Consider the following 72,089-nt stretch of genomic DNA (forward strand, 5'->3'; position numbering starts at 1 on the left):
TTCAATCTTTCTCAGCATCAGAGTCTTTTCCAATGAGTCAGTTCTTTGCATCAGGTGGCCAAACTATTAGAGTTCCAGCTTCAGCATCAGGTTCTTCTAATGAATATTCAGGACTGATTTCCATCAGGATGAACTGGTTGTATCTCCTTGCTGTCCAAGGGACTCTCAAGAGTCTTCTCCAACCCCACAGTCCAAAAGCATAAATTCTTCAGTGCTCAACTTTCCTTATAGTCCAACTTTACATCCTTACATGACTACTGGGAAAACTATAGCTTTGACTAGACTAATCTTTGTTGGCAAAGTAATGTCTTTGCTTTTGAATATGCTGTCTAGGTTGGTCATAACTTTTCTTCTAAGGAGTAAGCGTCTTCTAATTTCATGGCTGTAGTCGCCATCTGCAGTGATTTTGGAGCCCAAAAAAATAAAGTCTGATACTGTTTCCACTGCTTCCCCACCTGTTTGCCATGAAGTGATGGGACCAGATGCCATGATCTTAGTTTTCTGAATGTTGAGTTTTAAGCCGACATTTTCACTCTCCTCTTTCACTTTCATCAAGAGGCTCTTTAGTTCTTCTTTGCTTTCTGCCTTAAGGGTGTTGTCATCTGCATATGTGAGGTTATTGATATTTCTCCCGGCAGTCTTGATTCCAGCATGTGTTTCCTCCAGCCCAGCGTTTCTCATGAGTATTCTGCATAGAAGTTAAATAAGCAGAGTGACAATATACAGCCTTGATGTACTCTTTTTCCTATTTGGAATGAGTCTGTTGTTCCATGTCCAGTTCTAACTGTTGCTTCCTGACCTGTATTCATATTTGTCAAGAGGCAGGTCAGGTGGTCTGGTATTCCCATCTATTGAAGAATTTTCCAGAGTTTGTTGTGATCCACACAGTTGAAGACTTTGGCATAGTCAATAAAGAAGAAATAGATGTTTTTCTGGAACTCTCTCACTTTTTTGATGATCCAACAGATGTTGGCAATTTGACGTCTGGTTCCTCTGCCTTTTCTAAATCCAGCTTGACATCTGGAATTTCATGGTTCACCTAATGTTGAAGCCTGTCTTGGAGAATTTTGAACATCACTTTGCTAGCGTGTGAGATGAGTGCAATTGTGCTGTAGTTTGAGGATTCTTTGGCATTGCCTCTCTTTGGGATTGGAATGAAAACTGACGTTTTCCAGTCCTGTGGCCACTGCTGAGGTTTCCAAATTTGCTGGCATATTGAGTGCAGCACTTTCACAGCATCATCATTTAAGATTTGAAGTAGCTCAACTAGAATTCTGTCACCTCCACTAGTTTTGTTTGTACTGATGCTTCCTAAGGCCCACTTGACGTTGCACTCCAGGATGTCTGGCTCTAGGTGAGTGATCATACCATTGTGATTATCTGGGTCATGAAGATCTTTTTGTATAGTTATATGTATTCTTGCCACCTCTTCTTAATATCTTCTGCTTCTGATAGGTCCATACCATTTCTGTCCTTTATTGTGCCCATCTTTGCATGAAATGTTCCCCTGGTATCTCTAATTTTCTTGAAGAGATCTCTAGTCTTTCCCATTCTATTGTTTTCCTCTATTTCTTTGCACTGATCACAGAGGAAGGCTTTCCTCTTTCTCCTTGCTATTCTTTGGAACTTTCCATTCAAATGGGTATATCTTTCCTTTTCTCCCTTGCTTTTGTCTTTTCTTCTTGAATGGTCTAGTGGTTTTCCTTACTTTCTTCAATTTAAGTCGGAATTTGGCAATAAGGAATTCATGATCTGAAACACAACATATACTATGTTCTTTATTGTCATCTGTTAATGGACATGATTGTTTTCATGTCCTGGTTATTGTAAACAGTGCTTCTGTGAACACTGGGGTGCATTTATCTTTTTGAATTAGAATTTTTTCTGGACCTGTGCCCAGGTGTAGGAATGCTAACCCTAGTTTTTTTAGGGAGCCTCCATGGTATTCTCCATAGTGGTTGCACAAGTTTACATTCCCACCAACAGTGTAGAAGAGTTCCCTTTTCTCCACATCCTCTCCAGAATTTATTATTTGTAGACATTTTGATGATGGCCATTCTGACTGATGGGAGGAAGTACTTCATTGCATTTCTCTAGTAATTAAGAATGTTGAGCATCTTTTCATGTGCTTCTTAGCCATCTGTATGTCTTTTTTGGAAAAACATCTTTTTAGGTCTTCTGCCCATTTTTTGATTGTGTGTGTTTTTTTAATGTTTTTTCTAGGACTTTTATAGTATCTGGACTTACACTTAGGTCTTCAATCCATTGAATTTATTTTTGTATATGATGTGAGATAATATTTTAAGTTTAGTCATTACTATCCCATTTCCCCCAGTACCACTAATTGAAGAGATTGTCTTTTCTCCATTGTATATTCTTACCTCATTTAATGACCATAAGTTTGTGGGTTTATTTCTGGTCTCTTTATCCTGTTCCATTGATTGTTATGTCTTTTGTGGTGCAAGTACCACATGTTGCTTTCATTACTATATAGTTTGTAGTATAGTCTTAAGTCACAGACCATAGTTTTTCCAGCTTCATTCTTCTTTCTCAAGATTGTTTTGGGTATTATGGTCATGTGAACATTACTGATTCTTCCAACCCAATAACACAATATTTCCATCTGTGTCATCTTCAATTTCATTCATCAGCATCTTCTGGTTTTAGAGTACAGGTCTTTTGTTTCCTCAGGTCTGTTTATTCCTAGGTATTTTATCTTTTAGATGGGATTGTTTTAATGGGATTGTTTCCTTAATTTTTCTTTCTGATAGATCTTTATTAGTGTATAAAGATTTTTGTATATTAATTCTGTATCCAGAAACCTACAGTGATAGCAAACAGTTTCCAAAAAAGTACTAGAGCTCATTAATTCAGTACAGTTGCAGGATACAAAATTAATACACATAAATCTGTTGCATTTCTATACACTAACAATGAACAATCAGAGAAATTAAGAAAACAATCTCATACACAATCACAACAAAAAGAATAACGTAACTAGAAATAAACCTACCTAAGAAAGTAAAAGACTTGTCCTTTCAAAACTGTTGATACTAATGAAAGAACTTGAAGAAGACAAAAATGGAAAAATATCTTGTGTTCATGGATTGGAAGAATTAATATTGTTAACTACCCAAGGCAATATAGGGACCAATGCAATACTTATGAAAATACTTAGGAAACTTTTCACATAACTAGAAAAAATCATCTGAAAATACAGATGGAACCACTATATAGGCAAAAGATCCCTAATTATCAAAGCAATCTTGAGGAAAAACAACAAAGCTGGAGGAGTCATGCTTCCTAACTTCAGACAATACTACACATCTATGTTAATGAAAGGGCTTCCCTGGTGACTCAGACAGTAAAGAATCCAGCTGCTATGCTGGAGACCTGGGTTGGGAGGATCCCCTGGCAGAGGGCATGGGAACCCTCTCCAGTATTCTTGCCTGGAAAATCCTATGGACAGAGGAGCCTGGTGGGCTACAGTCCATGGAGTCACATAGAATCAGAAATGACTGAGCAACTAAGCTCACAGCATAGTAATGAAAACAAGATGGTTCTGGCACACAAAAAAGTAATGAAAACAGTATAGACACAAAGATCAGTCGAATAGGATAAAGGCCCCCAAAATAAACCCATACACTTATGGTCAATTAATCAAGAATATACAATGGAGAAAAGAGAGTTTCTCAGGTAAGTGGTGTTGGGAAAACTGGACAGCAACATGTAAAATACTGACCTTAGAATATTTTCTCATAACATACACAAAAATAAAGTGGATTAAAGATCTACATGTAAGACTAAAATACATAAAGCTGTTAAAAGATAATATAGGCAGAACACTCTTTTTTTTTTTTTTTGCATCAGTTAGCTAAGGCAAAAGAAACAAAAGCAAAATGAAATGAGACCTAGTTAAACTTAAAAGCTTTTGCCCAGCAAAGGAAACCACTGACAAAATGAAAAGACAACTTTCTGAAAGGGAGAAAATATTTGCAAATGATATGACCAAAGGGTGTTAAAATTCAAACTATATAAACAGCATATAAAATACAGTATTGAAATACAACCTGATTATTCAGGTCTTCTGCCCATTTTTAGACATTTTTTCCAAAGAAGAAATGCAGATGACCAACAGGGGTATGAATATAAGTCAACATTTCAGTTTAGTCACTCAGTCATGTCCAGCTCTTTGCAATCCCATGGACTGCAACATGCCAGGCCTCCCTGTCTGTCACCAACTCCCAGAGTTTACTCAAACTCATGTCCACTGAGTCAGTGATGCCACCCAACCATCTCATCCACTATTGTCCCCGTCCCCTCCCACCTTCAATCTTTCCCAGCATCAGTATCTTTTCCAGTGAGTCAGTTTTTCGCATCAGGAGGCTAAAGTATTGGAGTTTCAGCGTCAGCATCAGTCCTTCCAATGAATATTCAGGACTGATCTCCTTTAGGATGGACTGGTTGGATCTCCTTGCAGTCCAAAGGACTCTCAAGAGCCTTTTCCAACACCACAGTTCAAAAGCATCAGTTCTTTGTTACTCAGCTTTCTTTATAGTCCAGTTCTCACATCTATACATGACTATTGGAAAAACTATGGCTTTGACTAGACGGACCTTTGTTGGCAAAGTAATGTCTCTGCTTTTTAATATGCTGTCTAGGTTGGTCATAACTTTCCTTCCAAGGAGCAAGTGTCTTTTAATTTCATGGCTACAGTCACCATCTGCAGTGATTTTAGAGTCCTCCAAAATAAGTATATAAAGTACAAATATATGTTCTCAGTTACATGAGGAATCTAAAAATAAAAATCATTCTGAGATACAGTAGAATAGCAATTGTCCGTTTCTGGGAGTAGGGAAAATGGAGGGAATTTGGCCAAAGTGTACAAACTTCTTGCCATAAAATCAATAAATTCTGGGGATCTAATGTATATTATGATAACTATAATGAACAAAACTGTATCATATACTTTAAAGTTGTTAAGAGAGTAAATGTTCTCACTACCTCCTCCCCCACCATCAATGTTAAGTATATGAGGGAATGGAAATGTCAGTGATTATGACCCCATGGACTATACAGTCCCTGGGATTCTCCAGGCCAGAATACTGGAGTGGGTAGCCTTTCCCTTCTCCAGGGGATCTTCCTAACCAAGGGATTGAATCCAGGTGTCCCACGTAGCAGGCGGATTCTTTACCAGATGAGCTACAAGGGAAGTCCAAGAATAATGGAGTGAGTAGCCTAGCCCTTCTCCAGCAGATCTTCCTGACCCAGGAGTCAAACTGGGGTTTCTTGCATTGCAAGTGGATTCTTTACCAACTGAGCTATGTCATTTAGTCAGGTCTTAATTCTTAGGAATTGTGAGAATGAATGCATCAAATTTCCAAAGAAAGTCCCAATCATTTGATTTGAAAATATAGCTGATTTGAACAAAATGAATTAAAAAGCGAAAAGCAAAGGAGAGGAGGAAAGATACAAGCATCTGAATGCAAAGTTCCAAAGAATAGCAAGAAGAGATAAGAAAGCCTTCCTCAGTGATCAATGCAAAGAAATAGAGGAAAACAACAGAATGGGAAAGACTAGTGATCACTTCAAGAAAATTAGAGACACCAAGGGAATATTTCATGCAAAGATGGGCTCAATAAAGGACAGAAATGGTATGGACCTAACAGAAGCAGAAGATATTAAGAAGAGGTGGCAAGAATACACAGAAGAACTGTACAAAAAAGATCTTCACACCAAGATAATCACGGTGGAGTGATTACTCACCTAGAGCCAGATATCCTGGAATGTGAAGTCAAGTGGGCCTTAGAAAGCATCACTTCGAACAAAGCTGGTGGAGGTGATGGAGTTCCTGTTGAGTTATTTGAAATTCTGAAAGATGATGCTGTGCAAGTGCTGCACTCAATATGTCAGCAAATGTGGAAAACTCAGCAGTGGCCACAGGACTGGAAAAGGTCAGTTTTCATTCCAATCCCAAAGAATCCTCAACTGCCGCACAATTACACTCATCTCACATGCTAGTAAAGTAATGCTCAAAATTCTCCAAGCCAGGCTTCAGCAATACGTGAACCGTGAACTTCCAGATGTTCAAGCTGGTTTTAGAAAAGGCAGAGGAACCAGAGATCAAATTGCCAACATCCGCTGGATCATAGAAAAAGCAAGAGAGTTCCAGAAAAATATCTACTTCTGCTTTATTGACTATGCCAAAGCCTTTGACTGTGTGGAACACAAGAAACTGTGGAAAATTCTGAAAGAGATGGGAATACCAGACCACCTGACCTACTTCTTGAGAAACCTATATGCAGGTCAGGAAGCAACAGTGAGAACTGGACATGGAACAACAGACTGGTTCCAAATAGGAAAAGGAGTCCGTCAAGGTTGTATATTGTCACCCTGCTTATTTAACTTCTATGCAGAGGACATCATGAGAAACCCTGGACTGGAAGAAATACAAGCTGGAATCAAGATTGCCAGGAGAAATATCAATAACCTCAGATATGCAGATGACACCACCCTTATGGCAGAAAGTGAAGAGGAACTAAAAAGCCTCTTGATGAAAGTGAAAGAGGAGAGTGAAAAAGTTGGCTTCAAGCTTAATATTCAGAAAACAAAGATCATGGCATCTGGTCCCATCACTTCATGGGAAATACATGGGGAAACAGTGGAAACAGTGTCAGACTTTATTTATTTTGCGGGCCTCCAAAATCACTGCAGGTGGTGACTGCAGCCATGAAATTAAAAGATGCTTACTCCTTGGATGGAAAGTTATGTCCGACCTAGACAGCATATTCAAAAGCAGAGACATTATCTTGCCAACAAAGGTCCGTCTAGTCAAGGTTATGGTTTTTCCAGTGGTCATGTATGGATGTGAGAGTTAGACTGTGAAGAAAGCTGAGTGCTGAAGAATTGATGCTTTTGAACTGTGGTGTTGGAGAAGACTCTTGAGAGTCCCTTGGCCTGCAAGGAGATCCAACCAGTCCATTCTGAAGGAGATCAGCCCTGGGATTTCTTTGGAAGGAATGATGCTAAAGCTGAAACTCCAGTACTTTGGCCACCTCATGCGAAGAGTTGACTCATTGGAAAAGACTCTGATGCTGGGAGGGATTGGGGGCAGGAGGAGAAGGGGACGACAGAGGATGAGATGGCTGGATGGCATCACTGACTCGATGGATGTGAGTCTGAGTGAACTCCGGGAGCTGGTGATGGACAGGGAGGCCTGGGGTGCTGCGATTCATGGGATCACCAAGAGTCGGACACGACTGATTGACTGAACTGAACTGAAGGCGATTAATGACATCCTGAAACCATTACTCTCTTTAATTCTTAAAGTATTCTGGAGAGTTAATTTCCATCAAAAGAAACTTTGGAATTATTAAAGAATTCATTTTAGATTGCTCAATGAAATATTGTTTGCATTTTTTCATTTATGTCAAAAGAACCATAAAGACAACCCAGTAACTGTCAGGTGTTTAAACAGATATTATTTCTTATATATGTACGTTTTAATTGAGTTTAAGAATATTCTCTTCAGTGTTAAATAATTTTATAAAAAAACTTCAGCTAGCAAAGTTATGTCATTGCTAATGTACCTTATTCTAATTCTCTTTGATATTACTTATTTGAGCCCAGTAACACTGTAATTATATTTCTAAGCTGAAGTAGAGTGTACTTATTATTTTTTTCTGAAGATTACACTGGGACTAATCTTTTAGTGAGGCCATAATTGCTTGGTCAATGTAATGTTAGATTGCTGCATAATTTGAATACATTTGTGGTTGGTATCATTTAGGGAAACTACTGATTATACAAGTCATTCAAAAATACTACTGGTGTATTTTAGGCAAAAACTGTTTTGAAAAATTTTGGTATTTATCAGAATTCTATTATAATATGGTGAAAAATACACACAAAATACTTAAGTGGCTAGATCTCTGGAAGAAAATAAAACAAAATTGTGATCCTAGATCTCTGACTCACTTACGATTATTTTACAACCATTCATATCAAGAAAATTACATCCATTTGTCATTTCATTTTAAAGGATATTAGGGACACAATGACATAAGAGATAGCTAATGATACTTGATATTCTGTTACTTTCCAAAAGGGTTTGTTTCAGTATTTTCTCTGTAATTTTTTTCTCATTTTTTCTCATTCATAATGGGATATAAAAACTTTTTGCTCTATACATATTAAAAGAAAATTTTTTATGCTTACACAATATACTCTTGAACATTGGTTACAAAATATTGACCCTAAAAATCATACAGATTATCAAACATTTGGTAGTTGATTTTATCAAGAGATATTTCTTTTTAGTATTTGTGAACATCTTTATTTCCATCTTATTTATATATGATTTTTATTCCTCCTAAGATTTTTGAGTGTTCCAGTAGTATATTCAAGGTGTATGTGTTAAGTAAGTTATCAGGAAGAAGTGTCTCCACTCATATGAATTTACCTTCATACTATTGTTTGCTTTAGATTCTGTGTCTGTGCTTATCAAGAAATAAGTTTATGCTAACATGGAGTACTGAAGAGAATAGGCCACACTCTTATATGCTTGTGCAGTTTATATTCCTACTAAAGGAGACAGATAGTAAAAAATAAATACATGTAAATACTGGACAGGATGTAGAGAAAAAGGAACCCTCCTACACTGTGGGACTGTACATTTTGTACAACCACTAGGGAGAATGAAAAAGTTGGCTTAAAATGCAACATTCAAAAAACTAAGATCATGGCATCTGGTCCCATCACTTCATGGCAAATGGATGGGGAAATAATGGACAGTGACAGGTTTTCTTTTCTTGGGCTTGAAAATCATTGCAGATGGTGACTGCTGCCATGAAAATAAAAGATGTTTGCTCCTTGGAAGAAAAGCTATGACCATACTAGACAGTGTATTAAAAAGCAGAGACAACAAAGGTCCGTCTAGTCAAGGCTATGGTTTTTCCAGTAGTCATGTATGGATGTGAGAGTTGGACCATAAAGAAAGCTGAGTGCCAAAGAACTTATGCTTTTGAACTGTGGTGGAAGACTCTTGAGAGTTCCTTGGACTGCAAGGAGATCCAACCAGTCCATCCTAAAGGGAATCAGTCCTGAATATTCAATGGAAGGACTGATGCTGAAGCTCTAATACTTTGGCCACCTGATGCGAATAACTCACTCACTGGAAAAGACCCTGATGCTGGAAAAGATTGAAGGCAGGAGCAGGAGGGGATGACAGAGGATGAGATGGTTAGATGGCATCACCGACTCAATGGGCATGAGTTTGAGTAAACTCTGGGAATTGGTGATGGACAGGGAAGCCTGGTGTGCTGCAGTCCAAGGGGTCATAAAGTGTTGGACACAGCTAAGTGACTGAACTAAACTGAACTAGAGAGAACAAAATGGAGGTTCCTTAAAAAACTAATCATAGAACTACTGAGCAGAACTATGATTCTGCATGGAGAAGGAAATGGCAACTCACTCTAGTATTCTTACCTGGAAAATCCCCTGGATGAAGGAACCTGGTAGGCTATAGTCCATGGGGTCGGAAAGAGTCGGACATGACTGAATGACTTCACTTTCACTTTCTTTCATGATTCTGCAATCCCATTCCTGGGCATATATCCAGTTGCTGCTGCTAAGTCACTTCAGTTGTGTCCAACTCTGTGCGACCCCATAGATGGCAGCCCACCAGAAAACACCATAATTTGAAATGACACATGCACCCCTACTTAAAATAGCCAAGAACTGGAAGCAACCCAGGTGTCCATCAACAGATGAGTGGATAAAGAAGTGGCGTGCAGTGGAATATTACTCAGCTATAAAACAGAATGAAAGAATGTCAGTTGCAACAACATGCATGGACCTAGAGACCACCATGCTAAGTGAAATAAGCCAGATAGAGAAAGACAAATATATGGTATCACTTATACATAGAACCTTAAAAAAAATATGATATAAGTGAGCTTACATACAAAACAGAAATAGACCCACAGGCATAGAAAAAAAATACAGTTACTGAAGAGCAAGGGGCAGGGGGGATAAATTAGGAGTTTAGTATTAACAGATACACACTACTATATATAAAATAGATAGCTAACAAGTACCTATAGTATAGCACAGGGAACTATACTCCATATTTGTAATAACCTGTAAGGGAAAGAATGTGAAGAAATGATGTATATTTATGTATAACTAAACTTTGCTGTACACCTGAGACTATACTTCAACATAAAAAAGAAAGATAAATGAATCAATCTGATGACTGCCACTAGTGATAACAGTAATAAAGATGATGACAACGGATAGTGTGACAGTAACCAGAGTGCAGCATCTCTGAGGCAGTATAAGTACGGCATGTTCAAGGAAGATAAAGAACATCAGTGTAGTTGGAACTTGGTTACCAGCGTTGGGTCAGTGCATGGAGTTGAGGCATTACTTACAGTTTGCAAGCTTTTGCTTCTGATTTTAGTCTTTTTTTTTAAATTTTTATTTTACTTTATTTTACTTTACAATACTGTATTGGTTTTGCCATACATTGACATGAATCCACCACGGGTGTACATGCGTTCCCAAACATGAACCCCCCTCCCACCTCCCTCCCCTTAGTCTTGATTACACAACTGAATGTATAGCATCAGTTCACTTCAGTTGTTGCTCAGTCGTGTCTGACTCTTTGCGACCCCACGGACTCTAGCACACCAGGCCTCCCTGTACATCACCAACTCCCAGAGTTCACTCACACTCATGCCCATTGAGTTGGTGATGCCATCCAAGCATCTTGTTCTCTGTTGTCCCCTTCTCCTCCTGCCCTCAATCTTTCCCAGCATCAGGGTGTTTTCCAATGAGTCAGTTCTTTGCATCAAGTGGCTCAAGTATTGGAGTTTCAGCTTCAGCATCAGGTTCTTCCAATGAATATTCAGGATTGATCTCCTTTAGGATGGACTGGTTGATTCTCTTTGCTGTCCAAGGGACTCTCAAGAGTCTTCTCCAACACCACAGTTCAAAAGCAGTTCAATTCTTTGGTGCTCAGCTTTCTTCATAGTCCAACTCTCACATCCACACATGACTATGGAAAAACCATACCTTTGACTAGATAGAACTTTGTTGGCGTACATTAACATGAATCTGCCACGGGTGTACACGTGGTCCCCATCCTGAAAATAAAATAAAATGACCAAAAAAATAAAATAAAATTGAAGTCAACTTAATTATCTCTAAAAAAAAAAAAAGAACTTTTTTGGTGAACTAATGTCTCTGCTTTTGAATATGCTATCTAGGTTGGTCATAACTTTTCTTCTAAGGAGTAAGCGTCTTCTAATTTCATGGCTGCAGTCACCATCTGCAGTGATTTTGGAGCCCCCCAAAATAAAGTCTGACACTGTTTCCACTGATTCCTCATTTGTTTGCCATGAAGTTATGGGACCAGATGCCATGATCTTAGTTTTCTGAATGTTGAGTTTTAAGCCAACTTCTTCACTCTCCTCTTTCACTTTCATCAAGAGGCTCTTTAGTTCTTCTTCACTTTCTGCCATAAGGGTGGTGTCATCTGCATATCTGAGGTTATTAATATTTCTCCCTGCAATCTTGATTCTAGCTTGTGCTTCATCCAGCCCAGCATTTCTCATGATGTTCTCTGCAAAGAAGTTAAATAAGCAGGGTGACAATATACAGCCTTGATGTTCTCCTTTTCCGATTTAGAACCAGTCTGTTGTTCCATGTCCAGTTTTAACTTGCTTCCTGACCTGCATTCAGATTTCTCAAGAGGCAGGTCAGGTAGTCTGGTATTCCCACCACTTGAAGAATTTTCCAGAGTTTGTTGTGATCTACACAGTCAAAGGCTTGTCAATAAAGCAGAAGTAGATGTTTTTCTGGAACTCTCTTGCTTTTTTGATGATCTAATGGTTATTGGCAATTTGACCTCTGGTTCTTCTGCCTTTTCTAAATCCAGCTTGAACATCTGGAATTTCACGGTTCACCTAATGTTGAAGCCTGGCTTGGAGAATTTTGAGCATTACTTTACCAGCGTGTGAGATGAGTGGAGTCATGCGGTAGTTTGAGCATTCTTTGGCATTGCCTTTCTTTGGTATTGGAATGAAAACTGACCTTTTCCAGTCCTGTTGCCACTGCTGAGGTTTTCAAATTTGCTGTCATATTGAGTGCAGCACTTTCACAGCATCATCTTTCAGGATTTGAAATGGCTCAACTGGAATTCCATCACCTTCACTAGCTTGCTTTGTACTGATGCTTCCTAAGGCCCACTTGACTTTGCACCACAGGATGTCTGGCTCTAGGTGAGTGATCATGATTATCTGGGTCATGAAGATCTTTTTTGTATAGTTCTTCTGTATATTCTTGCCACCTCTTCTTAATACCTTCTGCTTCTGATAGGTCCGTACCATTTCTGTCCTTTATTGTGGCCATCTTTGTATGAAATGTTCCCCTGGTATCTCTAATTTTCATGAAGAGATCTCTAGTCTTTCCCATTCGATTGTTTTCCTCTATTCTTTGCACTGATCCCTGAGGAAGGCTTTCTTATGTCTCCTTGCTATTCTTTGATACTTGGCATTCAAATGGGTATATCTTTCCTTTTCTCCTTTGCCTTTCACTTCTCTTCTGTTCACTGCTATTTGTAAGGCCTCCTGAGACAACCATTTCATCTTTTTGCATTTCTTTTCCTTGGAGATGGCCTTGATCTCTGTCTCCTGTAACGTCAAGAACTTCCATCTGTAGTTCTTCAGGCACTGTGTCTATCAGATCTAACCCCTTGAATATATTTGTCACTTCTACTGTATAATCGTAAGGGATTTGATTTAGGTCATACCCAAATGGTCTAGTTTTCCCTACTTTCTTCAATTTAAGTCTGAATTTGGCAATAAGGAGTTCATGGTCTGAGCCACAGTCAGCTGCTGGTCTTGTTTTTGCTGACTGTATAGAACTTCTCCAAATTTGGCCACAGATTATATAATCAATCTGATTTTGATATTGACCATCTGGTGATGTCCATGTGTAGAGTCTTCCCTTGTGTTGTTGGAAGCGGGTGTTTGCTATGGCCAGTGCATTCTCTGTGTATAGTATAGGAACTCAGAAATATAGTATTAACTTAGTCCCATATTATTGGATAAACAATTTATTCCCAATTTTACATTAATAATGTTGAAATTCTTTATACTTTAATCATTATCTGAGTTTCTGCTTTCTTAAGAGAGAGTTCTAAGATGAGAGTCATTGAATCAGAGTTTATAGACTTTTGAATATCTTGACACTTATTTTCAGATTGGCCTTTGTTTTCACTTAAGCTTCTAATACCAAAGTTAAAAGAGTTAAACTCACTGAGCCTGGAAGCATTTCACCATTTTTAGTATGCTACCTTGTTAATAAGCAGGTTAGAATTGAACTGGAGTTGATTATTTCATGGACATTAAGTACACAATAATATAAAGACATCATAAATACCATAGGTATAAATATGTTTATTTCCAACTAAAGGATCTCATATGCTTATTAAACATTTGCTGAATGAATGGAACGTATATAAAAAAGAGGATACAGAGCAAGTATGTGGCTCAAAGACCACTCATTTTTCTAATTCTTAAACCATGCATAAGATATTCAAAAATCAGAAGTATGCCCTGAGTAAAGGAAATATTCCTGGAAAGTTTTGGATGCTGTGCAAAAAATACTCCAGGAAAAGGATGGAGTTAGAATAGAATTCCATGGGCATATCATATCTCCATTTGTTGTGGGGCAGAGAATTTTCCTGCTGAGCTATGTGGGGAAGGAAAGTTCTTAACACTGAAAGTTTTCTTAAAAATTAAAATGTCTACATCCAAATGCATGGATACAAATACGAGAGTTCTGTCACTGAGTTTTTAAATCATTTGGTAGATACATAATAGTTGTCAGATTAGTAATTATTCATCACTCTTTTCTTTCAGATAGCAGCAGAGGAAAATAACTCAAATTGTTAAAATCTGAGTTAGCAGTCTGTTTGCAGGGTGTTTTCCACTCTGTTCTAAAGCTTTGTAAGCTATCAACAAGATACTATGTCTATTCATCATCACCTGGTGAAAAGCACAATAAAGAAGAGATACCATCTTAAAAAATGGTCTTTTCTGGCTGAGAGAAAGGTAGAAGTGATAAAACTCCATTCAAAATGTTAGTTTTCAACCTCTGTGATGAAAAATTTATTAATAAAACATTTATATATATTTTTTAACTTTCAGATTTCAAAAAAAAAATTACACAAAAAAAGAAAATAAAACCTTGTTTCAAAACACTCCTCCACATAAAGACCTAGATTGATTTCACTGAAAAATCTACCAAAAATACAAAAGCAATTCTAATGCCACTTAAAGAGATTAAGGAGGATATATTAATACTATTAGAGAAGGGAATGGCAATCCAGTCCAGTGTTCTTGCCTGGAAGATCCCATGGACAGAAAAGCCTAGCAGGTTACAGTCTGTGGGATTGTAAAGAGCTGGAGACGACTGAGCTAGTAACACACACATTAATACTATACCTACTATACCAGTCAAGATTGTTAGTTCCTTATATAAGGATGCTAGAGTTGTAATAGTGTAAGAGATATGGGATTTAAAAAGTACAGACTGGTCCTACTTAATCATGAATAAAATAATATCAGAAGAATCTAAAAGTACATTAAAAATAATATATGATGATCAAGTAGAATTTATTATAGAAATTTAAGGATGATTCAATCTATACTACAGAGATAAAACTTTAAAATTCCACTGTTAACAACACACTGATAAAATTAAAAAAAAATTATTGTGACTTCCTAACCTTGATAAGATTTATATGCCTCAGTTGCAAAACCAACATCTGACATAGTAGAAAGGAATAGAGCAGTAAGACCAAAATAAGAAAAAGGCCCACTATCTATCTATACTGATATTTAAGGCTGATTTATAGTTATTAATTACTCAAACAATAAGGAAAGAAAAAATAATTTGAGGGAAAAGAATTGGAAAAGAAGAAACGTGCTTAATTTTGAGAGTTTTATAATAGTATTTACTAAAAACTCAAGACGAAGTTTTAAAAAAAGGAAAACCCAATGCAAACATTTTAGTAAGTTATCAGAGTATTAAAACTTAATAAATTCAAAAAACCTTCATACATTCAAACAAAATAATCACAGAGAAGGTCTTGTTTAAGATAAAAGATAATACCTAAGATTAAATGTACAAAACCTATAGAAGGAAAGTATTTAAATTCTTCAGAAAGACACAAATGTCATCTTAGATGGAAGGAAGCACAATCTTTTAGTATAAAATCAATCATTACTGTAAAGACCTTGATCTATACTAGGTAAAATATAAACTTACCATGGTCCCAAAAAATTTACCAGTAGAATTTCATTATATGTAAACAAGTTTATTAGGAATGTCATATGGAAAAAATAAACATGGTAGACAAGAAAACCCTAAAGATCAGCAAGGTGGAGGAAGACTGCCCCTACTAGACATTAAATAAAGAAAAAAACCCTCTCTTATGAAAGCAGTGTGCTGTTTATATCTGAAAAATCAGAAAGGCCACTAGTACCAAAGTAAATTGGACCCAAGTACCTATGGAAGTACTGTATATCATAAATTAAGTCATGGGGGGGGCATCGATGTAATGAGTTTTTGGTTAATATTTTGAAAACAATTTGAGAGTAATGTTTTAAAAAAGCTAAAATTCAACCTGTATGTCCTACATTTCACTAGGATAAACTCCAAGTAGGTCAGATATGTAAGTATTTTAAAAGAAATCATACAAGTAGTAAATATTTATTAAGTATCTTATGTCAGAATTGAGAAGCCTAAGTAATACATCTCAAGATTCAGAAGTGATATTAGATGAATAAATTTGACTGTTAAAAAAAAAAGAAAACCTTAGGCATGGAGAAACACATACACCACCCAAACTAAAACCAGAAGACATGTGCATCTTTTCCTCATAAATTTAATCCTTAGGTTGGCTCTTTCTGACCCTCTTTCCTCCGTCTCTTTCAGAAAAGTAAATTCTGATAGAAAAATTAGAAAACAGTTGGAACAAGGAAAATGGGAAAAATACCCTTAAAACTAGGAAACACACATTCATAATTTTTAAGTTTTCAAATTAAAACCTACATTTAAAAATGTTCTCATTGTTTAGATCTGAAATGCAAAAACATCAACAACAAATTCTGTTGCCCTTACAAGTTTGCTGAGGAGAAAGGCATTGTCAGTCTACTGGTCTGCAGGCAAAATGTCATGAAATTTACTGGGGGAAACTATCAACACAAAATGCTAGATAGATTTTTTACGTTAGCAAATTAACTTCTAGGGATCCAATCTTAAAACAGTCCTTTGAAAATAAGGGGCGGGGGGTGGAGGGATGGGATATGCTGATGCTATCCAGTGTAGCACTGGTTATAGAACAAGGCAAATGTTCAGATTAAGAAACAGTTTAAATTTTTAAAAATGTACACATCAAAATACCATGGTATTATAAAATCAGTGAGGGACATTTCTATGGACTTGAAAGTATATGTACATTGTTAAACTAGAAGAGAAAAGTAAGATAGATGGCATTCTATTTGTTGTGTAAGAAGTTAGGAAAATATATAGATACATGTACATACTTAAACACACATATATACACATATCATCAGATGTTTATTTACGAAGACGTACTGATATAAACTAACTATAAATAAGCATGAGTATAAGAATGAGTGAACTGAGTATAAGGTGTGGAGTTGAGAACAAAACTTTTCTGAGTATATACTTACATAGTTTTTCACATTTAGAAGCAAATCAATATTTTACACCTTCAAGAAACTTGGTGAGAAGGCTAAATCCCAAACTCTATGTCAAACTGTCAATAAACCAAATAGATGAAGAACAGATCCCTTATACTACTGCCTTAGTGACACTTATTCTAAAGACAAAAGAAAACTGCAGAGAAATCTTGTCATTCATTAATTTTTTTTAGCAGTAGTATTCTGTGTTGTGCACTGAAACTTATTACATAAATATTCTAACATAACCATGTGGTTTTGTCCACTGAAAATGCCAAGAAGCAATGATATTCAGAAGCAACATAGTAGATACCAAAGTAAAGTATAACAGATTTGAAATGCCATTCTCTATTAAAAGGAAAATAACTCCTTGCAGAAATGCATCATTGTGACTATGGTGCAGAAAATATAGAAGGCAAACAGTACGAAAAGGCAAAATGATGGGATACTGAAAGAGGAACTCCCCAGGTCGGTAGGTGCCCAATATGCTACTGGAGATTGGTGGAGAAATAACTCCAGAAAGAATGAAGGGATGGAGCCAAAGCAAAAACAATACCCAGCTGTGGATGTGACTGGTGATAGAAGCAAGGTCCAATGCTGTAAAAAGCAATATTGCATAGGAACCTGGAATGTCAGGTCCATGAATCAAGGCAAATTGGAAGTGGTCAAACAAGAGATGGCAAGAGTGAACATCAACATTCTAGGAATCAGCGAACTAAAATGGACTGGAATGGGTGAATTTAACTCAGATGACCATTATATCTACTACTGCAGGCAGGAATCCCTTGGAAGAAATGGAGTAGCCATCATGGTCAACAAAAGAGTCCTAAATGCAGTACTCGGATGCAATCTCTAAAACGACAGAATGATCTCTGTTCATTTCCAAGGCAAACCATTGAATATCACAGTAATCCAAGTCTATGCCCCAACCAGTAATGATGAAGAAGCTGAAGTTGAATGGTTCTATGAAGACCTACAAGACCTTTTAGAACTAACACCCAAAAAAGATGTGCTTTTCATTATAGAGGACTGGAATGCAAAAGTAGGAAGTCAAGAAAAACCTGGAGTAACAGGCAAATTTGGCCTTGGAATGAGGAATGAAGCAGGGCAAAGGCTAATAGAGTTTTGCCAAGAAAACACAGTGATCATAGCAAACACCCTCTTCCAACAACACAAGAGAAGACTCTACAGTAGGACATCACTGATATCAGATTGATTATATTATTTGCAGCCAAAGATGGAGAAGCTCTATACAGTCAGCAAAAACAAGACCAGGAGCTGACTGTGGCTCAGATCATGAACTCCTTATTGCCAAATTCAGACTTAAATTGAAGAAAGTAGGGAAAACCACTAGACCATTCAGGTATGACCTAAATCAAATCCCTCATGATTATACAATGGAAGTGAGAAATAGATTTAAGGGACTAGATCTGATAGATAAAGTACCTAATGAACTATGGACAGAGGTTCGTGACATTGTACAGGAGAGAAAGATCAAGATTATCCCCATGGAAAAGTAATGCAAAAAAGCAAAATGGCTATCTGGGGCCATTTTGTAATAAGGCCTTACAAATAGCTGTGAAAAGTAGAGAAGCGGAAAGCAAAGGAGAAAAGGAAAGATATAAGCATCTGAATGCAGAGTTCCAAAGAATAGCAAGAAGAGATAAGAAAGCCTTCCTCAGCTATCATTGCAAAGAAATAGAGGAAAACAACAGAATGGGAAAGACTAGAGATCTTTTCAAGAACGTTAGAGATACCAAGAGAACATTTCATGCAAAGATGGGCTCAATAAAGGACAGAAATGGTATGGACCTAACAGAAGCAGAAGATATTAAAAAGAGGTGGCAAGAATACACAGAAGAATTGTACAAAAAAGATCTTCATGACCAAGGTAATCACGATGGTGTGATCACTCACCTAGAGCCAGACATCCTGGAATGTGAAGTCAAGTGGGCCTTAGAAAGCATCACTACGAACAAAGCTAGTGGAGGTGATGGAATTCCGAGTGAGCTATTTCAAATCCTGAAAGATGATGCTGTGAAAATGCTGCACTCAATATGCCAGCAAATGTGGAAAACTCAGCAGTGGCCACAGGACTCAAAAAGATCAGTTTTCATACCAATCCCAAAGAAAGGCAATGCCAAAGATAGCTCAAAGTACTGCACAATTGCACTCATCTCACACGCTAGTAAAGTAATGCTCAAAATTCTCCAAGCCAGGTTTCAGCAATATATGAACCGTGAACTTCCAGATGTTCAAGCTGGTTTTAGAAAAGGCAGAAGAACCAGATATCAAATTGCCAACATCCACTGGATCATGGAAAAAGCAAGAGAGTTCAGAAAAACATCTATTTCTGCTTTATTGACTATGCCAAAGCCTTTGACTCTGTGGATCACAATAAACTGTGGAAAATTCTGAAAGAGATGGGAATACCAGATCACCTGACCTGCCTCTTGAGAAACCTATATGCAGGTCAGAAAGCAACAGTTAAAACTGGACATGGAACAACAGAACTGGTTCCAAATAGGAAAAGGAGTATGTCAAGGCTGTATATTGTCACTCTGCTTATTTAACTTCTATGCAGAATACATCATGAGAAACGCTGGACTGGAAGAAACACAAGCTGGAATCAAGTTTGCTGGGAGAAATATCAATAATCTCAGATATGCAGATGACACCACTCTTATGGCAGAAAGTGAAGATGAGCTAAAAAGCCTCTTGATGAAAGTGAAAGAGGAGAGTGAAAAAGTTGGCTTAAAGCTCAACATTCAGAAAACGAAGATCGTAGCATCTGGTCCTATCACTTCATGGGAAATATATGGGAAACAGTGGAAACAGTGTCAGACATTATATTTTGGGCTCCAAAATCACTTCAGATGGAGACTGCAGCCATGAAATTAAAAGACGCTTACTCCTTGGAAGGAAAGTTATGACCAAACTAGATAGCATATTCAAAAGCAGAGACATTACTTTGTCAACAAAGGTCCATCTAGTCAAGGCTATGGTTTTTCCAGTGGTCATGTATGGATGTGAGAGTTGGACTGTGAAGAAAGCTGAGTGCCGAAGAATTGATGCTTTTGAACTATGGTGTTGGAGAAGACTCCTGAGAATCCCTTGGACTGCAAGGAGATCCAACCAGTCCGTTCTGAAGGCGATCAGTCCTGGGTATTCTTTGGAAGGAATTATACTAAAGCTGAAGCTCCAATACTTTGGCCACCTCATGTGAAGAGTTGACTCACTGGAAAAAACTCTGACACTGGGAGGGATTGGGTGCAGGAGGAGAAGAGGGCGACAGAGGATGAGATGGCTGGATGGCATCACTGACTCGATGGACGTAAGTGTGAGTGAACTCCAGGAGTTGGTGATGGACAGGGAGGCCTGGCGTGCTGCGATTCATGGGGTTGCAAAGGGTCGGACATGACTGAGCGACTGAACTGACTGAACTGACTGAAATGACAAAAGAGGTTTCTACTATCCAACTTTGGGATGATTTAAGTATAAAAAGGATTTTGTAATTTGTAGTAAGCTATCTATTTATCTGGCCATCTATTTGTTAGCACCATATGTATTCTTGTATGTGTGTATGTAACATAACTTAAAATAGTGTGTGTATGTGTGTGAAGGCAGAGAGGAAACAAATGCAATTAAATATTAATTATTGTTTATATATGATAGTTATGGTATTGTTTTATTCATTCATGTTGCGTGATTGCATATTTGCTTAGGGATGTTTAAAACTGTAATGTGTACCCCGGTCCATTTTAAAGAAGCACTTGAAGAGATTATGTGTTGCACGAACACAGATGTAATTCAGTACAACTCAGTGTGTATGTGTGTGTGTTAGTTGCTTAGTTGTGTCTGACTTTTTGCAACCCCATAGACCGCAGCCCACCAGGCCCCTTTGTCTGTGGGATTCTCCAGGCAAGAACACTGGAGTGGGTTGCCATTTTCTTCTCCAAGTGGAACTATAGAAAGAAACTGAAGTCGCTCAGTCGTGTCCGACTCTTTGTGACCCCATGGACTGTAGCCTGTGGGGCTTATTAATTTCATGCACTGACTCTCCATAGGTGGAAAGGACTAGTTCAACTGTAAAAGCTAGGTAATTGCTTACAAAGTAGGTTGTGGTGCTTGAATAAATGAAAAGTGCTTTAGGAATGTTTGTATGGAAACAATCGCCATTTTGATACAGTTCCTTCAAGATATTTATTTACTATGAATTCAATTTGAGGATTCTAAACTAAGAAAGCCTAGGGTATGAAGACTAAATTTACTCTAAAATGAAAACTATTTTCCCCGTAAGATCATCTGTTAAATTAAGTCTTGAAAAATAGTTCTGCTGAATATACTTCAGGGCAGGTAGTTAATAGTAGTCATATTTTGAATTTACATTTAATAATATCCCTTATTATTTGGATATTATAATTTTAATATTCTCAGGTTCTCAGAAAGAAAGTAAAGTCTCTCAGTCGTGTCCGACTTTTTGTGACCCCACGGACTGTAGCCTATCAGGTTCCTCCATCCATGGGATTTTCCAGGCAAGAATACTGGAGTGGCTTGCCATTTCCTTCTCCAAGAGATCTTCCTGACCCAGGGATTGAACCCGGGTCTCCCGCATTGTAGGCAGACACTTTACCCTCTGAGCCACCAGGGAAGCTCCAAGTACCCAGAACAAGATCATTAGTTGATTAGAGACAAAAAGGCAGGGAGAGGATAGGAATTAGTGGGATTAGAGACAACAAATGTATGTCCATTGGCAATAGTGACATTCTGATATGAAGAAAGTAGAATATATTAAAAAAATAATAACTAAATGGACATCAATCTAAGTTCATATAATATGAAGGTAAATAATTCCATATATGCAAAAAGCCCCCAAGAACATACATTTACTTAAAAAATAATATAGAAATATATAATGAATGTTGAAAACACATTCTGAGTCTTGAGCATTAATGATAGAACACCATGAGGGAAAAAAAAATAGTATGTTCAAGGAATCATTTTAAAAATAATATTTGCCCCAAGATTTCTGTGACAAAGATTCTTTATCCCAAGAAATCTGTGAAATTATAATTAAAAAGAATAAATCTAGGGAGTAAAGGAACATCAGCTCAGTTCAGTTCAGTTGCTCAGTCGTGTCCAACTCTTTGCAAACGCATGAATCGCAGCACCCCAGGCCTCCCTGTCCATCACCAACTCCCGGAGTTCACTCAGACTCACATCTATCGAGTCAGTGATGCCATCCAGCCATCTCATCCTCTGTCGTCCCTTTCTCCTCCTGCCCCCAATCCCTCCCAGCATCAGAGTCTTTTCCAATGAGTCAACTCTTCGCATGAGGTGGCCAAAGGACTGGAGTTTCAGCTTTAGCATCATTCCTTCCAAAGAACACCCAGGACTGATCTCCTTTAGAATGGACTGGTTGGATCTCCTTGCAGGCCAAGGGATACTCAAGAGTCTTCTCCAACACCACAGTTCAAAAGCATCAATTCTTTGGCGCTCAGCTTTCATCACAGTCCAACTCTCACATCCATACATGACCACAGGAAAAACCATAGCCTTGACTAGATGGACTTTTGCTGGCAAAGTAATGTCTCTGCTTTTGAATATGCTTCTAGGTTGGTCATAACTTTTCTTCCAAGGAGTAAGCATCTTTTAATTTCACAGCTGCAGTCACCATCTGCAGTGATTTTGGAGCCCCAAAAAATAAAGTCAGCCACTGTTTCCACTGTTTCTCCATCTATTTCCCATGAAGTTATGGGACCAGATGCCATGATCTTAGTTTTCTGAATGTTGAGTTTTATGCCAACTTTTTCACTCTCCTCTTTCACTTTCATCAAGAGGCTTTTTAGTTCCTCTTCACTTTCTGCCATAAGGGTGGAGTCATCTGCATAGCTGAGGTTATTGATATTTCTCCCTGCAATCCTGATTCCAGCTTGTGCTTCTTCCAGCCCAGCGTTTCTCATGATGTATTCTGGATAGAAGTTAAATAACCAGGGTGACAATATACAGCCTTGACATACTCCTTTTCCTATTTGGAACCAGTCTGTTGTTCCATGTCCAGTTCTAACTTGCTTCCTGACCTGCATATAGGTTTCTCAAGAGGCAGGTCATGTGGTCTGGTATTCCCATCTCTTTCAGAATTTTCCACAGTTTGTTTTGACCCGCACATTCAAAGGCTTTGGCATAGTCAATAAAGCAGAAATAGATGTTATTTTGGAACTCTCTTGCCTTTTCGATGATCCCGCGGATGTTGACAATTTGATCTCTGGTTCCTCTGCCTTTTCTAAAACCAGCTTGAACATCTAGAATTTCACAGTTCACGTATTGCTGAAAGCTGGCTTGGAGAATTTTGAGCATTACTCATCTTGTGTGTGAGATGAGTGCAATTGTGCAGTAGTTTGAGCATTCTTTGGCATTGCCTTTCTTTGGGATTGGAATGAAAACTGACCTTTTCCAGTCCTGTGGCCACTGCTGAGTTTTCCACATTTGCTGGCATATTGAGTGCAGCACTTTCACCACATCATCTTTCAGGATTTGAAATAGCTCACTCGGAATTCCATCACCTCCGCTAGCTTTGTTTGTAGTGATGCTTTCTAAGGCCCACTTGACATCACACAGAAGAGTCTAAGTGAATTAACTTCTCTAATAGTTTAAATATCTTACAGTGTAGGTACTAAGGACATTCTATCAGAATACTTTATTTTTAAATTCTTTCTTAGATTGATTACATTACCAGCAAAGATGCCCAAATGCCTTTGAGACAGCATAGATTGATAGACATTGGGAAGTTGGACACACTGAATATTCACTTATTCTACTCCTTGACAAAAATCACTTATCCATTTCCTATTTTTAAGAACACTCCAAAAAAGAGATGGTGACACATGCTTCCAATACTTAATATTTATACCATAAATTTTATTTCCAATTAAATTGTTCATTTGCTGCTTCTTTACTAGGCTTAACATTTTAAAACTAGTGTTTTCTAGCTTCTTCTGATGTAATCTTCTTCATTATCAACTTCAGAAAATTAAGAACTTTAAAATCCTGGAAAACTAAGATTACCAGACAACCTATTGGTATACATGTTCAGAAAAACATGAGAAAAGAAATAAAAATAGCTATTGCATATTGGAAACATTTTTCTTTAAAATCATGGAAAAAATTCAATATTCCTATATTTTTGCTAATACAAGTAGAAAAGATTTTAGGGAAATCACTCTATTTTGGCAAAAATATACTGAAATAGGCCTTTCTATAATAAGATAGAAAGGGAAATGGTGCAATATGTCTGAAGGGTGATAATAAAATCAGAATTAAAAATGTGTACATTCACTGACCTGGTAATTCTAGTTTTAGGAGAATTATCTAAGGAAAATGAATTAGGAATATTATTTATTATTTTTGACAATTCAGAGTTATTAATGAGTAAAATGTGACAATTGACAAAGAAAAGAAGGAATTAGATATATGTTGGCAGATTCTAACATAGAAATGTATCCAGTGAATAGATAAGCATCAGAAGCATCTTTGATGACAGAGCAAATGAAGACATCTAATAACAAGTGACTCCAATGCATAGAAAAATTACTAAGGGGTATTTAAAAATATAAATAAATTATATCTGAAAAATGGGGACCAGATTAGTGTTAGGTTTTCTTACTTATATTTTACATATTTTTAATTGTCCTACATAAAAATACTTGTGTAACTTTTAAAAACACTAATAAAGACATGATGGCATCATGTGGTTTAAACAGACCTAGAATACTCCATGCAGCAGTTGCAGAATGCAGACGTTTCTGACGTACACAGCAATATACTCTAGGATAGAGCATGTCATAGGGCATAAAAACAGCCTCTGCAAATTTAGGCAGGCTGAAATCATATCCAGTATCTTTTCTAACCACAGCAGAATGAAACTAGGAGTCAGGAACAGTAGGAAAGCTAGAAAATTCACAAGCATGTGGAAACTAAATTGCACACTACTGGAAAACCATGAGTCAACAAAGAAATCAAAATGAAAATCAAAAATATCTGACAAGGAAATAAAACAATTCTAGTCATGATAGCACCCAAACAATAAAATAGTTATTAATAAATTTAACTAAATAGGTGAAAGATCTGTACCTGGAAACTCTAAGAGGCTGATGAAAGAAATTGAAAAAGACAAACAAATAGAAAATGCCCATGTTCCTGGATTGAAAGAATGTTACACCATATCCATAGCCATCTACAGATTCAGTGCAGCCCCTACCAAAATTGCAATGACTTTTTCCCCACAGAAATAGAAAAAACAATCCTATAATTGGTATGGAACCACAAAAGACCCTGAATAGCCAAAGTAATTCTGTGAAAGCACAAATGTGCTGGAAGAAGCACATTTCCTGATTTAAAACTATATTTCAGTTATTGTCATCAAGGCAGTATGGTCCTGACTAAAAAAATAGACACATGGCCTATGAAAAGGAACTGAGGACCCAGCAATAAACCCTTGAATACACACTCAACTAACATTTGAAAATGAGTCAAGAATACTCAAAGGGAAAAGGATAGTCTCATCAATAGATAGTGTTCGGAAAACTGAATAATCATACACAGAATAATTCAGGTGGAGTCCGATATTGTATCACTCCCATATATTAACTCAAGTGAATTAAAGACTTAGACATAAGACCTAGAACTTTAAAACTCGAGGAAGAAAATATTGAAAAGATGCTCCTTGACATGGGTCTTGGCAAGGATACTTTGGATGTGCTACCAAAGGCACAAGCAAGAAAAGCAAAAATTACTAAGTGGGACAACATCTAACTAAAAGGCTTCAGCACAGCAAAGGAAATAATCAATAAAATAAAAAGGCAACCTGCAGAATGGGAGAAATATTTATAAATCATATACCTGATAAAAGGTTAACATCAAAAATATATTAATTATCCATACAACTCAAAGCAGTCTGATTACAAAACCAGCAGAGGGCCTGAATAGATATTCTCCAAAGACAAATGGCCAGCAGGTACACAAAATGTGCTCAGTATTGCTAATCATCAGAGAAATGCAGATCAACCGCAAGGAGATAACACCTGGAACCTGTTGAGAGTGGCTATTATCAAAAAGACAAAATAATTGTTAGTGATGCTGTGGAGAAAAGGGAACCCTTATACACTGGTTTTGGGAATGTAAATTGGTATAGCCACTGTGAAAACAGTTGAAGTTTCCTTGAAGAACTAAAAATACAGCTACCATATGATCTACCTCTCATCTTACGGACTTCCGTGGTGGCTCCGTCAGGACACAGCCTGCCTGCAATGCAGGAGACCAGGGTTCAGTCCCTAGGTCAGGAAGATCACCTAGAGAAGGAAATGACAACCCACTCCAGTATTCTTGCCCTGGAAATCCCATGGACACAGGAGCCTGGGAGGCTACAGTCCATCAGGTCACAAGAGTCAGATAGGACTTAGCGACTAAACCACCACCATATGATCTAGTGATTCCATTTCTGGTATATATCCAACAAATTGAAAGTAGGATCTAGAAGAGATCTCTGCCCCTCCATATTATCTGCAGAATTATTCCCAATAGCCAAGATTTAACCACCTAAGTGTCCATCAACTGATAAATGGATCAAAATGATGTTTCTCTCTGTCTTTCCCTCTCTCTCTCTCTCTCTCTCTCTCTCTCTCTATATATATATATATATATATATATATATATATATATATATGGAATATTATCCAGTCATAGAGAAGGAAATGGCAACCCACGTCAGTATTTTTGCCTGGGAAGTCCCATGGACAGAGAAGCCTGGCAGGCAACAGTCCATTGGCTCGTAAAGAGTCAGGTATGACTTAGTGACTAAACAACAATAAGCCATCTCTAGGGCCTCCCATGGAGAAGGCAATGGCATCCCACTCCAGTACTCTTGCCTGGAAAATCCCATGGATGGAGGAGCCTGGCAGGCTGCAGTCCATGGGGCTGCTAAAAGTTGGACATGGCTGAGTGACTTCACTTTCACTTTTAACTTTCATGCATTGGAGAAGGAAATGGCAACCCGCTCCAGTGTTCTTGCCTGGAGAATCCCAGGGACAGGGGAGCCTGCTGGGCTACTGTCCACAGGGTCGCACAGAGTTGGACACGACTGAAGTGACTTAGCAGCAGCAGGGCTTCCCCAGTGGCTCAGATGGTAAAGAATCCACCTGCAATGCAGGAGATGCCGGTTTAGTCTCTGGGTCAGGCAGATCTCCTAGAGAAGTAAATGGCAACCCACTCCAGTATTCTTGCATGAAAAAGCCCATGGCCAGAGGAGCCTGGTGGGCTACAGTCCATGGGGTCCTAAGTTGTACATAGAGACTAAACAACAAACAACAACATGAGAAATAAGGAAATCCTGTCATTTCCATACACGTATGGACCTTGAGGGCATTATGTTATATCACTTACATGTGGAGTATAAAAAAGCCAAGCTCCTAGAAACAGAAAAGAACACTGTTTTTCAAAGGCTGGGGGTTCTAGGAAGTAGGGAGATGTTGGTCAAAGGTTTCAAATGTGCAGTTATAAGATGAATAAGTTCTAGGGCTCTAATGACAACATGGAATTATAGTAAATAATACTGTACTACATATATGAAAGAGATCTTCCCTGGTGGCTCTGTCAATAAAGAACCCATCTGCAATGCAGGAGACTTGGGTTCAATCCCTGGGCTGGGAAGATTCCCTGGAGGAGGGCATGGCAACCTACTCCAGTATTCTTGCCTAGAGAATTCCCATGGAGCCTGGCAGGCTGCTGTCCATGGGGTCACAAAGAGTTGGACATGACTGAGCGACTAAACACAGCACATATGTGAAAATTGTTGAGTAGATCTTAAATTGTTTTCATCACAAACAATGCCAACTAGTGACATGACAGAGGTGTTAGCTAATGCTAGAGGTAATAATCATTTTGCAATATATAAGTATACCCAAAGAATGCACTGTATACCGTGAACTTATACAATATTATATATCAATTATATCTCAATGAAGCTGAGAAAACAAGCTAACCAACCAAGCATCCAAGAAAAAAAATAATGAAGATGAACAATAACAACATTGCTGTGTTAATTTTTGTGAGTAACTTGGTAATTTAATTTTCATTTCTATTTCTCATCTAGGATTTTAAGAATTCTTGGAGATCTTGATTAACTATAGTACACACTGAGTTGAAATGTAATTTGGTGTTTCAAATGGGAATTGATATCACCCCTTTAAGTTTTAATTTTCTTTCATGTCAATGTATCATTGAGGACATAAACCAGACTAGTGAGTTGTTAAGAAATGACAACACTTAAAACAAAATTCTCAACTTTCCTGAATACACACACATTTCCTTCTGTTGAACAGACCCAAAAACCTAAAAATTTTTGGACACTGGAAGTTTGAATTTAATGGATGTAAGATAAACAAGATATGACCTATATAAACTTTCTTGAGAAATAATTAATGACACCTTAATCTCATGAAAGTAAAGAGAGTAATTTTTAAAAGGAAGGGTTTGAATGTTGATTTGTCATCATTCAGTAAGTTGGGGAAACTTTCTTTTATTTTTTTTTTTAAATAAAGGCTGTTAACTGTGACATTGCACCACTTTTCAAATCTTTGCTGAAGTCACTGGGACTTGCAATTCCTTTATGACTTGTAGTTTCAAAGGCTACCATCAAACTCCCAGCAATATGATTCTGTGTTTAGAACTGACTACTCAGTAGGAAGTAGGAACTGGCCTATGAAGAAAGACCAATGTACTTCTACTGATGAAAGCTTATAAAAATGAATGAAATACCATTTATAAAATATTACCAACTTTGTCAGAAGAGCTTTTTTGAATTTTTCCTGAATAAAAATTTGTGTGTACAGTAATAAAATCTTGATAATCCTATTTAAAGGGTATTCATGTTCTCTGCTGTACAAACCAAATATCCACTCTATAATAGAAACCTATGTATAAGGTTTTTATATTCATATCCAGCATCATAATAATTATTCATTAATATACATCAAGCAGTTACCATTTGCTCTATTATATATTAGCCACAAAATATATTTGGCATATAATTCTAAGACTTCTGTAAGAGTTCACTGGTCTTCAAAACTCTTCCTGACTGTATTATCATTTTGCATCTCTATTAATTTTATTTCTTTCCTAAAATGTGTAATATCTAATTTCTTTAATCAATTGCCTCATATACAACAGATTCACTAGCTGATGACTTCTTTCAGAATCCTTTACATTTTGGCTTCTTTCACTTTCATATTACAAAACCACTTACGTTTATACTTTTATGTGATATTCTCTCAGAAAAATTCAGTGATCTTTTCTAACTTTTCTTCCTTTTGGATCCCTCAACATCTTTTGACACAGGCATTTAGTTTCTTCCTCTAAAACTATCTTTAACATTTTCTTGATGCATCTGAAGTTTCTGATTCCCTTCTCTTTTCATGTTCCTCATATTCTCTCTGGTTCAATCTTCTTTTCCAGGCCATTGATATTGGTAGTGCTCCAGGGTTTTATCCTAAAACATCTGCTATTCTCTTGCTACACCAACAATTTGGAAGACATTATCCAATTGAAACTTGAAAACTTCCAAATGTGTATCTTGGAACTTAACCACTGACTTTCAAAGACCATTCTTAACTCCAACTATCTTCCAGGCATATTTATTTTTATGTTTTTAAGATCCTTGAAACTCAGTGGAAACTAAACCCTTTATCTAACTTCATATATTCACCACTGAAATCTTTCTTGACTACATTCTTTTTTCCCTGTTTACTTTAGCAGTTATTCAGTATAGCTGTGCACTAGGATCATATGGGGAAGTTTTGATTTTGTAAAACGTTTTATTGCATTATAACGTACATAAAATGAATATTTACATAAGCCTTAGGAAATATCTACAAAAATGTTAACCTATAAAATCATTATCCCTTTGAAAATAGCTGATAAGCATAAAAATGCCAAAGCTTTAGTACCAGCACTGGAGATTCTGATTTATTAGATCTGAGGTGGATCCTAATATTGGTATTATTTTTCCATATATGGATATTTAATAAATGTAAAATATAAAGAAAGAAGAAATAGGCTGGATACATCTTGTTAACAGTGTTGACAACTGGAGCACCTGTGAATGAACTTAAGAGAGAATAAATTTTGAGAAAGAGGTAGGGATGGTAGTAAAACATAATTTTAGGCCAGGATGGTGTCATTTTATGCCGGGTTATATAAAACACTGCTCTCATTTATGATAGTTAAAGCATTTTAGGTATATCTTTCAAGAATGTGTTAGATTGGAATGGGGAGAAAACACATCTGTGTGCATAATGAGATCTCTTTAGGGTATTATTAAAAAGAATATTACAGTATATATATTGCCTATGTCACAGCTTATCTGAAGAATTTATACCTATCTGCAGTATGCAATTATCCAGTAGAATAGTTCACATAGTGTTTTTTTTTTAATAATAAAAAGGTTAGCATATATTTACTGTGAATCTTGATATATTTAACTATATCTACCATCTTACTCTTTCTCATTTCTCTTTTCAATGTACATTTATATTTTCTCTTCTTGTCTTCTTTTTGGCGAACTACTGCTTTCCCATTTTCCTGCTCTACTAACTTGTTAGCAATACATTCTGCTACTGTTTTTAGTGATACCTCTATAGAATAATAAGTGCATGTAATATGAATGAAAACTTTTACATTTCCTAAAGAAGCTGCAACACTCACCACACTTATATGTACTTCCCTCCTGCCTTTTTCAAACACTGTTGAATTTTGACACTGTTGTACTGTTGTATGTATGCCATGTATTTTAATTTCTAGTACATTTTAAACTCTGCAGTTGATTATTATCATTGTGTGTGTAATTATATTCATCTGTATTTAGCTGTTTTTACTCTGTTCCTGAGTTTTTATACTTCTTTCTAGGATCACTTTTCTTTTGCTTTTCATTAGAGCACTTTTCATTAAGTACTATTTCTTGTGTAGTTATACTGATGATAAATTCTTTACTTTTTTTCAGTGTAATAAGTTTTTGTCTGTATTTTTGAAGGACATTTTCACTGTATAGAGAGTCTGAGGTTGGCAGAAAATAGTACTCCATGACCTTCTAGCCTCCAGTATAAGTTGGAAAGTTAGTTGCCTGTTTTATTACTCTATTTTAAAAATGTCTCATTTTCTTGGTTACTTTTAAAGTTTCTTTTTGTCTTTGGTTTTTTTCAGCAATGCTCTATGATGTACCTAGGTATATCTTTCTTCCTATGTATGTTCATCAAAATTTTTAAAAATGTATGGGTTCATGTTTTTATCAAATTTAGAAAATTCTAAGGTACTATTTCTGCCACAATCTCTCTCCTCTGCTTTTTATCCTCTAATCATGCATATATTCAGCTTCTTTTGCTATAACTGTACACCATTTACTCTTTACTGAATTTTTAAATCTTTTCTCTCTCTGTGCCTGTTTGTATTTTTTTGACCTATATTACAGTTTAATAGGAGTTTCTTCCATACTGTCTAATCTGTTTTCAAACCCATATATTACATTCTTTATTTCAGTTTTTAGTTTTAGACTATAAATTTAATTCTATTATTTTATTATTTGTTCTGTCCTAATTAATCCATTTTATAATTTTTTAATTTCTTGTACCTGTTATTTTAACCTTTATCTGTTATGTCAATGCCTATTCCATGAATTTATTTCAGTTGACTTGTTTTTCCTCTTGATTTTGGTCAATCATTTATGACTTTAATGAGACTACATGTCATATATGTATAAAAGAATTTGTTCACATAATTTGAGGACTTGGCTGATCTTTTCTTTCAGAGATGATTAATTTTGCCTTTTCAAGGCAGTTAGAGCCAAAGTAGATAATTTTAATCCAGTCATTGGTTGTGCTGTTTCAAAGTTGGCCAAAATCAGGACTTAACTATTTCTGGCTCACTCATACTGCTATGTGGCTGTCCTTTAGGAATTTAACCTGAGAGCTCATTTTGAATGCCCTGATTAGCACAGTTTGTGCCCCAGCTCTTAAAAGCTCCTGAATGTTCTTTCCAGGTTAACAGATGCTGCTCTTGATTCACTGAATGCTCTATGGCAGTAGTTCCCAACTGGGGGAAATTTGGTCCCCCTCATTCAGGACATTTGGTGATGTCAACAGACATATTTGGTTTTCACACTATCATGGTGTTACTTGCATCCAGCTCATAGAGACTAAGGATGTTGTAAAGCTTCCTGTAATGCACAGGACAACACCCCTTAACAAATAATTATCTGATTTAATATGTCTGTAGTGCTGTGGTTAAGACACTTATCTTTTTAGAGGAAATGCAGTATTGAATGCATTACTCACATTTGGGGGCATTTCATCTTGGTAGGATCATGACCATTCAAGTCTTCCTACTTCAATACTATTAAAGACATATGTTTTATTTTGCATATTGTCCAGATTTTCCAGTTTTGGGGAAAGAGTTAGTCTTACTCAAATTAATCTGCTATGGCTGGAAGAAAAAAAAATCACAAATTTTGTTACAGTTTTGCATTTCTCCACAATTTCTTCATAAAATAGGACCAGGAGCAGAGGGGAGCATTTTGTACAAGGAATGGATGATAGATTTAATATAGAGCCAGGCATTTTAGGGTTCCTTATTATATTAAGGAATAGCTTGTGTAAGAAAGAGCCTGTGATGCTAGAGGCTGTAGTGCTGATCAAACTGAGTCTGGATACAGGATGAAGAAAATCAGCTATAATACTATAATGATCAAGAGAATGGTATTTGGTCTTAGAAAAAGTCAAGACTGAAACTAGAGAAAACTTTGGAGGCAAAATAAAGTTTTACATTCCCACAATAACATTTCTGTTTGGATGCAACTTAACAGTATTTCTGTAGTAGAGGTTTTTCTTTTTCTTTTTAATGACAAAAGTGTCTGCCTTATAAATTGGAAGTCATCCCTCAATAATAGTGGATAGTGGTTTAAAGCCCATTAGGGAGCTTCTAAGTGCTGAGACACAGACATTCAATTTATTTTTAGCTGGCACTCAAATTTAAATTTAGTTATTTTGTATTCCTTTCAAAAGAATACCGTTACAAATTAGTCTCTCAGGAATAGTACCATGATAACTTAGTATATCAGTGTCCTCATATGGATTCACTGCTCCAGGAAAGATTACATGGATTCATTGCATCAAGAAAGATTAAGTGGTTAGAGACCATTTCCACTTGTCCCATGATTTTTCTTCCAGTTCTCATGACTGCATACTGGGAGTTAAAGCCAAAGAATATAAAAGGTCCACAAGTATTGGGATACATATAAATCCAGTCTTAAATGTGGGTCTAGTAGAGATGGCAAATGTTAGAAATAGCTGATGCATCTTGAGATCCACTGATGAGACATAAAGATAAAAAAGCATGATTATTGCAGGTATGAGCACATCTAATACCCAAAGCTTTACGAAAATTGATTTATAGTGAAAAAATAAAGTTAAATACACCAAAATTATAATTGGAAAAGTTTATCCAATAAAAATTGCAATTTGAATCAGATGGAGAACACTATTTTAAACATTTACCATCTACTTAAATTTTTTATAAATAATGAAAAAATATGAGTTACTAAGTGGCTGACGGTTTAAGCAGGGTTCAATTCTTCTTTTAAATGTTCCTCCATAATCAGTAAAAGATGATAAATTTGAGAGCTAAGGTAAAACTCTATATACTATAAAATGCTTTAGTTATTCTGGTGATACAAAACAGCAATGCTTGAATTGTTTTTTCTTTAAATTATTTTAGGTTAATAGGGAAGCAGACATGGTAACCATAGGTGAGAGTGGTATTTAGAAATTTGTAATCAACTCTGAGAGAAGTCATTCAAACTCACCTGACCAAAGCAGAAAGTTTCTAAAAACTCCTGATTCAAAATAGGAAATGGAATCTGGATCTAGAGCAACCCTAAGCTTTTGTGCTGCTTATGACAAGACTGTAGCCAGTCTGGGAGGGTTTGTGCTTTTTTTCCCCCTGAAAGTCTTCTTTTAACCCTTTAATGTTCCATCTAACTTTCACTTAGTTCACTGGTTATGTGAAATTAGGTATAGGTATATTAATATAATAAATGGTATTGATGTTTTTTTGTAGGATATTTAGTGACATGAGGTAATGTTCAGGACATATTTTCAAATGAAAAATGTCACCTATCAAACAGAAAATATAGGATAGCATTATATGAGATCTATAGTGCACATGTTATGTGGATTACACTATTAACCATACATTGACTTATTAACATTGACTGACTTATTAAATGTATACTATAAATTTATCAACCCACACTTTTATAGGGAATGTTTTAGGTGACTTTTATGTTTTTATTTGTTATTTTCTTTCTAAAAATTTTAGAAAGATTAGACTTGAAAATGAGAGAATTGATTAGGAATGGGTGAGAAGCAGAACTGATGTACATCTTATTAGAAAATATGGTTTAAAATATATTTGGAGGGGAGGGCCGTTGGCAGGGGCCTGCGGTACGCCGCTTCAGTGAGGGGGCTCGACAGTGGTCACCCGGCTCGTTGCTTTTCTGGTCGCCACTCCCCCGGCCGGCCGGACAAGACCCGCCAGTAGCGCGGCACCGACTCCTCTCGGGCTTGTGGGCGCTGCGGCGTCATCCTTTATACCAGAAAGCTGGCGGGCACTATGGGGAAAACACAAAACAAGAAGAAAGTGGAGGAGGTGCTAGAAGAAGAGGAAGAAGAATATGTGGTGGAAAAAGTTCTAGACCGTCGAGTGGTAAAGGGCAAAGTGGAGTATCTCCTAAAGTGGAAGGGCTTCTCAGATGAGGATAACACATGGGAACCAGAAGAGAACCTGGATTGCCCTGATCTCATTGCTGAGTTTCTGCAGTCACAGAAAACAGCACACGAGACAGATAAATCAGAGGGAGGCAAGCGCAAAGCTGATTCTGATTCGGAAGATAAGGGGGAGGAGAGCAAACCAAAGAAGAAGAAAGAAGAGTCAGAAAAGCCACGAGGCTTTGCCAGGGGTTTGGAACCAGAGCAGATTATTGGAGCTACGGACTCCAGTGGAGAACTCATGTTCCTAATGAAATGGAAGAACTCTGATGAGGCTGATCTGGTCCCTGCCAAGGAAGCCAATGTCAAGTGCCCGCAGGTTGTCATATCCTTCTATGAGGAAAGGCTGACGTGGGATTCTTACCCCTCAGAGGATGATGACAAAAAAGATGATAAGAATTAACTTTCTTGAATACCAGCCCCTGTCACATCTGACTGTGGGTTTCAAGTGGGGAAAGAAGGAGTTTTCCTTGTCTTGACACCATGAAGGTGGCTTGAGAAGATGTCCTTTGAAGAGCCAGTATAGTTTCTGTGCCCTACAGCAGCCCAGGGCTTCAAAGCCGCTCCATGCTGTACAGTTTGCACACCCATCCCGGTGGAGGGGAAGGAGGGTCAGTGTTTCAAGGCAACCCGTTCTGAACTTTTTGAAAAAAAAAAGCAAAGGGCCTTCTATGAAGGACAAAACGTAGAATGGGATGTGGGAGAGCAAGAGACACTGTAGATCTTCAAAGAGCATCTCCACAACCGCACAGCCTTCTTCCCGATAGGGTTAACTCTGCATTTTTACAGCGCAGCATGTGTGTAGCTTTTGGCTATTACTGGTGTATTATTTGGGGTGGGTGGGGTGGGTGGGGTGGGGTGGGAAAGAAGGGAGATGGGTTAGGATCATTTTTGTTAAAATTTGGGGAAACGGTGAAACGAAGGAAAGAACAACTAATGATGATTGGGTTCAGTGTCCAGAATATTGTATCCTTTCAAAAAAGGTCATTGGCAACCTAAATGAGGACTGTGAGAGACTGTTTAAAAGCTGTGAATGCCTGAAACTTAGAAGCCAAGGTATTCCCCTGCCTGAGCTTAATGCTGTTCCCAACAAAGGAATAAAAAGCTACCAAAGCTGCCATTTGGGAGATGGAAACTGGTTGAGGAGGAAAAGTCTTGTTGGAGTGTATACACAGGCAGATCATTCTGTCTTAGAGGTGCTACTCATGAAACTGACAAGAAGACCCTTTCTTTTCCTATTGTGAAGTTACAAATATCAGCTTCTCCATCCAAGCCACTGGTGAAGTATTTAGGGAAGGGCAGAGAGTGGTATAGGAGGTAAGTGAGTAGGGAAAGACAAGGGCCGGTGCTCATAGGGTGGAAAACTCTTGGAGCCTCTGTTTTTTGAACTTTGAAACCACTGGTGGCAGGGTTCAGTCACTGACAGCACAAGTTCAAGAGTTGAATGATTTCAAAAGCCCTGGTCTCAGGAGAAGATAAATTTTCATACTGGGGCAGTGGTTCACTTTAAAACAATTTTTTTAATCCTAAGAATTAACTAAAATCCAAAACGCTGTCTTGAGTCATGAGATGCATCCGTTGTTGACATCGTCTTGATCTGCATCTAGAACTCCATTGTAATTTTTAGGCGTGTGTTAGGTTTTTGTGAAAACTTTTGTTTAAATGTAAACTTCATATCAACACTGTCAGCTTTTTGTCTTAATAAAACTATATAGATTTATAAAAAAATAAATAAAATATATTTGGAGGGAAGTTTAAAACAAAGGGATAAAAAGAATTTCATAACTTCTGTGTTTTACTTGTAATTATACATATCTCTCCTGTTTATGTAGTTGACAAAGTATAAGATAGAAACCTATATAAACTGGACCGATAATGATAACCTAAATTGAGGGTTAAAAAAAGAGCCGATTTAGTAAATATTCATCATCAAAATCTCTAGTACTGAAAGTAGCCCCTCATTCTTTTGTCAGCCTTTCCTTCACTGATGTGGTGAAAGCTCTATTTCAACTGTTATGAATTTTTTTCATAACCTTGCAGTTATGTTTACCCAAATAAAGTGAAATACTCTATATTAAGTAACATAAATGAGATTAAAAAAAATTTCTCTATATATCTGAAAGTAATTCAGATATTATGCTCAGTTTCTAAATTAAATAAGGTACTAATGGTGATGGGAAGTCTCAATAAGAGTTTAAAAAAAAAAAAAAAAAACAACCATTACTGAGCCGGGCATTGTGTTCAATGTCTGTGACACAAAGATAACTGGAGAGGTCTGGGTTTATTGAAGCTTAAGCACCTGAAGGGGTTTTATGCGTCTCACACAAATAGACATGTGGCTGTAGCCCTCTCTCAAATCACTGAAGCAACAAGTGTCCTTGCTTCTGTTTCCCGTCTGCCTGTGGGGTCTGACTCTGAACACTTCCTAGCTGTGTATGCCACTCCTCTGTTTGCATATCCAACACCAAAGACAATCAGAGCTATCAGCAGAAAAGCAGACTTTTGGAATGCCATTCTCTGCAGAGCTGCAAGTGTGAACTGTCTCCGGTGTGCACTGCTACCAATGAATGAAGCTTCTTAATATTCAATGGCTAAAGAAAAGGATCCCAGCACTCTTCTGGGGCATAGTGGTTTCAGTGTGTCAGACTTCTTTAAGCTGCTCATGACAGTTAGCTACCTGGTATGTGGAGATAGAGCCCACACAAATGCACCTTTGTCAAGCACACTTAACTGTCTGATTTAATGGAAGTGAAGCATAATGGAATTCTTGCCTGATCTTTTAGTCCTATTGCTTTTGTATAATATTTCAATTGGGAGTAGTCAATATACCAACAGGTATGTATTTTCTATTTGAATACTGAGTGCTAAATTTATATACCTTCCTATTTAATGAGAGAGGTTCCCCCACCTAATTTGTTCAGCGGGAATATTTCCCACATGCTTTCCCTTTCTGAAGAGGAAGATCTTATTGTTGGAGGAAATGGATGTTAATTAATCATGTTCTACCCAGCTTTGTCTTGTGTAGCTCAATTTTATTTGAAAAGTATAACTGGGGTTGATGTAGGGGAAGAGTGAACATGAAAAACAAAGCTTAATGTTTATGACAATATTGAATACTCAGGCAAACCATCTGAAGGTTTTAGTCTGTTTTCTGCTGGTAATGTTTTATGGTTGATTAAAGCTGTCAGAACAACATACAAATTAAAGGCAGTGGGAGGTCATTCAACAATGGAGAAGTATACGCAGCCAGCCAGCACTCAGTACTGCTGCAGAAGGCAAGAGTGCTAATAATTGTAGTCCTTACTGAAGCTTGGCATTGCTGTTGTATCTTTATATATCGATATTCAATGAATATAAGTATATATTTGGTTTAAATAATGTAAATATTATATTAGAGCCTTAATTTCGCTTTTAACTGGTAGACAAAGAATCAAGGATAAAAGGGAATTCATTCTTTCTACTGATTTCTATGTTATGAAAATTAAAATAATTTAAACATAAATGGTTATGATAAAGAGTCACCATAAAAGCAACTCCACTGAAGTTCCTACATTGTGATAAATATAATTAGTAATAAATGTATATATATTTTCTTGAAAACTAAATAAGCCTTCATTGTTTTCCATGGAATCTCTATGCAAGTTACTGTCTGCATGGAAATCCTCACAGATGAGATATGTAAAGGGCTGTCTTCTTATAGCAATTGTTCTTATAATATACAGTACCTATTACTTGAATCAGCACACTATAATATAGTAGGTGTTCAATATATGTTTGTTTGAAACTGAATAAGTATGTTAATGGTACAGAGCAATAGATTTTATATCTATAATACAAGGAGCTAGACTACCTAGACTACCTAAAGGTAAGACAGATTGCCCCCTTGGAACAGTGTCTTTTGAGAAATTTTCAGTCAGTTATAACTCAATGCCTCCATCAGATATCAAATGCATTGTGATTTAGATGACTCCAAAAGTCTCCCATTATGGAGACATTCTAAACACAAATACACATATATATACAGACAGAGTAAATTACAGACAATTTATCATATCAATTTACTTTGATTTCCCTGGCATACTTTAAGGCCCATTAGAATACATTTTCTTCATCTCTCTCTCTTAATTTTTTTTCTTTTTCTTTTTGCTTAGCAGTGCCTAAAATATCTGTGCTTACTTAATAAAATACACAGGATGTTTAGACATATGCTTACCAAAACAGTCCAATGTTTGTTTTATTTGGTATTGCTTCATCACAATTTTCAAACTCTTAAAAGAATTGACTTTTTATTACAATTTCAGGCTTAGATATGTAGAATGCAAATTAGTGTCTAAAATCTAAATAACTGGCAATTGGCTTCGCTCAAATATCTAGGCTGATTTTGCAGCCTTACACTGCTCTCACGGTCTGTTCTCTGTGCTAAGCATATGGTCTAAAACTCCTTATATTCATTGCCAGTGGCCTTATAAATATGTCCTGAGACTAGCTCTTGAACCTGCTCACTTTTGGGCTCTCTGTAGTAGACCTTTCCCCTGTAATTAAAAACTCTACTTCTCACATTATAAATTAAAAAAAAAAATCTATCAGTACACATCAACTAGTGAACTATAATTAGGAAAACCATCATTTTATCATTTCCACTGTACTAAGCAATTCAGGCAAGAATGTTCAAAGAGATGTTATGGGAAACACAATATGGCAGAGTGCCAAAATATAACACAGCAGATTACTTCTGTCTTACCAAGGAAAAATTTGGGGTTTGCAGTAGAGAGATCTGGCAGTGACCACCTTAATCATCATAGCATCCCTTACAGACATACATCTGAACTTATTCTCTGTATGATACAATAAGAAGAACATAGAAATTATTCTTACCAAAAAATAAGCTAAAAGTAATGAAACTTTTAAATACATATCCATTTAAGTAACTCCAAAGATAGAGGAATAAAGAACCATGTGTGCTGTGTGCTAAGTAGTTTCAGTTGTGCCCAACTCTTTGTGACCCAAAGGACTGTAGCCCACCAGGCTCCCCTGTCCATGGGATTCCAGGGCCTCCTCTGGGGGATCTTCCTGGCCCAGTGATCAAACTCAAGTTTTTTACATCTCTTGCATTAGCAGGTAAGTTCTTTGCCACTCTAAAGAACCACGAGGGGACAATTAATCAAATCCAGAGAATGGGACACTGTAAAAGAAAACAGCATTGCACACTTCAAAAAAGTAATGTAAGAATAAGCTCCTAATAGGAGGCCTTTCCTTGGAGAAAATAATAAAATCCGGATAACATGCCAAAATTAACAACATCGAGATTCTAGAGGCTGAATAAAGATATGAAGATTTTGGAGAGAAGTTAAAACTTGGAAAAAGATCAGTCTTTGTTGAGTTACACACTTGTGTGTAATTAAAATGCAGGTAAACCATGATTTGATGGTGTGGGGCGGTATGAGGAACTGGAGAAAAAGTTTATGGTAGTCTTAAAGTGAAAGTGATAGTCACTCAGTCATGTCGACTCTTTGTGACCCACGGACTGTAGCATGCCAGGCTCCTCTGTTCATGGGGTTCTCCAGGCAAGAATACTGGAGTGAGTTGCCATTTCCTTCTCCAGGAGATCTTCCCAACCCAGGGATTGAAGCCATGCCTCCTGCATTGCAGGCAGATTCCTTACTATCTGAGCCACTAGAGAAGTCCTATCAAATGAAATGGCTGGGAATCCTTTAAATGAACAAGCCCAAGGAGGGGAACCCCAAATTCTGTGTTTAATGACTACTAAAGATTTTTATTGCCTTCTGAATCATCTATGTGTGTGGTCTGTTCAAAGTAGTACACTTAGAGGAAAATGAATTTAACTGAGATTTGGCCTGCAGCTGAAAAGAGAGCTTGAAGTTAGAGTTTAACCAATTTAGAATATAAGAGTCTCTATAAAATTCACAATAAGCAGGGAAATTCTAAATTACTGACACAGAATAATTAGGGACATATGACTCCATGCACTTTGAGAAGTTAAGAATATATATTGTAATGTCCAGAGCAGCAAACTAAAAATAATGGACCAGATGGCTTCACAGGTGAATTTAAGCAAACATTTAGAGCAAAGTTAACACTTATCTTTCTGAAACTATTCCAAAAATTTCAGCAGAAGGAATACGTCCTAACTACTTCTATAAGACCAGCATCACCCTGGTACTAAAATCAGACATAGATACCACAAAAAAAGAATATTACATTTCAATATCACTGGTGAACATAGATGCAAATTTCTTCAACAAGATGTTAGCAAACTAAATCCAAAACTACATGGATCATACATCATGATCAAGTGGAATTTATCTCTGGGATGCAAGGGTTTTTCAATATTCACAAATCAATCAATGTGATATACCACATTAACAAACTGAATAATGAAAATCTTATCATCTCAACAGAAAAAGTCTTTTGACAAAACTCAACATCCATTTATGATAAAAACTCTTGAGAAAGTGGGCATAGAGGGAACATACCTAACCTAACAGGTCATATATGACAAGCCCATGGCTAACATCTCAGCAGTGAAAAGATGAAAGAATTTCCTCTAAGATCAGGAACAATACAAAGATGCCCACTCTCAAAATTTTATTCAACATAGTCTTAGAAGTTCTAGCCAGAGCACTCAGACAAGGAAAACAAATAAAAAGAAACAAAATTGGAAAGGAAAACGTAAAACTATCATTGTTGGCAGATGGTGTGATACTATACATAAAAAATCCTAAAGATGCCACTAGAAAACTACTAAAGCTAGTCAATAAATTCATTAGAGTTGCTGGATACAAAATTAATATGTAGAAATGTGTTGCATTTTTATACACCATTTGCCATCTACCACTGCACCAAAAAGACTATAATACCCAGGAATAAATCTATCTAAGGACGTAGAATACTTGCTTGGAAAACTACAAAACACTGATAAAAGAAACTGAGGACAACACAAAGGGATGGAAAGGTATATCATGTATTTGGATTGGAAGAATCAATATTGTTAAAATGACTATATTACCCAAGGCCATTCACAGACTAAATGCAATCCCTATCAAAATACCAATGACATTTTTCACAGGACTAGAATACTTTTAAAATTTGCATGGAAGCACAAAAGAACCTGAATAGCCAAAACAATCTTGAGAAAGAAGAACAGAGATTAAAGAATCATCTTCCTGGCCTCAGAATATAATACAAAGCTACAGTAATCAGAATGGTATGATACTGGCACAAAAACAGGCATATAGATCAATGGAACAGGATAGGGAGCCCAGAAATAAACTCACACACATATGGTCAATTAATCTATGACAAAGGAGGCAAGAATATACAATGGAGAAAAGACAGTCTCTTTGATAAGTGTTTCTGGGAGAATTTGATAGGCAATACTATACAATGGAGAAAAGAAAGCCTCTTTAATAAGTATTTCTGGGAAAACTGTATAGCTACTTGTAAAAGAATGAAATTTCAACACTCTTTAACATCATATACAAAAATAAAATGGATTAAAGACCTAAATATAAGACCAGCAACCATAAAAGACCTACATGAAAACATAGCTGGAATAATCTTTGACATAAATCATACCAATCTTTTTCCATATGTTTCCTAAAGCAAAGGAAATAAGAGCAAAAATGAACAAATTAGACTTAATTAAGCTTAAACACTTTTCCACAGCCAGCAAATGAACCATTGAAAAAACGACATGACAACTTACTGGCTGGTCGAATATATTTGAAAATTACATGATCAATAAAGAGTAATACCCAACATATCAATAGCTCATACAATTCAAGAAAAACAAATTGATTAACAAATGGGCAAATGACCTGAATATATATTTTTCCAAAGAAGACATACAGGTGGCCTGTATGCTCAAAAATCATGAAATTTGAAGAGACGTTCAAAATCATGAATCATCTGCAAAATGCAAATCAAAACCACAATGCAGCATCATCTCACACCCATCAGAATGGCTATCATCAAAAAGAACACTCCTACACTGTTGGTGAGAATGTGAATTGGTGCAACCCCTGTGGGAAACAGTGTGCCAGCTTCTTAAATGCCCCCAAAATAACTATTATATGGACCCAGTGATTTCACTCCAGGTAACATATCCAAAAAACAAAAAAACAAACCAACTACTAATTCAAAAAGACATTTGCACCCATTGTTCAGCAGCATTATTTGCAATTGCCTAGACATGGAAGTAACCTGAGTGCCCATCAACAGATGAATGGATAAAGAAGATGTTAGATATATATATAATGGAATACTACAGTCATGAAAAATAATGAAATTTTGCCATTTTTACTAACATGGATGCACTTGAAGGATAATTATGATGAGTGGAGTAAGTCAAAGAAATGCAAATATAGTAAGATCTCACATATATTTGTAGAATCTTAAGTGTAAGACTAATGTAACCTACCCTCCTGCAGGGGATAACAAAAAGAACAAATTCACAAATACAGAGAACAAACTAGTGGTTGCCAGTGGGGCAAGGGACAGACTGGGGGTAGGGGATTCAGAGATACAAAATACTATGTATAAAATAAATAAGCTATAAGGACATAGAGTACAACGTAAGGAATACAGGCATATTTTTTAACTGTAAATGGAACATACCCTTTAAAAATTGTGACTCACCATGTTGTATACCTGGAACTTACATTGTATATTAATTATACCTCAATTTAAAAAAGTAATTGACTAAATGCTCCAGAGAAGGCAGAGAATGTAAGAATGAAAAAAAAAAAAGCACGGCCGAGTTACAATACTGTGGAGAAGAAACAATATAAGACACTGGCGAGTTCGAACTAAACGGATGAAAAAGAAACAATATACCGCCATCCCTCAGCATTCTCAGGGGCATGGTTCCAGGGCCCTCCCTCATATTAAATGGCATCACATAGCTGGCCCTCTATGTCCCAGGATGTGGAAACCAGGGACACAGAGGATCAATGATGTAACAAGTGGCTTGAGGAGTTCAGAATGTTCTTCTAGCATTAGGTGGAGCAGTCTTCAAGACAGAGTACATAACTGTTGTTGTTGACTCTATGACTCAGTTTTAAATTCAATCAAATTTTCCACTGCTTGATTGTTGATATATAATATCAAAGAGTATTTTTTGAGGTAAGATTGTACACTGTATAGTGGTAAGAGTCAGTTCATAAGGAGGACATGACAATCTGTATGTGTATGTGAATAATAAAGGAATCTCAAGATCTGTAAAGCAAAAACTAGTAGCACAAAAGTGAAATGCAAGTACGGTAGGATATATTTAACAGAATTATATCATCAACTGATATAAAATGGTAATAAGTTGGTATAAGTACAGGTGACTAGAAAAATTATCTGATATGGTGGCCTAGTTGTTGAAGGTTTTTTTTTTTTTTTAAATAATTATATCCTATTATACAACTGTGGAAAATTCTGAAAGAGATGGGAATACCAGACCACCTGACCTGCCTCTTGAGAAAACTGCATGCATGTTAGGAAGCAACAATTAGAACTGGACATGGAACGACAGACTGGTTCCAAATAGGAAAAGGAGTCCATCAAGGCTGTATATTGTCACCCTGCTTATTTAACTTTATGCAGAGTACATTGTGGGAAATGCTGGGCTGGAGGAAGCACAAGCTGGAATCAAGATTGCCGGGAGAACTATCAATAACTTCAGATATGCAGATGACACCACCCTTATGGCAGAAAGTGAAGAGGAACTAAAAAGTCTCTTGATGAAAGTGAAAGAGGAGAGTGAAAAAGTTGGCTTAAAGCTCAACATTCAGAAAACGAAGATCATGGCATCTGGTCCCACTGCTTCATGGGAAATAGATGGGGAAACAGTGAAAACAGTGTCAGACTTTATTTTCTGGGGCTCCAAAATCACTGCAGATGGTGATTGCAGCCATGAAATTAAAAGACACTTACTCCTTGGAAGGAAAGTTATGACCAACCTAGATAGCATATTGAAAAGCAGAGACATTACTTTTCCAACAAAGGTCCATCTAGTCAAGGCTATGGTTTTTCCAGTGGTCATGGATGGATGTGAGAGTTGGACTGTAAAGAAAGCTGAGTGCCAAAGAATTGATGCTTTTGAACTGTGGTGTTGGAGAAGACTCTTGAGAGTCCCTTGGCCTGCAAGGAGATCCAACCAGTCCATTCTAAAGGAGATCAGTCCTGGGTGTTCATTGGAAGGACTGATGCTGAAGCTGAAACTCCAGTACTTTGGCCACCTCATACGAAGAGTTGACTCATTGGAAAAGACTCTGATGCTGGGAGGGATTCGGGGCAGGAGGAGAAGGGGACGACAGAGGATGAGATGGCTGGATGGCATCACCGACTCGATGGACGTGAGTCTGAGTGAACTCCAGGAGCTGGTGATGGACAGGGAGGCCTGGTGTGTTGCAATTCATGGGGTCGCAAAGAGTTGGACGTGAGTGAACTGGACAGAACTGATACAACTGTTATTTTCAAGTGCACAAAGAATATTTGCCAACATGCTGGACCAAAAAGCAAGGATCAAGAAATTGAAAGCAAACTTAACTGTGTATGTTGTATGCCCATAACAGAATCAGATTATAGATTAAAAAAACCCTAAGATACCCAAGAAAATCGTATTTCCAAAATTAAACAAGAAAATTTTAAACAACTCATGCATCAAAGAAAAATCTCAAAAGAAAGTGGAAAATATTTCTAAATGAATAATGAAGAATATTAGAATATACATACATCAAAAGTTATGGGAATTAAAGTAATACGTAGAGAGCAGTATGAAATTTTACGATTATATAAGAGAGTAATAAAGGAATTAAATCATTTCTCCATCATCGTTGAATTATCAAAGTGAAAGTGAAGTCGCTCAGTCGTGTCTGACTCTTTGTGACCCCATGGACTGTAGCCTATCAGGCTCCTCTGCCCATGGGATTTTCCAGGCAATAGTACTGGAGTGGATTGCCATTTCCTTCTCCAGGGGATCTTCCCAACCCAGGGATTGAATCCAGGTCTCCCACATTGTAGACAGACACTTCACTGTCTGAGCCACCGGGGAAGTCCTTATCAAAAGGAGCTAGAAAAACAGTGAAAAGTATGTTTTTCAAGTAGTAAAAGCTAAATAATAAGAGCAATAATTTGTTAAATATAAAAAAGAGAATAAAGAAAATTAATAAAGCCAAAGCATGTTTATTAAAAAGATAAATGAATCTGATTAAACGCTAAGTAGAGTGAACACAAAAATAGTACAATTACTAACTTAAGGTAAGAATGTTTTCACTATATTACTAATTTAAGGTAAGAAGGTTTTCACTATAGATTCTGTAGCCATTAAAAGAATAATATGATGCTATGAATAATTTTATGTCCAAATAAAATAACTATGATGAAAGGGATAACTGAAAATCTATAGCTTAAAATCAACATAAATAAATAAAAAATATAACAGTGTTATGTCTGTTTAAATTTTTGAAATGTTACTCAAAAATTTTCCCAGAAGTACCAGCAGATATTTTTAATGATTAAGTCTACAAAAAATTCAAAGAAAAAATAATATTACCTACTCATAAACTCTTTCAAATGAAATCAGAATTACTCTGATACCAAACCTGTAAAGATACTACAAAAAAGTAAAATTATGGGTCAATATTGCTTATGAACATAGATCCCTAAATATTAAATAAATTAGCAAGTTGTGCCAATATATAACAAGCAAAAATTTCTTTTATAATGACATAAAACATATGATTTGGGGAGTGACTTTATGAAACATTCAAAATCTTTATAGTAAAGCTAGTTATTTCTGATGAATATTGAAGAAAATAAGATAGTGTTGAAAATATCATGCTCATGGATTGCAACAATTATTATTTTAAGCAGTCAGTTCTCACCAATTTGATCTATAGATTTAATAGAATACTGAAAAATATCCTAGTATGCTCCTATGAAAACCATGCTATTTTTTGAAAATCTATAAAACTAAAACACTTACTAAAAAGCAGAGGAATGCTAGAGCACCTATAAAATTTGATTTTAAGATTTACTGTATATTGACAGGTTTGGTAGCTTCTTATAAAGTCAAATATACACCAACCATATACCTCAGCAATTCCACTATATTCACTGAGGAGAAATAAACACATTCATGCACAAAAGTATTTGTTTGTGAATGTTTATAGAAGTGTTATTGATAGTAGACACAAACTAGAAATAAACTAGATTTTCGTCAACAGGAAAATGAGCTAGGAAATTAAGGTATATCGGCAGGTAAAGAATCCACTTGCAAAGCAGAAGATATAGGAGACGTGGGTTTGATCCCTGGGTCGGGAAGATCCCCCAGAGGAGGAAATGTCAACCCACTCCAGTATTCTTGGCTGGAAAATTCCATGGACAGAGAAGCCTGGCAGACTACAGTCCATGAGGTGGCAGAGAGTCAGACACAACTGAACACATGGTACACATTCAAAACACACTACTGAGCAATTAAAACATAATAAACTACTAATACATGTATCACCACAGATACATCTCAGAATCATTGTCTTTAAGAAGGTCAGATAGAATATCTTACTGCATAATTTTATTCATACTAAATTCTAGAAAATACAATCTAAGTCTATAAGTAATGAAAAGCAGAATAGCTCTTTGGATCTGGAAGAAGAGGGAGGGGACAGATTGTTGAACAATGAGGAAACAGCATTGAGGATGATAGAAATATTATGTAACTTTATTGTAGCTTTGTATCCACATACTTATTTATCTGTCCAAATATAATATTTTATACACTTAACACAGATGCAGTTTATTGTTCTTTGATTTAAAAGCAACAAAAGTAAATACAATTAGCTTAATTTAAAAAAATAATGAAGGATGTTTTATTTTGGTCTAAGCAAGATTTTGTTATGCTTTACAAAATCTGAAATAATATAGAACCCTAATGATTTGTTTATACTAAGCACAAGAGTCTAGTTGAGTATGTGACTGGATGGGTAGATACAGTGACTTTGTTTTCTTAATCAGTCAGGTTGAAGTCAATTCTTCCTTTCTGTGTGCCTATGTGTGTATCCTAAATAAACTACTGCAGAAAGAGACTCCTCAGAGTCTGCCTTTTAAATAAAATAAAATTTTAATACTCTCAGAGAAATATCAGATAAGGTATACATGTTTTGTTTGAACAATACCACTGTTCCTGTAGATATATCTCATTCTGGAATGGTATGAATCATGCCATGTTCTCATGACAGTGGATACTGTAAGAGCTGGTATTCCTCATGATAAGCATAGTCGCACCTGGAGGGTAGTTTGTGTTGCAGAGTCTTTTCTGAAAGGTTCATGGAATCTTGTACTTAAACTATGAAAGAGTGAAGGAGTCATATGCCTCTAAGTGCAAAGGCAACTATTGTGACTCTCACATATTTAGAAATTCAAATTAGGTAAAGTATAAGAAAGCTCTTCCTGAGAAGCTATACAAATAAACATTTTTATTAAAATTAAGAATAGTGAAATATTGCTTTATTAATCTTAAATTTTATGTGACAAAGGTCGAGGCTAAGAGAACTGTTTAAACAGTCTAAGTGAATTATATCTACACTAGAGCACAGTCTTGCATTGTTTATAGGCAGGTGGAAAGATTTTGCTTTTTCATTTTAAGGAAAAAATTTGAAACCTTTATAGGTTACCTTGGCTATATGCTGAGAATAGAAACTTGGGGTTCAAAGGACATTCTGAGTTCTACTGTGCTCAATTTAATCTTGCCTTCAGAATTCCAAAGAGATTTTTTCCTGTGTCTTTAAAGCATTCACAATCATGGGATAACATTTTAATATATTTTAGTAACTCTCTCTTTCAAGTTTCTTTCTTTCCCACAGGACAGTTTTAAAAGGACTAGTTTCTTACTAAAAAACTTGCTTCTAAACATACATAATCTTTTAGAAAATACACAGTTTATATAATTTCCAAATGGAAAGAAAGAAACAGAACAGCAGTTAAGTTGCATGAGAAGATAATAAATATTTTAAATATTTTTGAAGATACTTGGTTGGTACCTTGATTAGGTGATTTTGATTCCTCCTGGGAAACTGCAAGATTTTTTTTTTCATTACTTATTTATCTAGCACATTTCAGAAATGTCAGATTATACAGCTATTTTAATAGGCAGCTCAAATCTTTTTTCTGGGATGATGTATAACAGCAGAATTATCAGAAATGGGCATGCTCCAGATGAGAGTGAATATTTACAAAGAAATCGAACATGCAACTCGGCAGTTTACTCTGAATTTTGCAAAATTCTATCTGAAGGGCATTTCTTATCTTGGTGACCTGAAACTCTCAGGATACAATTCAGCTCAAATTGACAATATTTTAAATTTGGTCATGCATTCATTCATATACTCATTAAATCAGGCTACTGTTGTATTCTGACCACTCTGGGTCAACTGAGTGAGATACTCAGGCTACTAAGGTACGTGTGACCAGAAGCTGCTGCAAGGAGCTTGCAGTATTGAGGGAAGACAGATGTGACTGGACCAGGAGGTACAGGCCACTGGTTTGGGCTTGGCTGCCATCAAGGATCAGCAAGCCTTCCCTTCATTCATGGTGGCTTTCCTAGCCTCGAAGTATATCGGCCTCAGCCTAATAAGTCAATACAGAGGGCTCTTATCTCATGACTTTCTAAATAGCTCTTCAAACAGTCATATGACCTTTAAAAACTTTAATAAAACATAAATCTGTGAATATAGATGTGCAAGATATCAGATCTGTTATTAGCTATGTTTGTTTTGTTATAGCTTTGTCTTATTCCTAGTTTGCTTTTTTTAAAAAAAAATTGGCTAATTTCTTTCACTATTTTCCCTTTCCTCCTATCTTTTACATCTATATCCATCTAATACATGGACTTTCCTGGTGGAAAGTCAGATGGTAAATAATCCGCCTGCATGTGGGAGACCTGGGTTTGATCTCTGGGTTGGGAAGATCCCCTGGAGGAGGGCATGGCAACCCACTCCAGTATACTCTCCTGGAGAATCCCCATTGACAGAGGAGCCTGACTGGCTACAGTCCATTGTGTCACGAAGGATCAGACACGACTGAATGACTAAGCACAGGACATCTAATATACATACATTCATTTTTATCATATTTAGATATTTTAAGTATATGTAACTTTTTATTATATCTGCTACTGTGGGCAAAAATCCTTTAGAAGAAATGGAGTAACCATCATAATCAACAAAAGAGCCCAAAATGCAGTACTTGTATGCAGTCTCAAAAATGACAAAATGATCTGTTCGTTTCCAAGGCAAACCATACAATACCATGGTAATCCAAATTTATGCCCCAACCATTAAGGCTGAAGAAGCTGAAGTTGAATGGTTCTATGAAGATATACAAGACCTTCTAGAACTAACACCCAAAAAAGATGTCCTTTTCATTATAGAGTACTGGAATGCAAAAGTAGGAAGTCAAGAAACACCTGGAGTAAAAGGCAAATTTGGCCTCGGAGTACAGAGTGAAGCAGGGCAAAGGCTAACAGAGTTTGGTCAAGAGAATGCATTGGTCATTACAAACACCCTCTTTCAACAACACAAGAAAAGACTCTACACATGGACATCACCAGATGGTCAACACTGAAATCAGACTGATAATATTCTTTGCAGCCAAAGATGAAGAAGCTTTATATAGTCAGACAAAAGAGGACTGGGAGCTAACTGTAGCTCAGATCATAAACATCTTATTGCCAAATTCAGACTCAAGTTGAAGAAAGTAGGGAAAACCACTAGACCATTCAGGTGTGACCTAAATCAAATCCCTTATGATTATACAATGGAAGTGAGAAATAGATTTAAGGGAATAGATCTGATAGATAGAGTGTCTGATGAATTATGGAGGGGGTTCATGACATTGTACAGGAGACAAGGAGCAAGATCATCTCCAAGAAAAAGAAATGCAAATAAGCAAATGGCTGAGAAGGCCTTACAAATAGCTGTGGAAAGAAGAGAAGCAAAAAGCAAAGCAGAAAAGGAAAGATATATCCATTTGAATGCAGAGTTCCAAAGAATAGCAAGGAGAGTTAGGAAAGCCTTCCTTGGTGATCAGTGCAAAGAAATAAAGGAAAACAATAGAATGGGAAAGACTAGAGATCTCTTCAAGAAAATTAGAGATACCAAGGGAACATTTCATGAAAAGATGGGCTCAATAAAGGAGAGAAATGGTAGGGACCTAAGAGAAGCAGAAGATATTAAGAAGAGGTGGAAGAATACACAGAAGGATTATACAAAAAAGACCTTCACCACCCAGATAGCCACAATGGTGTGATCACACAGCTAGAGCCAGACATCCTGGAATGTGAAGTGAAGTGAGCCTTAGGAAGCATCATTATGAACAAAGCTAGTGGAGGTGAAGGAATTCTAGTTGAGCTGTTTCAAATCCTAAAAGATGATGCTGTGAAAGTGCTGCACTCAATATGTCAGCAAATTTGGAAAACTCAGCAGTGACCACAAGACTGGAAAAGGTCAGTTTTCATTCTAATCCCTAAGAGAGGCAATGCCAAAGAATGCTCAAACTACTGCACAACTGTACTCACCTCACATCCTAGTAAAGTAATGCTCAAAATTCTCCAAGTCAGGCTTTAGCAATACGTGAACTGTGAACTTCCAGATGTTCAAGCTGGTTTTAGAAAAGGCAGAAGAACCAGAGATTAAATTGCCAACATCTGCTGGATCATGGAAAAAGCAAGAGAGTTCCAGAAAAACATCTATTTCTACTTTATTGATGATGCAAAAACCTTTGACTATGTGGATCACAATAAACTGTGGAAAATTGTGAAAGAGATGGGAATACCAGACCACCTGACCTGCCTCTTAAGAAACCTATATGCAGGTCAGGAAGCAACAGTTAGAACTGGACATGGAACAACAGACTGATTCCAAATAGGAAAAGGAGTACGTCAAGGCTGCATATTGTCACTGTGCTTATTTAACTTCTATCCAGAGGACATCATGAGAAACTCTGGGCTGGATGAAGCACAAGCTGAAATCAAGATTGACAGCAGGGAGAATCAACCAGTCCATCCTGAAGGAAATCAGCCATGAATGTTTTCGGATGGACTGATGTTGAAGCTAAAACTCCAGTACTTTGGGCACCTGATGCAAAGAGGTGAGTCATTTGAAAAGACCCTGAAGGTAGGAAAAATTGAAGGCAAGAGGGGACGACAGAGGATGAAGATGGTTGGATGGCATCACTGACTCAATGGACATGAGTTTGAGTAAACTCTGGGAGTTGGTGATGGACAGGGAGGCCTGGCCTGCTGCAGTCCATGGGGTCACAAAGAATCAGCAACTGATGACTGAGCAACTGAACTGAACTGAACTTTTTGCTGGAGTGAAGGACCCTGTGTTTAACTCAACCGGAAACAAGGAAATTTGCACCTAGTTTTCACTTCACTAGGAATCATCTAAGCTCTTGAGATATATTTAAAGTTTTTTTTTTTTAAGTTGATGTTGTCATTGAAAGGCATTGTCAGACAGACCTCATGACTCTCCTTTGTAGTCCGTATCTGAAGTGCATTCCTAGGTCCTGTGAGAGGAATGATCTCTGTGCTCTTTGAATCTGCCAATCTCCAGGGACTCTTCTGAGTACTGAAAGTCATCAGAGATATAAAAACATCAGACGGTATGTAATCATAAAATGCTAGATCCCAAAACTATTATTACCTTCATCAAATTGTTTTGGGTCTCTCATTTACTCATCAACTATTAAGTGCCTAGAGAACCTCGTTCTCTGTTAGTCAACTGAGGTATGCTGCTGCTGCTGCTGCTACTGCTGCTAAGTCGCTTCAGTTGTGTCCGCTCTGTGCAACCCCTTAGATGGCAGCTCACCAGGCTCCCCTGTCCCTTGGATTCTCCAGGCAAGAACACTGGAGTGGGTTGCCATTTCCTTCTCCAATGCAAGAAAGTGAAAAGTGAAAGTGAAGTCACTCAGTCCTGTCTGACTCTTAGAGACCCCATGGACTGCAGCCCACCAGGCTCCTCTATCCATGGGATTTGCCAGGCAAGAGTACTGGAGTGGGGTGCCATTGCCTTCTCTGCAATTGAGGTATAGAGGTTTGTAATTCATGGAGCTTACATGTTATGGGAATACAGACAATAGTGAAGAGGTGATTTTAGGGAAACTCAGATGTTACACAGGAAGTAAAATAGGGTGGCACTATAGAGAATAACTTAGTAGAAAATACTAATTTAGAATAGATGTTCATGAAGTAATTTTCCTAGCATGTGACACTTGAGTCAGGACTTGAATAATGAATAGTAGCCAACCATGTAAAATCTAAAAATTAAATATTCCTGGATATATTTCACAATAAATAAATATCATGCCCAAGCATTTGGAAACATAATGATACAGTCTCAAGCATCAACACTGTTTACATGAATACTTAAAAAATTTAAAATATCTTCAAATTATAATATTCCATGTTCTTTTAAAATACAGTATTATAATAAAGTGACTTAAATTAATAACAGTTTGAGACAGATGATGCTGTTTACAGTCAAAAGTAGGTTATTAGTTCTTTAGCAATACTTGTGGAGAAGGGATGTTAAAAAGATGTTAAAACCTCTCAGGTGGCTCAGTGGTAAAGAATCTGCCTGCCAATGCAGGAAACAGAAGGGACATGGGTTCAATTCCTGGGTTGGAAAGATCCCCTGGAGGAGGAAATGGCAACCCACTCCAGTATTCTTGCCAGGAAAATCCCATGGACAGAGGAGCCTAGAGGGCTACTGTCTATGGGGCTGCAAAAAGTTGGACATGACTGAGCACCACCACCAACTCCAAATACCAAAATGGAAAAAGTACCGTACTTTAAACAGCAATATGGTACAGTTACATACAAACATGGAAAATCAGAAAATCATTTCCTTGTTTTTAAATAGCACTGGCTCTTGAAAAATTAAACTTATAGACAAGTGTCAAGAAGAGATTTTACATTAAACCATAAAGCTAGTAACAAATGTAAATCAGGCTGTAACTGCCTCTTAGATGCCAAGTTTAATTTTTTTTTCATTTCCTTCAGTTCTTAAAAATATCCTGTTTAGCCCCATTTTATATAAGAAACTGAGATTCAAGGTTACACAAGGTCATTGTGGAAGGCTGAAAAATCTTTGGGTTGTCTAAGATTTAGGTCCTCATCCCTGCAAGGAAACAGATTACCCCCTGCAACCTCCAGAGGAGTGCAGTCCTGCCAACCCCTTGGATTTGGCCCAGTGAAACAGATTTTGAACCTCAGATCTATAAGAGACCATGTGCTGTTCTAAGCCACCAAGAATGTGATACTTTGTTAGCACAGCCATTGGAAACTAATACCATCAAAAAGATAAACATGTCGAATTGCAGTTTAGAACCGATCTATCCCCCTTTCTAATACAGCACCTTGTTATGTTGTTTTCTAGAAGAGACTTTAAAATGGCAAATAGACAGCAACTAAATGGGTAAATTCATTTGAATTTACAATTTCATGAGACTGTCTTAACTGGTGAAATGAAGTGAAAGTTGCTCAGTCGTGTCCAACTCTTTGTGACCCAAATTGACTATACAATCCATGGAATTCTCCAGGCCACAACACTGCAGTAGGAAGCCTTTCCCTTCTTCAGGGTATCTTCCCAACCCAGCGATTGAACCCAGGTCTCCTGCCTTACAGGCGGATTCCTTACCAGCTGAGCCATAAGGGAACCCCAAGAATACTGGAGTGGGTAGCATATCCCTTCTCCAGAGAATCTTCCTGACCAGGAATCAAACCAGGGTCTCCTGCACTGAAAGCAGATTCTTTACCAACTGAGCTATCAGGAAAGCCCTGTCTTAACTGGTAGATCTGGTTGGCTCCTTCATCTAAAATTCAATTATTTATAGCATTTTGAAAGATGGAACCAAGCCTTGGCAAATTATTGACACTAGCTATTTCCACAGAGTTTCTTTAGCAGAAACTTAGAGGTTAGAGATCCTTTAATTTGTAAGCTAGGCATACTTTCCAACCTAGTCAATTGTTCTTGAATTTTTCATGATACAACATTTTGTATACAGGATTTAGATTCAGTGGCATACTCATCCCACCAATAATCACTACTCTGTTGTATTTTGGACTAAGTAAGGAGTTGCAAAGAATGATATCCTTTGTTTGCTGCTGCTGCTGCTAAGTCGCTTCAGTAGTGTCCTGCTCTATGCGACCCCACAGACGGCAGCCCACCAGGCTCCACCGTCCCTGGGATGCTCCAGGCAAGAACACTGGAGTAGGTTTCCATTTTCTTCTCCAATGCATGAAAGTGAAAAGTGAAAGTGAAGTCACTCAGTCGTGTCCGACTCTGCGACCCCATGGACTGCAGCCTACCAGGCTCCTCTGTCCATGGGATTTTCCAGGGAAGATTACTGGAGTGGGGTGCCATTGCCTTCCCCGATCCTTTGTTTACTACTCTGGAAAATACCAGAAAGACAAGAGAAGAAGTTCAAAGGCAAAGCTGAAGGAATAAAGGGCACCAAACTAATAAACTGAATCAGGCAATTTGTCAGGTTACTGATTGCAATTTCGGTGCTGAGTCAAAAGCTGGATGATCTCTTTTAGGAGTAATGCCCTTGCTTCTGGGAGAGAGTGTGACAACAACGTACAATATAAAAGCAACAGAGAATCTCACACGTGGGAACCTACTTATCAGCCAGATTCCAGAAAAGGAAGAGTGAAATAGTATTCAAAGCTGAAGAACAGTGATAAGACTAGGGGTTTGAATGGTTGCATGGAGTGGACAGACAGGGAAGGGGGTTTGGAATAAAAGGCATAGTACTGAGGAAGAGGGATAAGGAGTCTGAAAATGAGAGCTCCAGAAAGGTAAAAACTGTATCTTATCACTTAAAAAAGAGATATTTCAGTGCCTGTGCTGTGCCAAGGACTTGTCAAAGTAAAATTTTAAGCTGAATAGTCAGAAATGGAACAGAATCATGTTTGAATGAGCAGCAGTGATACAGCTGAGCATAAGAGTGTGAGGTGGTTAAATCCTTCTGTTTCAGGTCAAATTTCTTCACTGAAATTGAGGTCAATCTGAGTCTGAGCTGATACTTAAGAGCATGATTCTAATGTGAATGGCAAGTTGTATTTCCAAAGGTTAGGAACTTGACTGATAGAAATGCTATGCTCCTCTACTGTGCCAAGAAACAGTACATTAATTAAAAATTTATTGAATGCATGGATAGTTTAGTTTTATATGTCAAACTATTAGCTCTCCACATAAAAATCAAAGTCTTAATACTTCTTCAAAATCTGTAAAGCTAAGACTTGATGGGTTTTATCTGTCAGAAGTCCTGCATGTAGGAATGTACTAAACAAAGGAAAGTGGAGGAGAAGGGGATGACAGAGGATGAGATGGCTGGATGGCATCACCGACTTGATACACATGAGTCTGGGTGAACTCCTGGAGTTGGTGATGGACAGGGAGGCCTGACGTGCTGAAATTCACGGGATCGCAAAGCGTCGGACACGACTGAGCAACTAATCTGAACTGAACTGAGACTAAAGTAAGGCTGAAGGGATGGGAAAAAGTTCATATATTATTCTAAGTAAAAACTGGATGCTCATGGATAATTTCAGGTAGCAGAGGTACATTAAATGACCATGTTATTGAAGATCAATTTGATTATCCAATGTAAAGGGAATTGAAGATGGAAAGAGGGAAAAGAGAAACCTCTTAGGAGGCCACTGCCATATTCTAAATGGAACACGATGATAACTGGGCTGGTAAGAGTAAAGTTAAAGAGAAAAATTTATGATACATTTTTAAGTTAAGGCAGAAGAATTTGGCACTGACAAGTTACATATATGTGTTTATGTGAATATGGTGGTAATCAGGAGAAATTCAGATTAAAATAACTGGGGGCATGTCTAGGAATTCACTGAGATGAAAAGGATTAGTGGAGAAACAGGACTATTAACTGATGAACTTGTTAGGAAAGAGGAAAGAGAATCAAAAGACTGTTTTGTGAAATTTATCATGTTTATGAGACATTTCAGTAGAAATGATCAGGTAATCAATTAGATATATAATAATATGTTCAATGAGATATTTGGGAATGATTATCCCATATATGGGTACCTACACACCTGACCTGTACCCACCTGACCTGCCTCTTGAGAAACCTATATGCAGGTCAGGAAGCAGCAATTAGAATTGGACATGGAACAACAGCCTGGTTCCAAATAGGAAAAGGAGTACATCAAGGCTGTATATTGTCACCCTGCTTATTTAACTTCTATGCAGAGGACATCATGAGAAACTCTGGGCTGGAAGAAGCACAAGCTGGAATCAAGATTGCCGGGAGAAATATCAATAACCTCAGATATGCAGATGACACCACCCTTATGGCAGCAAGTGAAGAGGAACTAAAGAGCCTCTTGATGAAAGTGAGAGAGGAGAGTGAAAAAGTTGGCTAAAAGCTCAACATTCAGAAAACGAAGATCATGGCATCTGGTCCCATCACTTCATGGCAAATAGATAGGGAAACAGTGGAAACAGTGGCTGACTATTTTTGGGGGGGCTCCAAAATCACTGCAGATGGTGATTGTAGCCATGAAATTAAAAGAGACTTACTTCTTGGAAGGAAAGTTATGACCAGCCTAGAAAGCATATTAAAAAGCAGAGACATTACTTTGCCAACAAAAGTCCATCTAGTCAAGGCTATAGTTTTTCCAGGGGTCATGTACGGATGTGAGAGTTGGACTATAAAGAAAGCTGAGCACTGAAGAATTGATGCTTTTGAACTGTGGTGTTGGAGAAGACTCTTGAGAGTCCCTTGGACTGCAAGGAGATCCAATCAGTACATCCTAAAGGAGATCAGTCCTGGGTGTTCATTGAAAGGACTGATGTTGAAGCTAAAACTCCAATATTTTGGCCACCTGATGTGAAGAGCTGACTCATTTGAAAAGACCCTGATGTTGGGAAAGATTGAAGGCAGGAAGAGAAGGGGAAAACAGAGGATGAGATGGTTGTATGGCATCATTGACTCAATGGACATGAGTTTGGGTGGACTCTGGGAGTTGGTGATAGACAGGGAGGCCTGGTGTGCTGTGGTTCTTGGGGTCACAAAGAGTTGGACATGACTGAGAGACTGAACTGAACGGAACTGATATGGCTACCCACTCCAGTATTCTGGCATGGAAAATTCCATGGACTGTATAGCCCACGGTTTTGCAAAGAGTTGGACACAACTGAGCAACTTTCCCTTTCACTTTTCATATGGTATATAAAGCCATGTACATTTTTAAGATCACTAGGAGAGGGTATAGTAGAGAAGAAAACAGAGGCCAACAGGAAATCCTAAAGGATCCCTTTGAGAAGGAGATAGCATATACAGACTGAGAAAGGATGGAGAATAAAATAGGGAAAAAAAAATCAAGAAAAGTGAGGCATCATGGAAACCAAAGGAGGGGATATTTTAGGAAGAATTCAGTCGTCGAGTATAGCACATGTTGAGAGGTTGTCTAAGGTGAAGACAGACAAATGTCCACTGGAATTGTCCAAAGGAAGCTCCTTAGTCATATTGACAAGTGACATTTAAATGGAATTATAGACTTTCACAAGCTCGAGTGAAACAGGTAAAAGAGTGAATGGTAAATGAAGCACTGGAAGAGTGTACATGCATCACTGAGAGGTTTTGCTTAGAAGGATGATATGGAAACTGAGTGGTTTCTGGAAAATTATGCATCTGTTAAGAAATAAAATGTACTGATAGAACAAACTGGGAGGGAGGGGTTGATAATACAGGAAAAAAAGGAAGACCTAAAACAGTAAGACACTGAGGAGGCAAGAGTGAAATTGTCCTGGATCTGAAATCTATGCAGGAAAGTTGTCCTTTTAAAAAGTAGTATTTTCTCTACTATAACAGAAGAGAAACCGCAGAATCTAAGCAAAATCTACATGGGTGGATTCTGTTTTGAAAAGGTGAATCTTTTCCTTTTGATCATCTGTTTTCTTATTTAGGCTTCCTTGGCGCCTCAGCGGTGAAGAATCCTGCAATGGAAGAGATGCGGTTTTGATCCCTAGGTTTGGAATATCCCTTGGAGGAGGGCATGGGAACCCACTCCAGTATTCTTGCCTGGGAAATTTCATGGGCAGAGAAGCCTGATTGGCTATAGTCCATAGAGTCACAAAAGAGTTGGACATGACTTAATGACTAAACAACAGCAAATTTTCTTATTTAGTTATCAAGTGGCATCGTCAGCTGATTCAGGAAAAGGAAGAGAGGGCTATGAAAGGCTAGTAGAGCTTATATGCTGGAATACCTGAAGGACCAAGAATACCTGGCACATAGAAATCCCCACAATTCTATGCTGAAGGAATGAATGGAAAGAAAGAGAGAAGAAACTGTTACCCTGGAGAGCAGAAGAGCTGGCTTACAAGGGGTATATAACAGGATTGTGTAACAAACTGCACATGCAGTTTTCACCTGTTCACTCCTTTAGATTCCTCTTGTTAATGACTGGTTTTGGCATAGGAAAGCATCCCAGTTCCAGGCCAATGAAATGCAAGAGGGATTCTTCAAAAAGCAATGTGTCTTTGCTTTTAAGGAAAAATCAGCATTGGTTAAAAATGGTCCTTTTCTGTCTCTAGTTCGTGATGGGTTAAATAAGGAACTAGCCAAAAGTTCAAAAATGGCAGAGTAGAAAAACAACACTCAGGCAAAGCGCTAGCATTGCCAGAGCAGAAGTGCCTTGCTTTGGGCCCTGGAATTTGGCAACTCTGAGGAACTGAATCATCACAAACCAACTGAAAACACACTTATCAAAAAACATAAACACCAACAAAAAAACCCACTGGTGAATTGTTCAATAGGATTTTATGCTCAATAGGCACACAGTTTTTAACCCGTAACATTAAACATTACCTTTCATGGTTAATGTAGAACTGCCAGTAAAATACAGGACACACATGTAAGTTTGAATTCCATATATACAATGACATTCCTTGCGATACTGGGGACATACCCATATGCGTGCATGCGTGCTAAGTTGCTTCAGTCATGTCTGACTCTTTTTGACCCTATGAACTGTAGCCCACCAAGCTTTTGTGTCCATGAGATCTCCAGGCAAGAATACTGGAGATGGGTTGCCATGCCCTCTTCTCCAGAGTATCCTCTGAATCCAAGGATCAAACCTTCATCTCATATCTCCTGCCCTGGTAGGCAGGTTCTTTACCACTAGTGACACATGGGAAGACCCACATACCCATATGAAAGTATGTTATTTCTCTGAAACTTAAATTTAATAGAGCAACCGAAACCTGAATTTTCTAAATCTGGTATTCTGAGACTAATGAACCTCTCTGCAGGTGTCCTTAACAGGAAACGTGATGACATCAAAGGGCTGTGAACTCTGGGTGAGGTCACTGCTGGCACTGGAAGACAGATGTTGCTTTGGGGTACATAGAACATTTAACCAGAAAGTGCCTACATGAAAATAGACAAATACATTCTTGCTTTTAATGTACAAAATCTTTTCATACAGCAAAAATGCAATAGACACCAATGCTGTCATTACTGAGCAGTGCCAAACACCCATTTTATTTCTCCCTTGTTGTTTGAATTTCCAGTTCTAGAAGTCCTCACGACTTAGTGCAGAATTCACATATGCTCATGACAGCTGGGGAGTATCTGGCCGTATTAAACGGTCTATTTGTTGTTGTTTAGTGGCTAAGTCATATCCAAGTCTTGCGACCCCATGGACTGTAGCTTGCCGGGCTCCTCTGTCCATGGTATTTCTCAGGCAAGAATACTGGAGTCAGTTGTCACTGCCTTCTCCAGGGGATCTTCCTGATCCAGGGACCGAACCCATGTCTCCCGCATTGGCAGGAGAATTCTTCACCACTGAGACATCTGGGAAGCCCCAAACAGTGCATACTGTAGATCCATTAGTAACATGAATAAAGCAAGATACTGATTCATTATTTTGATGACTAGATGGTCAATAAAAGCTAGAAGTCTAAATAGTTTTCATTATTAAAATTTACTTGGTAAAATCAAATTAATTATACAACAAATGAAGCATATAATTTTAATAAACTTTATCTATTATATTTTATTCTCAAGTTTCTGAAGCATGGTACTTAACCTAGTACCATTCTAGATATATAGGAAGAATGTTAACATCACACTAAAGAGCTGCTGTAAGGCCTTAGGGCTTAATTTGCTCCTGTGACCCTAGCTGTGAAAGGCTGAAAGGATATATAGACGTTCATTTAATGAGCAGGATAGTGAACTAACCCTAGAAGAGCTTATGAGTAAATCATCAATAAACTTCAGCAATCACTAAACTATATAATTGAGATGTCAGGTATTTACTAATGTATATACTATACTAACTACATTATATTATTATTAATAATATTAAATATTATTAATGTTATATATATATGCATAACCAGATTTATAAATTTAAATTATGATTTTAGTCTTCATTCCTTACAATGATATTTAGCTCTAATTACTTAGCTCTCTGTGCATTCATGCCCTTGTGATATATCTTTGCAACTTATTGCATCAGCAATAGTTTACTTTCCTATCCCTTATAACATGATAACCTTGTAATTTGTTTTGTTTAACAGAATATACCAGAAGGGATGATTACTAAACAAAAAGTTCATTCTTGTATATATGTCCTATAAATCGACCCGTTTGTGAGAATTAAATGGTAGATATTTTAAAAAGAAAACAATCTGATCTCAGCTGTTTTTATCTTCAGATAATAAGCTTTTTTTTTTTTTTTTTTTTTCACTGTGTGGTTATCTTTGCTGGACTTCCCTGGTAGTGGTAAAGAATCTGCCTGCAATTCAGGAGACCTAGGTTAGATCTCTGGGTCAGCAAGATCTCCTGGAGAAGGAAATGGCAGCCCACTCCAGTATACTTGCCTGGAGAATTCTATAGACAGAGGAGCCCAGTGGGCTACAGTTGATGGGGTCGCAGAGTCAGACACGACTGTCTAAGGAGTACAATATTGCTATTTCTTTATCACCTACCACTGCTTTGTATTATGCTTCACTCTGAGCAGAACATATTCAGAGTTAAAACAGCTTTAACTGCTTTGTCTTAAAAATGTTTTACTGTAACTTCTCTTCCATCTAAATTTTTCACTAGAGCCTTTCAAAAAATTGTCAAGTCAGCAATTGAGCTACATGTACTAAAACCGATAAACTTAAGCAACTACTGATCTGTTATCATGATATTTTGAGACATATTGACTAAAGCCAGTTACAAAGTAAGATTATTTTTCTTAGTGATGGCACCAAAATTTTTTTTGGCATTTTCAGGTTATGATCTGACAATTTTTGAGTTAAATAAAGCTTATTTTTTGTCCTATGGAAAAGCTTACTGTTCTAGCAAAACACTGCCTAGAAACAGTGAGTCTGTTTATTTAAAAACATAGTTCATAAGTTTATTTCCATTAGTAACACATTTTTTTATAGAATGAACTTATCTGTATAAAACATAAATATTGCTTTCTAATATTTAGTGTTATTTCCATTTAAACACTAAAAATGAACATTTTAAAATTATAACAGATGTCTATTAATTTAGAAATGGGAAATGTTTATACCACAAGTAAATGTCTAATCTTACAGTCACTTTGAACATCACTTTGGGTGCAAATGGACAATTGCATTATATGTTTACAGAATTCAAAGCTTAAAATCCAGTGGGGAATCTCAGTCTGCCCTTCAGAAAGGCACTGTGGCAAGATTAAAAGGGATTATTCCACTGATGGTAATGGGAAATAATGCCTTTGCTTTCAAAAAGTGTATGAATATCTGAGAATCAGAAATTCAAGGATTGCCTATACACATGATCAGTTCCTAGACTTAAAACTGCTCCAAAATGAATAAAAACCATGCAAGATAACTTTGGTAAAGAATGTTATTTAATAAAATTTCCACATATCTGAACTTGGGAGGGTGGATTTGTTCAGTAGGACAAGGGGTCAGGAAGAGGGATTCTCCTGGCCTGAGTACAACCATCCACCCCCACTGTGGTCTGAGATGATCCAGGTAATCATTAAAGAAGTCAGATGCACAAAAAGGGTTACCTTGGTTTCTCAAGCAAGTGCCTCAATAAGCCTTAAAATTTAAAAAGCTGTGGAAAATTTTCAGAGCAAATATGGAAATATCCCAAATCAGGTGCCTTGGATATTTTCTTCAACAGAGTTAATTCTTAGTTAGAACTTCTCCATTTTATCCAGTCCTCAGTAACAACTAGTTGGACAGATAAACTATGTAGCTTTTCCAGAAAAGCTGATTTATCATGCTATATTCAAGATCCACCTAAAGTGGATACTGATAAAGATAAAACCATAAGGTTCTTTGCAACTAACTGGATTAAGCATTCTAACATTACTTATTATAGAATAATTACATAAATGTTTATATGTATCTATAGGGTATACATACATAAATATATGTACATATGTATATACAGTGGGCCCTTGAACAACATGAGGGTTAGAGGTGCTCACAGAGTTGAAAATCCACTCATAACTTGGCCCTGCACATCCCTGGTTCTGCATTCTAGGATTCAACCAACCATGGATCATGTAGTACTGTAATACATATTTAAAAATGCACATATAAGAGGACCCTTGCAGTTCAAACCTGTGTTGTTCAAGCATTACCTGTACATATCAATATAAACAGTATATACTAATGCATGTATATGTATATAAACATGTCTATATCACATATATGTATGCATGCATACTATATCGCTTCGTGTCCAAATCTTATGACCCTATGGGCTGTAGCCCACGAGGCTCTCCTGTCCATGGGATTCTCCAGGCAAGAATACTGGAGTGGGTTTTCATGTCCTCCTCCAGGGGATCTTCCTGACCCAAGGATTGAACCCAAATCTCTTATGTCTCCTGCTTTGGCAGGCAGGTTCTTTACTACTAGTGCCATGCAGGAAGCCCAAGTGTTAGTGGCTCAGTCATGTCTGACTCTTTGCAACCCCACGAACTGTAACTTGCCAGGATCCTCTGTCTATGGAATTCTCCAGGAAAGAATACTGAAGTGGGTAGCCATTCCCTTCTCCAGGGGATCTTCCTGACCCAGGGATCAAACCTGGGTCTCCTGCATTGCAGGCTGATTCTTTACTGTCTGAGTCACCAGGGAAGCCCATCACACATATACTCCTTATACACTGGGCTGAATTGCTGTTGATACCATTTTCAGTTTTGTAATGCATTTGCATACAGATGACGCCCTACATTATGTTGTGGTTCTTTATTTTTTCTAATGACTGGTAAAGTGTAACCTTCTTCTACTTAATACGGGCTTCCCTGGTGGCTCAGAGGTTAAAGCGTCTGCCTCCAATGCGGGAGACCCGGGTTCGATCCCTGGGTCGGGAAGATCCCCTGGCGAAGGAAGTGGTAATCCACTCCAGTATTCTTGCCTGGAGAATCCCATGGACGGAGGAGCCTAGTAGGTTACAGTGCATGGGGTCGCAAAGAGTCGGACACGACTGAGCGACTTCACCTCACCTTCTTCTACTTAATATAGAATAATGATTCTCAACTTAGTTTCTCCCTTATTGGATTACAGAGCACATTCCCATCAGTAACATTTCTTGAAAATAATGCTGATTCATTAGGGCTTGAAACTCACTGTTCACCAGAAGGAAATACTACAAATCCAAGGAATAGCAATTTACCTTCATTGAGGGTTACAGTTACTTTTCTCTCTTACATTATTATAACCAGTGATATAGATTTTTGAACTTCAAAAAATAAAATTAGGATTTATTAGAAGATTTAAAGTGTTGATGTGTGGCAGAACCAATACAATATTGGTAAGTAAAAAAAAAAAAAGAAGTGTTATGCTGAAAATAACCACTTAGTTCAAAGGAAGACAAAAGAGGGGCAATGGAGAAACAAACAAACAAAAACCATCATGCACATAGAAAACAAAAAACAGAGAGATATAAATGCAAACATACTAATAACCATAACAAATGTAAATAGATTAAAGTGAACAAAGTCACAGATTTCAGATTGCATTTCAAAAAAACCAATATTGTACTGTATATGTTCTACAGAAGACACAATTCAGATTCAAAGACACAAATAGAATGAAAGTAAAGGATGGAAAAATAAATCAAAAGACTAAGACAAAAAATATTACTAGAGAATAGATTTTTGAACTTCAAAAATTCAACTCACAGGTATGAATAGAAATATTTTTAATGTTTAAATTATTGGTCCACTAGGCAAATAGGACAATTATAAACAAGCATCTGCACAGAATCACAGTTCCTAAATACATAAAAACTGTCAGAATTGAAGGAAAAACAGATAAAAATAATATTTGGGACTTCAATATCTTACTTGCAATAGTGGTCATATATAACAATAAGGTAGAAGATAATAAGGAAACAGAAAACTTAAGAAAATCAACTAGATCTAACAGACATCGACAGAACATACCATCCAACTGGAGAAGAACATGCCTTCTTCTTAAATAAATATGAGACATTCTCAAGGACCACAAACTATGTAAAACTAACTTAAAGTGAAAGTATACAAAGTATGTTTTCTAATCATGAAGGAATTAAATTAGAAATCTATAATAAAAGGAAATTTAGAATATTCACAATATGTGCATATTAAGTAACACACTCCTAAAAAACCAATAGGACAAATAAAAACTAAATTACAAATTTCTTTGAGGTTATTGGAAAATAAAATCCAACATTCCAAAATTTATAGGATACAGGTAAAGCAGTGGTCAGAGAAAATTTATAGCAATAAGTATTTATATTAAAAAGAAAGAAGAATTCAAGCGAGTAACTTAAAATAATAAATGACGCATCTGACAATTCTCAGAGGAAATTTCCAAGAGAATAAACAGTGAGCTTGAAGATATGTCAATAAAAACTAAAACTGAAACTGAAGGAGAAAAAAAAAAAATGGAGACTGGAACATGCAAGAGCTGTTGGGACAGTTGTAAAAGTTGTAATTGTATATAGTTGGAATACCAGAAGAGAAAAAAAGAGTATGGAGGATATGAATATCTGAAGCAGTAATGGCTGAGAACTTTCTAAAATTAAAGACAGGTACCAACTCATAGGTATGAGAAGCTCAGATAACAAAAAAAGGAATAACCAAAACCTAATCACACTAAATTGCTATGGATTGAATGTGTTCCTCAAAATTCGTATGTTGAAACCCTCATCCTCAGTGTGATGGTGTTTGAGCCTTTAGGACCTAGTTATGGTTAAGTGAGGGATTAGCAGCTATGTAAGAAGACACAGCAAGGAGTTTGGTCTTCATCCCTCTCCACTAAGATGACACCACTAGAAGGTCGCTGCCTACAAGCCAAGAGAAGTTTTACAATGAAACCTACTTTGCTGTCACCTTAATCTTGAACCACTAGCCTCCAGAATTATGAGGAGAAGAAGCCTGATTTTTAAGGAACTCAGTCTATGCTATTTTGTTATGGGTAGTTCAAGCAGACCAATATACTATCACCCTTACACAGTAGAAAACCCAAAACAAAGAGAAAAGTTTGAAAAAAGCCTTTTTCTTGGGGGTAGAGGGTGAGGGTTGAGGCAGAGTACCTTAGCCAAAACTGAAGAAAGATCAGAAGCTAAGATACAGATGCTTTCAGAAATTATGCAAAAAAGAAGACAGCAGATTAGAACATTTAAAGTATTGGGGGCAAAAAATCCTACCAACCTAGAATTCTGTATCTAGTACAATTACCATTCTAAAGTTAAGGAGAATACAAACATTGTCAGACAAACTAAATCTGAAGGAATTCATTGCAACCAGTCCTTACTTATGAAAAATATTAAAAGTTTTTTTTTTCAGGTCAAGGGAAAATTATATACATCAGAAATTTAGATCTCTTTTAAGGAAATAAATATCATGCTAGCACTAATCAAAATCTGTAATAATTTCAGATGAACCTGACTTCAGGGGAAGGGATGTTATCAGGAATGTGGAGGGCACTATAAAATGATGAATATCTCTCTTTGGCACAATTATACTATCACACCTATCTAAGAAATTTAGCAATAATTTCTTTACATCTAGTACCATTTCTTATTGATAGTTTCTCAACTGTCTTATAACATCTGCTTAAAATCAGTTTGTTCAAATTGTTACTCAAATCCAGTCCATTGACTTGGTTGTTATGTTTCTGAGGTCTGTTACTCTAGAGTGATCTCCTCTCTCCAAGTCCTCCTGATTCTTGTTTTGCAACCTGACACAATGCAAAAACCAAGTAAATTGTCAAGTGTTATGGATTGCATTGGTGATTTTTCTGTCTCGTTCCTCTGGATGCCATTTAAATTGATGGAGAAACAATTTTTTTTCCTTATAAATTGGAAGCATTATCTAGAAGACTCAGGTTCAACTTTGGGAATAATGCTTCTAGGAGGTACACAGTATTTGGCTACCTGGCTGTCTCACTTTTAATAGCAGTAAGATGCTAAGCAGGATTCTGGTGGCAGTAGCATTTATCTCATCTTTTGTAAAGCTCCCCATCAATCTTAGATCTAATTGTTTACTCCTATGCCTGAAACAATTATTTAATTACAGATTACAAAGTGGAAATGTTCTCATTTGGCTATTTCTTCCTCATTTATTAACTAAATTTTTCTATAATAAAAATGTTTTCATCAATAGCTAGGACTACTGAGTTATAGCAAAATGCCATTAATATGAGATCAGTAGGGAAAATATTAAATCTTCCATCAATTACCAATTTCAAGGTAAAGAAGTGATGCTCTACATACCTAGGTGGTGACCAATAAAGGTTTTTGTTTGTGTTATTTATTAATTTTTAAATTGACACTATATCTTTTTTAGTATCCTTATTAACTCAATGTTTTAAAATATATATTTCATATACATTAATCAACAAAACCTGATTTTACATTTGTTGCCAAAATTTCCCACCTTTGTTGGAGTTCCTTCATTTTAGTCCCAAAATCCTTTTGATATAACATTATTATACATTTATTTTATTTTATTTATTTATTTTTGCTGTGATACAGTACCACAAACTCGCCTTGAACATTTCCTGTAACAGTCCTGGAGTCAGCCAATAATTTAAGACAACTAGTGGTTATAACATTTTAGAGTTCATAGTTTTGAGGACAGAGGTGCCTACTCCTACTGGGTTATTGTTACTTCTAGGTCTTTTTAGTGAACCAAACTAGGAAGGAAGGTTGGCTTGATAGACAAATATACGGCATTTTTAAAGACAAAGCAAGACTCATAAAAAGGTCACAGTTTTCACAGCTTAATCAAGTAACCTAACTAGAAAATAACTTTGTTAAAGTTATTTAAAATATATATTGTAGTTTTCACAGAAAAATAAAACACCAAAAAAAGGACACCTTCCAGCTGATCTTGTGTCTGTTGTTCACAGGAAACATCATCTTATCTAATGGATTTCAAACTTGCCATCACTTTCATGGGAAATAGATGGGGAAACAGTGGAAACAGTGTCAGACTTTATTTTTTTGGGCTCCAAAATCACTGCAGATGGTGACTGCAGCCATGAAATTTAAAGACACTTACTCCTTGGAAGGAAAGTTATGACCAACCTAGATAGCATATTAAAAAGCAGAGATATTACTTTGCCAACAAAGGTCCATCTAGTCAAAGCTATGGTTTTTCCAGTGATCATGTATGGATGTGAGAGCTGGACTGTGAAGAAAGCTGAGCGCTGAAGAATTGATGCTTTTGAACTGTGGTGTTGGAGAAGACTCTTGAGAGTCCCTTGGACTGCAAGGAGATCCAACCAGTCCATTCTAAAGGAGACCAGTCCTGGGTGTTCATTGGAAGGACTGATGCTGAAACTGAAACTCCAGTACTTTGGCCACCTCATGCAAAGAGTTGACTCACTGGAAAAGACTCTGATGCTGGGAGGGATTGAGGGCAGAAGGAGAAGGGGACGGCAGAGGATGAGATGGCTGGATGGCATCACCGACTTGATGGACATGAGTTTGAGTAAACTCTGGGAATTGGTGATGGACTGGGAGGCCTGGCGTGCTGTGATTCATGGGGGTCACAAAGAGTCGGATATGACTGAGTGACTGAACTGAACTGAACTGAACTGAACTGAATGTCGATGACAAAGCTAAATCCCGAGTGGAAATGGCTATAGAAAATTTTAGAATTCCAGAACCTGCAACAAAATCATACCATGACCTATTGCCATTAATATTTGGTTTATATAAGTCCTTTTGTTCTGAGTTAATGTCCATTTTAGGATAATGTCCTCCTGATTCCTACATATTCTGATTATAGGACAGACTTTGCTTCTGGTACTTTATTTATTGTGAATATAATTTTAAATAAAAATATTGCCTTTTAATATATTTGGATTCTCTACAACTTGACTAAGAGAAAGAATATGCTGATTATGTCAATATGATTATATTCACAATCCTTTTGACATTTATTTTTTCTGTTTAAAATTAATTATTTGAAGGGAGGGGATATATGCATACCTATGGCTGATTCATGTTGAGGTTTGACAGAAAACAACAAAATTCTGTAAAGCCATTATCCTTCAATAAAAAAATAAATTAAAAAAAATTAATGCTTTGGCATTCTAGTATCTAACTTTGACTGAAGTGTGTTTTAGTTAGCATTAGTTATTTTCTAAGCCATGGTCAGTCCTGGACCTTTACAATAGCACATCTTCAAAGAAAAGACTAGATAATAGCAAGCACGAATAATAGCACAACCTCAAAAAAGAAAGGACTAGTTAATAGCAATGCTTTAGAGAAAAACAGAAAAAGCCATCATTCCCACAGACCAGACCTTCCTAAACCTTCTAAGCTACAGTGAATATGAGCAGAATAGACTGAAGCACAGAAAGAAAAGACCAGCTCAATTTCTTTAAAATTTCTTATTTTGTAACAGAAATCCATGCTTATTATGAGTTAAACTTAGCAATATTCTCATTTGATATTTTTCATATAATAATGGCTTATATTTATTGAGTACTCAGTATGTGCCAGGCACAGTGTTCAGTGCTTTCCATGTGTGTTCTCATTAAGTTCTCTCAGTTCAGGGACCTGATCTTCAAAAACGTTAAGTAATGGACAGTGCTCAGTCATATGGTCAAGATCTGAACCCACTCCATCTGACTACATATACTTGTAAACATTACCCTTCAAAATAAGGTGCCAAGTTTATACTGTGGTTTTCAACACCCTCTAGATCAGGTTCATAAGAAAGGTACACAAATAATTTTTAGAGGACTGCCTTAAAAGTTTAAGTTATCAGTGCCTCTAATCCATTCAGAGAGATCTAGAAAAACTGATAAAATGTGGTCCCAAAGGATGAATATTTATTTATATCAAAGAAGACTGGTGATATCACAGTGCAAGGGGTGAGGAGTCAGAAGAATCTATGTCGTTATAGGTTTTTCTTCCATTTATTTCTGTATCAACTCAGCTCCCTACTCTGGCTTCTGTTATAAAGAAAAAGCCAAGCTGCTCCATCCTCAGACAAGTCCCACCTCACCCAGGAACCAGCTGAGGTGATAAGTAAGGAAGATGGTTAATGACAATGAGGCAAGCACTGTGTCTGTCTCGCTTGTCCTGCAGGACGAATGGCTAGTGACTGGTTGCAAATATATTTGACCACTCTGCCTATTTTGGCAAGTATAAATACTCCCATTTACCATGTAAACATGTTTGTTTAAACATGTATTTTTCATAAAATTATGGTGACTCTCTGTGCTGGGAAGGTAACATTGGTGTTTAGAAGAAAGATGGGAAATTGAAGATATAAGACACATTGTAGTAAGTTACTTTTTATTCAAATTCTTTTCCTAAGTAGCATTGATTTTTTTTCCCAGAATGGATTAAAGAAAGGTACCTTTGGTTTTACACAGACATAAATGTAGACATTGATACAGATATGGATCTAGACATGTAAATTGACAGTAAAAGACCACCTAGATTATACAAGTTTTAATCCAATACTTTTCATAATGAAGTGACTTACCTTTCAGTAGACATGTACGAAATCAGCCTGGAAGTTATGCATATTTTAGCAGTAGTCAAGCAGTCAAAAACCATCAACCGTTCTTTAGAAAACTTTCTGACAAAGAAGACTGGTGGATTCACTTTAAGAAACTATGTCCTTATAGGTTTTTCATCTACTTATTTCTGTATCAACTCAGCTCCCCACCCTGGCTTTTGTTGTAAAGGAAAAAACCAAGTTGCTCCATCTAGAGACAAGTCTACCTTATTTAAGAGTCAGCTGAGGTGTTAAGGAAGGAAGACAGTTACTGACAATGAGGCAAGCACTGTGTCTGTTTCACTTGTGGTCTGGCAGGACGAGTGGCTGGTTGCAAATGTATTTGAACACTCTGCTTATCTTGGCAAGCATTGATACCCTCCATTTACCACATAAACACTTTCATTTAAAATTGTATTTTTCGTAAAATTATGGTGATTCTCTGTGTTGGGAAGTAACATTGGTATTTAGAAGAGACTTGGGAAAATGAAGATATATGACAAGTTGCAGTTAATATTTATTCAAATTCTTTTTGTAAGCAGTACTGTATTTTTTTATAACAGATTAAAAAATGTAACTTTGGTTTTATATAGACATAAATGTAGACATTGATATAGATACATATATGGATTTAGGCATCTAAATTGATCGTAAAACACCACCTAAACTATACATATTTTAGTCAGATAATTTTAATAATAAAATGACTTACCTTGTAGTGCAGGAAATTAGCCAGGAAGTTATACATATTTTAACAGTATTTAAGCAGTCAAAAATTGTCAACCTCTCTTTAGAAAATTTTAAAATAAATCAAGTTTAAAACTTGTAACTGTAATTCTGTTGACCATTGAGCTGTAGCAGCAGCTTTTGTTAACCATGTTCCTCTGAAATCCCAGAATTAGAATGGATAAAGAAGGCATGGTACATATGCAGAATGGAGTGTTACTCAGCCATAATAAAGAATGAAATAATACCATCTGCAGCAACATGGATGTACCTAGAGATCATCATACTAAGTGAAATAAGTTAGAAGACAATTATCATATGATATCATGCATATTAGAATCTAATTTTTTAAAATGATAAAAAATGAACTTATTTACAAAACAGAAACAGGCTTAAAGATATAGAAAACAAATTTGGTTACGAAAGTGGAAACATGGGGTCAGGGGGCATAAATCAGGAGTTTAGGATTAACATATACACATTAGCATATATAAGATTGCCAACAAGGACCTACTGCATAGCACAGGCAACTATACTTAAAATCTGGTCTTGACCAGGGCAGTTTTGTTAATGGCCCCAGGATGTAAAAGAGATGATACTTTCAAAAGGCTTGCCTGATGTAAAGAACAGGACTCTGTGGGAGAAGGTGAGGGTGGGATG

General features: G+C 36.9%; 1 pseudogene; it reads left to right on the forward strand.

Moving 5' to 3' along the window:
- Positions 1 to 34,490: 34,490 nt before the first annotated feature.
- LOC138080359 (chromobox protein homolog 1 pseudogene) lies at positions 34,491 to 35,048 on the forward strand (annotated as a pseudogene).
- The last annotated feature ends 37,041 nt before the right edge of the window (positions 35,049 to 72,089 follow it).

The sequence above is a fragment of the Capricornis sumatraensis genome, chromosome 5 (assembly GCF_032405125.1).
Source record: "Capricornis sumatraensis isolate serow.1 chromosome 5, serow.2, whole genome shotgun sequence".
NCBI classification, from domain to species: Eukaryota; Metazoa; Chordata; class Mammalia; order Artiodactyla; family Bovidae; genus Capricornis; species Capricornis sumatraensis.